Genomic DNA, 72,089 nt, shown 5'->3' with positions numbered 1-72,089 from the left:
ACTGGCCACATACCAACTGTATCTATTCAAACTTAAAGTGAGATTAAGTGAAACCCCATTTTGTGCTTCTACTTATTATGCACAAAATATGGAAATACTTTTCTTCTTTACAGAGTAAACCCAAGAACAAACACCAATCAGCCCAGACTACTTTCTGTTTTGCTGTTGCATGTATTTTGTGTTCCATGGTGAGGCTATATGATTTTTCATTGAATAATAATCCAAGTTACCAACTACAATGTCCTCCACTCATTTTCCTGCTTTCAAAATATAGTTGTGTCGAAAAAAACAAACACCTGGAGCCAGACCTGGGGATACTGTCCACAGGCGAGACCCTAGAGGCTGGGCCTAGACCGAAGGGCCAGGGTGGAATCTCCTCACAGGCCCATCATCCCCGTGGGACTAGGAGTTGGGCCGATCAATAATGGATGAGGGTGAAGCAGCTCTAGGCTCACCGGACCTCGTGGCCTCCATTGGCACTTGGTATGTGAACTGTATCCTCACTGGAGGGGAAGGAGTAGGAACTTGTGCATGGCTCTGTGTTTCAAATGATTTCTTGAGTGTTCTCCAATGTACGGGAGGGTTGCACCTATTGAACTTCAAGCTGTAGGCAGGACAATTCTGATGTCTGATGTGTTTGCACAGCAGCTAGCATCCAGCCCTCCTCAAGAAGGTGGGTGGAGCACTAGAAAAGGCCCCGCCTGCTCCATAAGTGGATAGATGGAGAATACTGTGCAATACATGGCTTGTTAATAAACACCACATTAAGGGTAGAGATTGTGGCCATTTAGTTCATCTGGAGATAACGTGCAGATTTATTCCCACATCAACCAGTCTAAAGATTCGGTCGACATTCATGCAACCAAGATGTTGTTTGGTTTCTTTTGTTTCCTTTCTTTGACCCACAACACCTCAACCAAGGCTCACCATCATCTCTATTTTCCCACCCCCGCCTATGGCCACAAGTTCTGTCTAGTGAACGACAGAATGGATAGCACATACAGGCAAGGTCCTTGCAAGGGAGCTGCGCCTATTCTCCTAGGATAGGGAGTTCAGTGATCTGGGAGGTCCTCAAAGTCCAACCTCTGCTCCCTTGCACCGAAAGGAGTGTTCTGAGAGGGTCTGTAAATCTGTTAATCATGCCCCCTGAGTACCTCCCTTTCAGAGTGTACAATGCATGGCAAACTGGAGGAGACACCTGGCCAGACCCAAGATGTGCTGGAGGGATTGTAGCTCCCAGTAGGCCTAGGAAAGCCATGGGACCCAGGAGGGAACATCTGAAAGTGGACATCTGGACAACTCCCATTACCCTGTTGCCACAAAGACCATAATAGGCCAACCGGAAAAGAAGACGGATGGATGGATGGATACTGTAGCTGAAAATGTTTACCTTAGGAAATGGTAGACAGCATGCCTCCTCAGGCAAATTAGAGGCAAAATGAGTCTACATGCCTGAGTTCAAGAAGCAATCATATTATGAGCTGATCGCGTTTTAGTTCTTCAGCCCCTGTGTAATTATGAGCATATGTGTGCAGTCATACGCGTATTCACATTTTAAAAAAATTAAAAAAAGATGCATGCTCCTGCATTGATGTGTATGTGGACGCATGTGTGTTTGCGTGTGCGTGCACACCATAAAAAGGCTAGAGTGGCCTTTCTAATCTGCTTTCTCTTAATTAAAAGGCTGTGACTAAATGGACCAGCACCGAAGCTGTCTGCCGGGCAAATTAAAAGAGAGAGAGAAAGAGCGAGAGACCAATGGAGGACAAAAGGAAGATGGGTTTGAGGTAGACTGTTGTGTGTGAAGGTAATGAAAAGAATGAGCAACTTGCCAGGATGAAGAGCAAGATTGGTGAGGTATAGATAAATATGAGGGAAGAGAAAGGAAGTTCTGGAAAGAGATGGATAAAGACAGTGAGAGGGGACGTCAGAGGGGAGGAGTTAAATGTATTACTTGCAGTCATGCAGGGGAAGGCCTTGACATGCAGTCATGTCATAGAGATATATCTCAGAGTCTATATGGCTTTTCCCCCAAACTGCAGGTCTGTGTGGACAGATATTATATGGATAGAGAAGGGGATATTGAAAGACAGAACTGACTGAACAATAGAGAAGAGCTGCAGTCAATAAAAGCGGTGCATGTCGAAGGATGGGGAGCGGCAAGTGAACACAACTGTTTGATCATCTCTCCTGAGTCAGCAGTACTATCTGAAAATATACTTTGGATACCCCTCCCCCCCCCACACACACACACACACACACACACACACACACAATATTATTCATTGATTTAGATCTGTCTCCCTCCTTCTCTCTCTCCCTCTCCCCCACTCTCTCTCCCTCCCTCTCTCTCTCTCTTGAACACACATACACTAACAAAGCCATGACTACTCCATCATTCATTTTAAGCATGCCAAACCTCTGCATTTCACTTTCGGATAATGAGTCCTAACCACGACAAATATTAAATTATCTCATGCCTGGAAGTGGGAAGAACTGCCAACTGCTTTTTTTGTAGTAGTACTGTAAGACTGTGAAAGTGGGTCATTTCAATCCCACTGCCTCTGGGCATGGTAAAGGTGAAATAGCTATGGCACTGTGAGTACAGATTTGGGATTAAATAGGGTATGCTTATTTCATATCTTGGCACCACAAGGAGGAGGTAGAGTAGGGAGGAGTGTCTGGTGGGTGAGTGGTTGGGTGGAGATAAAGGCTGGTGAGCATGTGAGGGGGCTCTCCAGTGGAATATTATTTGAGCATTATATATGCTCCCCGCTGCCCCAGAGGGGAAATTATTATTTGGCTGAGCCCACTCCGACACCTTTAAGTACATATAAGGGCTCACGGTTTAAAGAGTCGTTTTGATGAATAGAGACTGCTGACAGTTGTTTTTATACTTTCATTCTGTTTGGGCAGTACCTTGCAGTGTTCCAATTAGTAGTAAAGTTACACAATCTTGTTTTTTCATGTTTTCTCCAGGCTCAGTTAGCTTGCAGGGACTTTGTATTTTCGGCCAACAAAATGGTAATGTGGTTGTTAGATCGAAAGTTTTGAACTGACTCACTAGAATTTGAAATGCATCTTATCAGAATTATCTAGACATTCTGCTTTCTGTCTGGATGGTTTCAAAGTAAACATTATGCTGTATCTAAATTTGATTAATTGTAATGCATTTTTTCATGTTTAATATTCAAGAATGACTTAAAAAAGCATATTGTGCCTTCATATTCATGCACATGGGTGTCTCCACTTGAGAAATACATTTTGACGGGCTTATTGAAGAAGCAGCTAATGGATGCTTGCTCCAATCCTCGTGAACTTATTTAGCTCCTTATAATCAAATTCTTGACTTTGTTTTTATTGCAAAAAAAAATACTTTACAGCTAGGTGTGAAATACCAACTTGCCAATGAGCTGTAAGTAGCTTACTGCAAGGATTAAAAAAGGTAAAACATACACTTTTTTTGTAGGCTACAGCTGTCAGAAATCAACCATGTTGCATTTAAAATTAATTCCTCTTTTCCCAGTGTAGGTGTACAGTCGCATTGAGCATGATGATTTTTGAATATTTTATTGATGTGGGTAACATGAACCGCATTCCATGTAAAAGGATATTTACATAACTATGACTAGTTAACTATGTTAACTATGAACTATGGTTTTACCGAGGGAATATCATATTTTTGCATTGTTATCATTCTTATTATCATTTTGGAGTACCAACTGGCCCCTTACACATCATTCAGGGAGGGGGGTTAAGTTGGTCATAATCTGCAACCTCACCATTAGATGCCATTAAATTCTACACAGTAGTCCTTTAAGTAATTTAATGTTATAAAGATGTTCTGTTTTAGCCCTGTATATTACTTTGAGATTTTGAAATGAAGAGCACTTCATAAATAACACTTAGTATTAATATTATTCTACACAAGGCAAACATACAATACTCACTCAACCAGTGGCAATCTGTTGTATCTCTTCTAACGATGTCCTCCACCGCCCCAGGAGATGTGAAGGAGATGGCCGGAAACTGTGAACAACAAAAACACATGAAACTGCAGGTGATGAAAAACACACCAGGAAGTTCCAAGTTACCAGTGCGACAACCAAAGGTTGGAAACTCACATTCGTTCCTCTTGCCACTATCACAAAAATTGTTGTCATGGTTAAAGAATTCTTGCATTTTTCTGAGTTTTTTTCTGAGTGTGTGTGTATGTTTGAGTAGAGATTTGTGTACGTATGAATGTGCAAGTTATGTTTGAGCCTGTAATGTCAGCATGTGGCTCCAGGCACTATATGCACATGTTGTGTGTGTGTGTGTGTGTGTGTGTGTGTGTGTGTGTGTGTGTGTGTGTGTGTGTGTGTGTTTGTGTGTATGTGTGTGTATATGTATGTATGTGTGTGTGTGTGTTTTTGTGTGTGTGCGTGTGTGTGTGTCTGTGTGTGTGTTTGTGTGTGTGTGTGTGTGTGTGTGTGTGTGTGTGTGTGTGTGTGTGTGTGTGTGTGTGTTGTATCAGGCTATCCAGTCACGTAGCACAGTGAATATCTCTGCAGACCAATGTGGTCAAAGCAAGGGGATTAATGAGGCTTTTGAGGCTCCTTGACATTTATGGTGCTTTTCTGACATGGAATGAGAGATGTTGCCTTGTATGCCAACACACAAGATTGTTGGCGCACACACATGCACTCCTATGGCAGCATTCAAAAAAACATTACAAACATAATAAAATATGCCATAAAAATACCTGGATACAGAAGACATAAAATTAATTTAATTAATTGCAGTTAACTGAGCCACTTGCTTAAAATACAGACACACACACACACACACACACACACTGAAGTGCTGTGTGCACCTTATTATTTATGATATAAACATAGTGCGAGCATGTCAACATCTTAACTCCTAGTAAAGAACTTTTGACGCTTACGTCATTACATTGCTTCCATTTTGTATGGCAAACAAGATAGCATTGAGGTTTTTTTGCAGCATTAGCATTTTCTGTACATTTGGTGGTGCCTTAACACCAAATGAGCCCAACATCATAGTACTGTCCAAGCCAACATGTAACCTTCAAATGTACTTTCCTTTTTTAAAGACTTTGGTGGCAGATGAAGCCTATCTATAGTTGAAGAGGATGGCAGTTCCATTAATCGTTCCAGGCCCTATGAGGGAACATTTTGAGTTATTCGGTTGTGATGACTGGGCACAAATGGAAAAATGTTGTCTGAAAAGCTCCACTTTGTCACGTTCAACATCAGTTAAAAGAAACAAAAGTGGCTTGTGTCTTTTTCCTACTACGTTGAAATCCACTGCAATAATCCTGACAAATATTTTGTCTCAAGATCTAAATATCCTCAGCTATGTGCCATTGCTCACATAGATGCTATTTTCAGACAAAGTTTTCTTAAAACTAATTTATCAAAATGCATGGATTCATAAACTTGCATTTCATTGGATAGCGCACTGAAAGCATGTTCTAGAAAGGTTTGAAATTAGAGGGTTTTTGAGGGATTTGGAAGTGTTTGCTTCACACCTCCTGTAATCATTTGCAAATACACTGTCTGTTTTACATATTTGTGTAGTGACTGTTGACGATTTAATTTCATGTTTTATGATTGCTGTTTGCTTGATAATAAGGAGCCAAGGTGATTAACTCTTATCAGCAATGTCGGGGAGCATGTCTTTCACATTCTGTCGTTGCGTGTGCATGCTTCTGTGCATTTTGACTTCAAGAAATAAATTGCTTCAAGGACTGCTTGAATCAAGCTATCAAGGATATTTACTTTCTTCAATGGAAATTCTCAGCTTGACGGTAGTCTGTCTGCTGATGAGGTTAAAAACATATTTGCCTAATTGGGTACTGCTTTAGTGATGTTACACAAGATATGTTTGATGTGTAACATTTCTGCATTAAAATAGCTGGAAAAATAACCTGTTATACATTTATTGATTTGTGCACTAACATTATGTCACGTTTCCAAAAAAGTTAAAGAGGAATACTCAACTTTATTCAAGGTAACGGTCTGTTAAATTTGGTGTGGTCACATGTCTATGGTGTCATATCACCTTCACCCCTAGATTCCGTTGGAAAGTAACTCCATGGGTAATCCCATAGAGACCGAATTTATCAATATGATATTTCAATATCGTTCTATCTTACTACGATGTGCTACTATGACAAGAGGCTCATGCCACCCACCGATCAAATGCAGTGTTTCCCACACATAGACTTTACTTGGCTTATCATAACTTATTGACGTCAATAAGAACACCATCCGGAATTGATAGTGTTTCCAATATATTGACAATTGTTTTTAGCATTGAAAATGAATGTTCTTATTAAATTGAAATGCGCACAACACGTTGATTCGCTCTCGCTATCTCTTGAACCAACACACTGATAACGGACCTGAATCGCCCCTCTTTTCCGTGCACTTAGTATCATGCGGGAAGGAATGTTCTTTTCTCCGCAGAGAAGATGGCTAGCCAAATTCCTGTATAAAATCAATCTGGATTTCACAAATTAGTATTAGGGATGAAAGAAATACCAAAAGACTAAAATCAAATACAAGGTTTGAATATCAACGAGTACAGGTGTACACCAAAAAGTAAAAAAAAGTGCCTACAGGTGTAGGCACTTTTTACAGGTTGATTTTACAATCGAGATAGAATATTGTTAAGGGACAACGTCTTTTGTTATTGTTTTGATAGAGTACACCTAGCGGCAGATATTACTCATTATACCTCTAATATAATTAACAATTATTCGCCGAAGGCGACGTGAATAGTAGGGAATAGCCCCCGAGACCTAAGGTTCAGGGGGCTATTCTCCACTATGAATGGAGCCCGAGGTAAATAATTGATTTAGTATAGACTACATGTGAACACGATTACACTTGGGAATATGTGGAGGAAAAGGGCATCCCCCTTTTGAGCACCCTGAAGATAGCCCACCACTGGTACTTCTCTGTGACTTCACCATCCAGACAGGGAAGTGTTAACGTCCCAACTGTCCTCTATCTTCACTAGATCATCCCACTCAAAAAGCTGGTAAACAACTCCACCTAACATTCGCGAACTGCTCTACCACCGACCTTTGTGTATTTGTATATGTCTCAGACCACTTCTTATCTTACTATAGCAAAATGTCACACCTTCCTCTTCTACACACACAGTCCCCTTCTGCCGCAACCTTCGCTCACTGTCTGCCTCCCCATCTGTCCTATCAGCCTGTCGGCAGGCTGGTCCGACCCCTCCAGGTCCGTGGTTGTCTGACTGCGTGCTGACAGAACCACCCTCGGGGCAGCTGAAACAGCATGGTTCAAATCCAGGTGCCCTGAAGACCATCTTGCCTAACATGCTCTTCTCTCTTCTCTTCTGCCTTATCTGCAGTTAAAAGCTCTTTCTTTCAATCTATAATTCCATTTACCTTATCCAACCCCTACCAAATGTTTTATCTTCTCTACCTCCCTCTATCCCCCAAACCCCCACCTCCTGAGCAATTTTGTTAACTACTTTGTGAAAAAACATCAATTACATTGGCTCTTCATTTCCCCGACCCCCTGCTGTCACCACCTGTCCTTAAGCCACCTCTTCATCTCCTACTTATTCTCTCCACTGCCTTCATAAGATACTATCCCTTGTCACTACTATCACTGGCCACATCCAACCACCTGCACTCTTGAGCATATCCGTTCCCACAATCTTCAGTCCATTGCTCTCTGCCTCCTTCCTTTCCTCACCCATCTCAACCGCACATCTTGGACAACTGGTTGTTTTCCAAACACTCTTAAAGTAGAGAGTGAACCCTCTTTTTCAAACACACTACCCATCTGACGTACAGAAATACAGACCTGTCTCTTTTCTACCATTTATTTCCAAACACATGCATGCGTGGAGTCTTTTCCCAACTCCCTGCAACAACCTTCAAACCCTCAGCACTTCTCACCACTTCTAGCACCACATCACTGCTAGAACCTCTCCACCCTCCGAGAACTAGGAATCTCAGGCTCTTCAAAATTATTTAGAACCTTCCTCAAGGATCGCACTTACAGGGTAACCTGAAGATAATCAGCGTCTGAACCTTGTGGTCCCACTACTAGGGTCCCTCAATGTTCTGTTCCGGGTCCCATCCCAAGCCACTGTGTTCTGCTTTAGCTCAATTAATTTCCTACCACAGCTATGAAGAAGACTCTGCGTGTCTCACCCACATCTCTCAGTCAACACACCACATGAAGTTTAATCTGGACAAGACTGAGCTGCTCTTCCTTCCAAGGAAGGTATCTCCCATCCATGACCTCTCCATCAATACTGAATAACTCTGTGGTGCCTGCGACTAAGATGGCAAGGAACCTGGGTTTGAGACTGGTTTCTTCACTGACAACCCATTCCGGCAAATTCCTCTTTACACAATCAGGAGGACACGTCCGTTCCTTGGGTCTAGCTCTAGAGTATTGCAACTCCCTTCTGGCTGGTCTGTCTGCATGTGTCGTTTGTCCTCTGCAGCTCATCCAGAATGCAGTAGCCCATCTGGTCTTCAAACTACTCATCAAGTTCTCCCACACTACACCATATATATATATATATATATATATATATATATATATATATATATATATATATATATATTTACCACGGTATGGGAGAATACTCAATTCTGATTGGCTGCAGGGCGTTCATTAACTCCTGATATACGGACACCTGCTAAGTAGTTCCAGTCAAATTGTCTGTTCAGCCTTCAAAACGAGAGCTGGTAAAGTGTGAAAAATGCATTAAACTGTAATCAGACAACGTTGTTATATGCTATAGACCCTAGAGTATCTGTGGTATAAAGGCTGGGACGAATTTCGAATTATAAATATGAACAATGTATAGCAACGTTAGCTCTCTGGCTTATAGCTGAGGTCCGTCCTAATTACTGGAGGAGTGAACAAGGTTTCCATTGCATGAGAACCTTACGGGAGGGTAATGGTTGTTCCAGGTATTAGTAAAATAGGCGTTACCAGGGAAAAAAAGTTATGGCTTGTGAAAAACTCTATATTTGGATTGTAAAACGCATGAAAATATAAATGAATGGTCTTAATTTATTTTCTTTGGCAAGTGACTGTGGTATAAGCGGGATAATGCCCTTTGAGGTGTCCATTATGTAAGGGATAATGTATAGATGTTGGTCATTATCGGGAAAAAAAGCCCCGACAGGGCGAACAGGACACCAACGCGCAGCGGTGGTGTCTTGCTTCGCCCTGAAGGGGCTTATTTTCAATAATGACCGGCGACGTTCTATACATTATCCCACTTATTACACGGCTACTTGCCAAAACGAAAAAATAACTTCACATGGTGTGTCTTTTTACAATTTATTTGTTACCAGCAAGGGCGTAGGAACCGGGGAGGACGGAGGGGACGTGTCCCCTCCAATATTGGAGACAGGCGCATTTGTCCCACCTAAAAATTATACCGGGGGGAGAAAAATACTTTATTTTATTTTGAAAGCGCAACACAGCGTCTTGTCACCGCTTCTTATTCTACAAAAACTGGATGATTGAGCGTGCAATTAAAGAATTGATTTGATATTTATCAGTTCATTACTGCCATTCAAAATGTGTTTTCCTTTGCATTTACAAATGTATCTTTTTAGTAGAATAAAATATATGTGTGAATTTTTTCAGCGTAGTTAATTTATGACATATTTCTGTTCAAACCATTAACGGATCTGTCAGGTTTCCGATATGTGTCCCCCCCAATGTTAAACTCATTCCTACGCCCTTGGTTACCAGCATTCGTAGTGTTGATCGGCAGAGAAATAGTCCGCCAAAGACGTTGACGTCGCTTAGCAACCGAAGACGCTGGGGTTGACAAGTTACCGGACTAGTTGCAGAGTGATACCAAAGACGTCATTAGAGGCAAAAAGTCCTGTTTTTTCCTTGACAGCGGTCAATTATACTTAGCAACGGTGAATTATCAAATATAATTCACCGCCGGAAGTTGTGAATAGCCCATGCAAGTGAACGGAGCGTTCCACGGCATTGAGAAGACCCGTGTAATAAGTAAGGGATAATCACTCATGGAAGGTTACCGCCCTCGACTTCGAAGCTTGGTAAGCCGTCCACCAGCCTGGCATATAAAACTGTTTATTGCCCTGCCTTGAGGTGATTATCCCGTTTATTCTACTTCTTGCTTGCCAACATAATAAAACAATTCAAATACTTTGATAATTATGCTTTTTCTTATTCGTATTGCATGCTTATTAAATGTAAACTCTGTTTGAGTTAATCTCCCTCAAAAGGTAGTCCCCTTTAATTACGATCGATCAAACATGTTTTGGACACCTCGAAGGTCATTATCCCGCTTATACCATGGTCACTTGCCTTTTATCTTTTCATGCGTTTTACAATCTAAATATAAAGTTTTTCACATGCCATAATTGAGTTTCCCTGGTGACGTAAGGCTCTTATGCAACGGAAACGTTGTTCACTCCTCCAGTAAATAGGACGGACCTTAGCTACGACTTGGCAACGGGAGGTATTCTAGTCCGCTGAGCTATAAGCCAGAGAGCTAACGTTATGCATCCAACGATTCGAAATTCATTCCAGCCTTTATACCACAGATACTCTAGGGTCTATAGCATATAACCGCGTTGTCTGATTACAGTTTAATTCATTTTTCACAATTTACCAGCTCTCGTTTTGAAGAATAATCAACGCGCCATTCGTTTCAATGGGAATTACGACGGTCTATACTTTCAACATAAAGTGTACATATTTATAATTTGAAATTCGTCCAAGCCTTTATACCACAGATACTATATGGCCTATAGCATATAACCGCGTTTTCCGATTACAGTTCAATGCATTTTTCACAATTTACCAGCTCTCGTTTTGAAGGCTGAAATACAAGCGGCGTATTTATATACTATTTGATGACGCTGTGCCCAGTCAGCAGCAAGTAGAACCGACAAGTCAGCGGGCAACCTGCCGGATTAATGCCCTCCTCCCAGCCAATCATAATCAAGCATTCTTAAATTAAATAGAATAACAGGAATTAATGGCCTCCGCGTCGACCATTAATTCCTGATAATGGACACCTCGTCGGGCATTATCCCTTACATATATATATATATATATATATATCATATGAAACAGCATATACATTTTCATGATAGTGGATAATACATAGAAAATCGGTGTTTCACATCATCTTAACCATGGAAAATCATCACTAAATACTTCAGACATATACACACACATGCACGCAACCAAACATACAATAGCATGTAGTGTGCGTGCAGTGTATGTAATGTGGTTGCAGAAGTTTTCTCCAATTACTGAAAACCAAGAGTGGAACAAAGTGTAATAGAGCGTGTCAGACCATGTACAAACACACACTCGTGTTGAATACCTACACACACTAGTACTTACTCATTCATATAGGCATGGACCATGCAACCATGAAAGCCTGAGCAAGCACAGCATGCCTGGGTGCACATACTAGCAGACACATGCACCTTCGGGTAGGCAGGCTCTCTCTGCCTCCAACTCTAGCTCCCTCTAACTCTCTGATAGCGCCGTGGAGCTCATTAAGAGATTCCCAGAGGGTTGCCTAGGAGGGCCTGCTGATAACCATGAAGGATCTGACACTCTGAACATGCTGAACATATCTGAAGAATAAAGAGAAAGAGAAATGCTACAAATGTATTTTGTACCTCGTATTACGAGTCAAAGGGGAAAATGACTGTTAATGGCATACTCACAACTATTGCTTACGTTTTTAAAAGTAAACAGTAAATGTCCCTAGATATTTTATTCATATTATTCCAAGAGCAAAGCACGCACAAGGAGATTATTGCTTGTACATTAAAGCAGGTACATACATTTTAATAATGAGCTTATAGCTCTTTGTGAATTGTTAACAGAAGTGGCGCACAGCTATCAAAGGTTGAAACATCAGCATGAATTGAGCAACTAATTAGGTTTTAAAACGATTAGCCTCCTTTGCTCTCTACGGGAGGGGAGAAGGAGTTTTGAGTAAGTTCTGACAAAGAACTAAATAAGCCACTGTTACCAACAGGGAAACATTCAATAATATTGACTCTGTAAGCTCCAAAAATGGTTTAGTGTATCCGTTAGTGCATTCCAAAAGCTTGCACAAACATAAAGAAACTCCCACAAAAAGAAATTGTTATAATGCAGGTCATTTGTAATGTTGGATGTCCCTTCCCTTATGTTTTTGCAGAGAACCAGAGAAGGAGACAGAGCAGGTATGAATGGAGAAGCAGAGAAGAGAGAGAGATCAAGCAGCACCTGTGTGGCTCCACTATTTCCATTATTCTCAGCCAGGTACGAGATCATCCTGATCAGAAGGAAAGGGTTTTTACCTGTTTCTCTCTCTCTCTCTCTCTCTCTCTCTCATTATCTGTCTCTATCCCCCTCTTATCATCATTCTCTCGCTCTCTCTCGTTTTATTCTGTTTACCTAGAGTGCATTGTCTCTCTCCCTCTGATGTCAAGGTTTTTAGCTCCATCACATGGGGACAGATTTGACAAATGGATGGGCCCCATTTTCCAAAATCTCCCATTAATGCACTCTCGCCTGGATATTCATCCATCCTTTTCTCCTTCTGACCCTCCTGAATCTTATTCACTTTGGAAATACACATGGGGATGCACACAAGTGTGCACAAACACACGTGCGCACACACATGCATGTGCACAACACACACACACACACACACACACACACACACACACACACACACACACACACACACACATTCTGTCATGGCTAATCCACATCTGACATGATGTCTGATGAAGATGGGAGGAAGAGGAGGGGAGAGGGAGGGGAGAAAGGAAGATAAAACCCTCCTTTTTCCTTCTGACGTTTATTCTATGCAGACTCTGGGTTCAGAGGATAACGGGATTGCAACGGCCAACTGAAAGGTCAATAAAAAGGTCCAGAATATTTTATTCTGTTATTGAATTTTGCATTTTGTGCATTATCATGAACAAGGTCAAATAACCACACAAGCAAGCATACATGCACAGAGCATAAAACATCTATAAAAACTTCCGGAGGTATAATGGATATCTTAAATACATTGTTAGATTCAGGAGTTCCTATTTACATGAGAAATGTTCATTATAATATAGATATTAAATACAGAATGTAAATTGAAAAACAGTAAGATTGGAATGCAAATGATAGCCATTCCTAACAGAGATTGAATTCAATCAAGCAAAATAAAATCGACATGCTAAAGAGTTACAAGTTATCCCCGGAGCACAATTTATGCAAATATACTCCCAATTCATGTAGGCAGTGACATGCACTGTCTATTTTCCCTTCATATTTCCGCTTCAGGGGGCTGGAGGCCTGGGCCTACTGAGTAATGTGTAAGAAACTCAGTCTCTTTGTCTGAGTTCTCAATGCTTCCTCAATAAGACAAAGATTTGGTATTCAAGTCCCAATACACAAGTTATTACATGTTAGTAATTTATAAAGTTCATGGTTAGTAAAATAGTGATAAAAGTACATAAACAGAGGAAGATTGACATAGGAAAAACACTCAACAAGTGTTTGATAATAGAATTAGAATCCTGAAGTAGAATCCTTAGAAAGAACATATAAGTGTGTGTGTGTGTGTGTGTGTGTGTGTGTGTGTGTGTGTGTATGTGTGCGTTTGTGCGTGCATGTGCGCGTGTTTTAGGATGCTTTCCCCATGTCTAATGCATCAGTGCATTCCCAAGAGGACATGCCATAGAGTTCCTATATTCAGAAGGCTGTACTTGTAGCTTCATGCCCTGCATGTGCACGCCTTTGAAGTTGAGCACGGGCAACTAATAGCTTTTAATTTTAATCAACAGTCTATTAATAACGTATCTTCCCCTAAGTAAAGTTTAATAAGCAGCATTGCTCACGCTGCTTATGTTGGAGAATGCCTTTCACACCAAGCCCAAAGAGACAAGCTCATCCCTTCTGCAGAAGTCTGAATAATTATCCTCCAACTAGATGTGACGACATGCATGGACAAGAACCAAGCCCAGGGAGAGGGGGGGGGGGGGACCTGGGAATAACACAGGGCAGGGGTGAAGATAGGGCTGTTGGAGCTGACAGAGTGAGAGTGGAACGGACTATCAAGAATAGGACTTAACCCAAAGGGGGAAATGTGGACGGCGAATATTTGACAGCTTGGTGATTTACTGCCGGACTGTTGCACATTAACTGGTCTCTGATCGTGCCTGGGGAACATTAACTACTTTCTTCATTTAGTTGCTCTGGTCAGCCTGGTATTCTGAATCTAGGTAACAAGGCCGTACATTAGAATGGAGACACAGTCCACCATAATACAAATAATATGGTCAGGAGCTAAATAATGGATGTAATACATATTTTTATATGACCACTTGAAGCGGACTACAATTGAGTTATAGACAACCTATTCATAAATTATTATAAAAAAAAGTAGTATGAAATTAGGATGAAATTCTACTTGAGTCATTTGCTATTACGAGGCTAGTGGAATCCATACAAACGTCATCATGTTGCAGGGCTGTCATGGTGCTTAATGCCATATTTGAGCTTTAGTTAGACTTTGGTCGTGTCTCTTTTATTGTGTCTCGCTGCTGTCTTCTTCCTGAATGTGCCTGTGTATGATTTCCTAGACAAATGTCCCCTCTGGCGCATTTCCTCGTACCATTTTTAAGGAAGTGGGTGATGTGTTTCCACCCCTCCTCTCACACATTTACACACACACACATGCGCGCGCACACACACACACGCACACAAATACACACACGCCTACTTCGGCATCCGCGTGCGCGCTGCAGCGGTCTGTGTCGATGGCTCAAAGTTTTGAGACCGCGAACCGAACTCCATGGAAGTGCCAGATAGAATGTGCGAAGCATGCGGATTATTTCAGACTGAATGACGAGACAGACGGAATGACGAGACAGAATGCGTCTGCTTCTAGAAGTTAAGAAGGTCGGCGCCCAATAAGCTCATGTCTGGCCGTGAACGTAGCTATATTACCAACCACCTGCGTTTTGTTTCCTACTTGAATTCCCCAGTGCTCAAGTTCAGCGGCAGCCAAACATCTCGGGGAGTCGGCTTGAGGGTGCTTTGTTAAGACAGACGAATTTCTTCCGTCAAGTTGAGCCAGAGGATGTGAGAACTACACGGAGTACTTTATACTAAAGTTCATCGCTCGGGCAAAACTTTGCAGCCTGTGACTTACTAACAACCACAAGTTCAAAGGAAACTGATTTTTAAGACGCACCACTTCAAACGCTCGACGGTTAGGATGGAGACCCAGGTGCGCGTGGCGCTCTTGTTGTTCGTCGTTACGTTTGGGGGATCCGCCGGGCTCGCACGAGCCCAGGAGGGAACCACCAGAGCGATGAGGGGGAACGTCAGACGAGACGGTGAGTAGGCCCCCCGTTACTTTTCTTTCCATCTTCAAGATATTCATAAAAAAAAAAGTTTGCAATAGCCTATCGTGATCACTGATGCTCATCCACTCGAATTCGAGATTCGCAAAAAAAAAAAAAACTAAAATAATATAGGCTAAGCAACTTCAGAAATACCTAGTAGGCTAACGTTTGGGATATTGTGGAATGTGGAAATGAGAAGGACATTAAGTATGGAATCAAACACAATGGTAATGGTCTATATATTAAACCGCATGCAGAACATAATGTCTCATCGAAATAAGCCATTTCACATTTATTACACCACCAGCCATCTTGGACCCCCATGCATCCAAAACCCCATTAACACATTCCTTACCCACTAGCTATTGCAAGTTGCCAAACTGCTTGACTTACTATCACATTGTGAGACTTAGTAGCCCACAGGCCTGTCTGCAATTTTGAAGGGACTTGAAGCCCTGATAGCCTGTCCATGCAGCAGAGAGAGAGCAGTCTATCAACCCTACATTCCTGATACATTTAAGCTAGAGTCTTCGGATCCTCTCAGCCTCTAGCCTATCTAACTTCCTGCAGGTGTGCCATGCTGACTTTAGTTAGCCCTGGGGCTACGGCCACGCTACTGCTTTGGATCTCTCTCTCACACACCCACCAACACAAACGCGCGCGCACACACACACGCGCGCGCGCGAGTGTGCGCACACACGTAGGAGATTGGTTGTCCGGGGTAGAATCTAATACAGCGGTATTTTCATGTTTCCCTGCCAAAAGCAACCCCACAGCTTTGTGTGTGTATGTGTGGTTGTGTGTTTTTTAATAGAGTAAAGTCAAGGTCAACACTTTGTAGCGTAGGACTGACTGGTACAAGTAAACGGGCCCGCATCCAGAGAAACACACAAGCCATATATATAAATCTTAGCACTGTTTGACATTTGGAAAGAAAACGTACATTTGGTCTTAGTCACCATATTTGTTTCTTGCCATACACATGAGAGCAGTGGAATTAATTGTTATGTCTAGCCATCTACCTCTCTTAAAGTACTGAAAAGTATAATTTGGAGAATTCCCCCCTAAATTATTTTAATTAATCTTTTAATTTCTTAATTGTTTGTTTTGTTTAGTGTAATCCAAAAGAGAAAATGTATGTGTTTGTGTGTGTGTTTGATGTTTGTTAGAATCTATTAAGGGCTAGTTAACAGTTAGTTAATGTTATTAATGAAATATATCCCCTAGATCGGTTTCTGAGACATGCTTAATGTACTTTGAAAATATAATCCGGAGAATTCAACCCCAAATCATTTTGGTTTTGTTTTGTTTAGCGATTTATGTGTCTATGTGTTTAATTATTGGTAATCAGATATTTAACTTAAATGACTTATTTTACCTAGATTGGTATCTGAGACCACCTGTCAAATCACACTAATACATTAAGGTGCCATTAAGATATACTGACAGCTAAGGTCTACACTGTTAGGGTTATCGATATAAAGCTGGAACGCTGGTAAGCTGGAGGATTCACAATTGGTATCAGCCGGGGACATATAAAAGTCACAGGCATTAAGATTAGTACACTTTGATCACATGATCATAGAGTACAACTAGCGGATTGCATGTTATCATCAATTAACCAAGCGTGAGTAGGCAGTCTAGCAGGATTTAATTGACATGTTTACAAAATCAAGGCTGTCAAAATCTCTGTCAATTGGATGTCTCCTTCTCATCAAGCCATTTGTACCCGACATCAAGGACCGGTGCAGTAATCAAAACTCCTCAAACTGCATGCTTTTTAACCATCACTACATCAGAGCCACACTTGAAATCTGTCATGGAATGCTTTATCTTCAGCCTCCATCAGAGTCGTTTGGGGTCAAGGACTCAGACAGAGGTCTCTAGTGAAGCAGTTTTATTAGATCATTCTATCAGACTAGAATGGATTGATCTCAGCCGATTTAATCAAATATAAATCAGGCTCTTCTACAGCGATGGCGTGTCGGAAACTAGAAGATACAACAGTTGCAGTTGGTACATGCATAGCTCCTCATGTGCAGCATGTTCAAGGACTGGCCACATAGCCACTCTTTTTGTGATTACACAAGCATGCGCACAGGCAGACACATGCATTGACAGCTTCTCAGAGACATGCAAACAGAAGACATAGCCCAGTTAGATAAGTAAACTGTTTAACCTGGCACACAACCCCGCACACACAACCACACAGTTTAGTGTGTGTCTGAGTGAGAAGGTTGGCCGTCAGACACCAACACACCCACACACAGGTCAATTGAGGTTGTTGCACAACTGTATTTGTGCGAAATCTTTTGAATACTCTGGTGATTTTAATGCATTCTTATCTCTTTACTTTGTTGACTTTAGATTAAGTTTAGGTATGCATTATACACACATACACATCCACACACACACACACACACACACACAGCCTGTTTCATGCTTGTGCATAATGGCACTGAGTCCAACATAAACGACCTGGAAGACACAGTGTTTAGTTTGTTAAACAGTTCACACAGACAGCCATTTTGTAGCGTGACCTTAAATGTGGATGCCATTGTTTTGTTTCTATAAATAATTGTGGCAGTAATTGATAATAATCTTCAGCATAAATGTATGCGACTTATTTTAGAAGGAAAGCTAAAAGCAGAAAGGCATGTAGCAAGCTCAGGTAAAACAAGGTAGGAAAAAATACCAAAAACATGTATAGAGCATTGATGACTTTCAGTTTGACTTTTGACTTTAAGTTATTGCCAGGACGAGTTAAACTGAGACAATTTCCACATGCTATAATTCTAAATCATGAAATACATTTCCCCCATTGGGATTAATAAAAGTATAAAAAGAGAACAACATTAAAAACATATCAGTCAATGTAATATTGCCAAGTATTAGGCAAGTATTTACCCTAATAAATCCCACTCCTCCTTTTAGACCTCCTTCCAAAGCCATTCCCCCATAAGACATGACTAGCTCTCAAGCACAACATAAAGAGAAAATGATTAGAATAAATTGGTATCTTTCTTCTAGGACTGCAGAGATCGCTGCACTGACCAACTAATTTGCTCTTAAGAAACCCTGCCATCCTTTTACCAAGGTTATATTGGGCTGCAGATGCAGCATCTTACAGAAAGGAGGCATACATACATACATACATCTGGATCATACAGAACTGCGATGAAGGTCCCAGTGTTTACCTATTTCCAGACTTTTCATTCATAGCCTTTCTCTGTCTGTTACATATTTTAATCAAAACCTATTTTGCCTTGCCCTCTGAGCAAATATTATGTAGCGGAGTGCTGCAGGCATACCAAGGCAGGCAACACACAGACGTCCAATGGGATGGCGGTTCTGACATGGACTTTGTGTCACAGAAAGGAAGATGTCAAAGTGTTGACTGTGTCAGGGACTTCAGGCTGGCCCTGCTTCTTACAATGCACATACATGCATACATGCATGCACTTATAGTACACGTTTACATTTACAAAATCATACATCTTTAACATGGAGAAACATACTCAATAACGTTCCATGCATGTGTCAATGGAAAAAATGATTGAATTGTGCTGCAGGTTAGAGAGTTGTAAAGAGAGGGAGCATTTCCCTCCCTGTTGCATTTCACATATGATTGACAGGCAAATGGTTTCCCCAAGCCAGTCAAACAAAAGATTACAAGATACATTATTATTATATCAATATCCCGGAAGTGGTATATCATCTAAATTGGTTCATACAGAGGCAGGTGCATGCTACTTGAAACAGAAATTCTCACAGAGCATTTCACTCACTAAGAGCTAATGGATGGCTATGCCATTTACACTCAAACAACAGCTTTTAAATCTCACCTTCATTCTGGGCTAATCCAGAATATCGTTCTGTTGGATTCTAACAGGGTTGCCATTTTCCAAGGATAGCCTTTAAATGGGTTACATATGTTTCCTTGTCATGAAATAACACATAGAGGAAAGGGAGGGAAGGACGATGATTAATGTGTCTCACACACAGAGAGAACTCCCTGCAATTACCACCTCAACCGCCCACTATTAACCATGCATTCACACCGAAGCAGCCTGGGATACTGGCCTTCCTTCGGTGGGAAAAGGTCAACATTCTGTGTTCACCGAACCATGCGGATGAGCCGCCCCTTGTCTTCACCCTACCTGCCGGGTATTAATATGGAGGAGACGTAGATCTTTGAGCAGATTGGGCTCAAACCTTAGGTTGCACAGGCGCAGTAAAGATGAGTAATGTAATAAAAGCAGGCATTGCCACATACAAAACAATATTTTCCAGACTGCTGCTAAGACCAGTACACCCACCGTTGCAGACACAAACACTCACACACACATTATAACAGGATCTCCCCTCCCAGGGAATCCCCAAATACACATGTTCCACATTCACTTTCTTCCCCTTGTCCACCCCCTTTCCACATGCACACACGCACACACCACACAATCCCACACGTAGATATTTGGCAGCCAGTCCTTTCCTCCCTTCAGAGAAACAATAGGGTGGGGACCACTCAGACAGCCTCACACTAAGGAAGCATATGCATGTGTTTGTGTAGCCATGTGTATGGGCATGTGCGTGCCTGCATGTGTGTGTGTTTGCAACTTTGCATGCATTGTGTTTGTGTGTGTGTGTGGGCATGTGTTTTATCGTGCATGTATGTGTGTGTGTGTGCATGTGTGTGTCTGTTTCATGCCTGTATGTGTTGGCATGAATGATTCAGTGCATGTGTGTTTGTGTGTGCACACGTGCGTGTCTGTGTGCGTGTTTGTGTGCATGTGTGTGCCTGTGTTCCTACCTGTTTGTGGGCATGAATGTATGTGTGTGTGCATGCGTGCATGTGTGTTTGTGTGTGTAGCCACGTGTGTGTGTGTGTCTGTGCACGTGCGTGCATGCGTGTGGCTGTGTGCAGGCATGGCCTCTGTAATGTCGAGTCATGGAGCAGCGGATGGAGAGCACTTATGAAATGATGGCCCATTTGAGGCTAATGGAGAGGAGGTGATGGGAGGACCGTGGGGCGAGGCGGAGAAGATGTCAAGAGAGTTTAAGCTGCTCTCAGGACTTAAGGGGGAAGAGGCAGGGCCTCCGAGGAGAGAGGTGTTTAAGTCGGGAGATATGAGAGGTTAAAAGAGCAGTCCCCCTCGGCCCGTTTTCCGCCCTGTCAGCCCAGACTAAAGAGAAGAGAGAGGACGGACAGACGGACTGGGAAGACAGGACAGGATGGAAAGATATGAGCAGACTGAGGGCCAGGCGGACCGAGAATAGAGCTAGGAATTGTTGGTTGAACGTGGGAGGAATGTGTTGACGGGCAGGAGAGCGAGGGCACAGGAAAGAGGGGTGAGTGAGATGGCAAAAAAAGGGAAAAGTAGCGCAAAGAGAGAGGAGGCAGCAGAGAGAGGGAGAACATGATAAAGACAAGTCCTTTAAAGAGCTGAGACAGCTGGACATGGTGGGAGCAGATAACGCAGGGAAAAAACAGGAGGAATGGGGGATGAAAGAGACTGGTTGAACAGAATAAGGGATGGGCGGAGGAATAAAAACTGCAGGGCGATGGGGATCTTGGAGTTGAGGTTAAGATGGGACAGCGAATGCAATGAGCCATAAGCTCAGATGAAGAGGCTGGTTCAAAGATGAGAAAAACAGACAGACAAACAGTTGAGCAGTTGGAACAAAAAGAGAGAGACATGAGGTGAGAGAAGGTGAAAGGTCATGAAGATAAGGAGACTGTAGCGTGAGGGAATGGGAAACAGTATTAGGTCTCCATTTAAGTGATTGACAGTTTCAGGGTTAGAGAATGTTTTTTAGCCACATGAATACAACCAGCAGTGTTCACGTGGATCATAGCTGCTTGTGCTAATGAGCAAAATCCCATTGAATAAAGATACATTTTTCTTTCCATAGCTTGCAAGTCCCTCGCCCGAATGTTAAAGTATGCAGATATACTGCTGACTAACCGCTTCTGCCAGAACGAGAGAGAGTGTGTGTGAGAGAGCGACCTAGAGAGTCAGTCAGAGACAGTCAACAGAGCGGATATGTTTAACTACAAAGGCTGGAACCAAAATACTAGAAACAGTTGAAGTGGTGAAAAGCCGACGCCAGAAGATACAGAAACAAGAGAGAAAATGAGGCCGGCCGTTGAAAAAAAAAAAAAGCATGACACAAGAAGTATAGCAAGAAGCATGCTAATGTGAGTATCAGGGGGGGTTGTTGAATTGGCATTAATAGACAGAAAAAGAAGACCAAAGAAGGCGGTTGTATGATCTGGAGATACAAGTTTGGACAGGGTATACTGGAAGCAAAGGGAAACGGAGAGAAATCCAGCAAAAGAGAAACACTTTGATGAATGGGAGCCAAGGGGTAAGAGCATAGGGAGCAGAGGACTGTCAAGGAGGGTAGGCCGGAGAGCGTGAAGAGTTGGTGAGCCCGTTGGTGATGCTTCCCTCTGTCCTGGCGCTCCCTCTTTGACTCGACGCTTGACACAAATAAGGCTGACGTGTCTTGACACTCACTGCAGCAGGGAAACTGCTGATCTGTGTGGGCAAGAATCAGAGTAAGGGAGAGATGACACAGAAAGGGGGGGACTCTTAAGTGATTTGGTGACTGTGGTACAAAGGTTAATAGTTGTCCTTCTTGTGTGTTTGTGTGTCTATGTGTTAGCCTTTGTGTGTGTATGTGTGTGAGATTAGCCTCTGTGTGTGTAGGTGTGTGTGTTCCTAGCCTGTGTGTGTGCATTGTTAGCCTCTGTGTGGTTCTGGGTCTGTGAGTGTATGTCAAAGTACTGGCACGGTACTTTGACGAGTACTTTGAGGAGTACTTTGAGGAGGCACTGCTTTCGGTACACTTAAAGGGCCAACTGGTACATGGTAATATGTCTCCTTGATCGTAAACATAATATTTCAAGTAATTTAGAGAAAACTAAAGTAAAATTCAATTTTTGCGTCAGGTATGTGAACGTTCCTCTCTAGCACAGCAGGCCTTTTTTTCATGACTTCAAAGCGCCTTCTCCGACGTGGTCTACTCTACGACCAATCTTTTGGTTGATGAGGGGGGAGGGAGGGAAATAAAATTAAAACATGCGCGTTAACTCTAGATTCGGCCTCAGTGCACTCTACTCTAGCTGCTAGTCTGAAAATCAAATCACCTAAGTGCTGTTTGGAGAAGGCAGTGGGCTTCAGATCCACTCTGGTTTCGAGTCCAGCTCTGTTGAAGCAGAGCTTCATTCATGTAAAGCGATGACGAGCCACAGAGCGCCAAGGCGGGTAGCATCGCAAGGTAGATAGACAACACAGAACGGACGATTTGAGGTTTTGTGTTTAATCTAAAGTTTTGACCTATTTTTTAAATCTTAATGTCTATTGAACAATACGATTATTAAAGCAGAAACTACGGATCCATGAATATTATATTATAAATTTGGCGAATTTCATTTACAACGTAGATCATTATAACAGCCATTCACAACAACGGTACTAAAATAGTATCACAGAGTAGGCGTCGGTTGAAGCCATGGGGATAACATGCCTAGGTGCGTTCACACCAAACGCGAAGATCCGACAAGATCCGATACAAAGTGAACGTAGAGACGCGAATCGGGCGAATTATTCGCTAGAGAAAACCGGCGACAAGTTTTGATTTGTCGTGCCACACTTTCGCCCTGCACAGGCGAGCGCGTTCACTAGGATTTGTAGCGCGACAAATTCGCTCGGGATTAAATATTTCAACTTTGCCGCGACATTCGCGTGATGACAGCCAATCAGCGTTCAACAGCGTGGCCACTGAGTGACATGTGTAACGTAACAGCCAATCAGCGTTCAACCGGCCAACCGTTCCCTCCAGTGCAGTCCGGTGTGAACCGAAGCAAATTCGGCTGACAAAACTTGCACAGCAACAGTTTATGATTTGTCGCGCGACAAAACTTGGGCGACAACGCGAACGGGCAACAAATGTGTCTTTTCGTGTGAACGCACCTTATCGCGCCCTCCCCAAAACTCCCAGCCCGCAACACTTTTTCTTTTATTCCTTAGTGTTCAAATTCGAGCTGAAAAAGGGGGTTCACCTGAACATGACAGAGCACAGTAGCCTACAGAGTTTGGCATCATGTTGTGGTTCAGGAATGACGCTGGGTGTGTCTGAAACTTTCTCTGTTGAAAGTTACTGAGAAACATTTGTGGAAGTTTGTTGGTGACCCAGATTAATAACTCAAAAACTACAGAAGTAATTAAGAGCCCGGCAATCCAAGATGATTTTTTTTTTTTTTTTAAATAAGGCGATGAACCAGTAAGGTAATAAGCATAGTGAAGACTAAAATGTAAATGCTCAGTCTTTCTCTGCATATTTGAATCTCTGCCGTCTTTTCTTGCCACTGCTTTTTTGTGCTATCTTCATGGGCATCTCTACTCCTTTCTTCTTTCATCCCAGAGCCTTTGAGTTGTAACTGGGGAATAGAGTCAAAGGAAGATGGGTGTGGTCAGAGAGATTCAGAGATCATAGTCGGAGATGGAGAGAGGCAGCGAGGGGAGCTGAAGATGGGAGCCGAACACAGAAAGTCATTGTTTGAGAGAGAGAGAGAGAGAGAGAGAGAGAGAGAGAGAGATGCACAGGCAGCATATAGGGAAAGAGAGCAGAAGTAATAAAGCAAAGCCATAAAAGTAAGAAAAGCTTAAATAAAAAAAGTTCCTCGGCAGAGGTAACAGAAGAAAAAGAGTGAGAGAAGAAAAAGATAATGGTTGGGTGGCTCTTTGGCGGCTGCAGGGAGATAAGTGATCTGTGTGGTGAGATGAGGTCAGAACCACCCTGCTAGTAGTCACACACTGAGCGCGTTAGAGGCGTAGAGAATCGGCATTTTTGCATAAGGAACCGTTGGTTTAGGCGCGTAGATGCATTACACGCGCTAAAGCAGCGCATTAGGTGCGTTAGACGCGTTTTACGCACCTAAAGAACGTGCCCAACGCACCTACGCGCCCAACGCACCTACGCGCAGAGTTCGAAAAATTGAACTTTTTACGCTCCTACACATTTTACATTTACACTTAGGGCATTTAGCAGACGCTTTTATCCAAAGCGACTTACAATAAGTGCATTTGTTACAATAAGTACATTTGTCATAAGAAGTGAAACAATATATCGCTGTCGGTACAGTAAAGACGTTCATAGAACCAAGTGCAAGTATTACAATCGCTAGGCTAACCCATTCCCTGTGTAAAGCAGCGATAGCAGCTACTGTAGATGCTACACAATTAAGTACCTTGAATAAGTGCAATGTACAAGTGCCAGGACGTACAACATTCAATGGTGGCTGTGCATTGGTTTCTATGCAGAGTCGAGATGAACTCTGAACAGGTGAGTTTTGAGTCTTTTGCGGAAGCTGGTGAGCGACTCTGCGGTCCTGACATCGGTAGGGAGCTCGTTCCACCACTGAGGTCCCAAAACAGAGAAAAGTTGTGACTTTGCTGATCCACCTTTGCTTACTCTTAGCGATGGCGGTACCAGACGTCCAGCTGAGGTAGTTGAGCGGAGGGATCGAGCTGGGGTGTGTGGCTTTACTAATGCTTGGAGGTAGGCAGGGGCAGTTCCATCGACTGCCTTGTATGCCAGTACCATCATCTTGAATCTGATGCGAGCTATTACAGGGAGCCAGTGGAGGTCTCGGAAGAGGGGGGTTACATGTGAGAACTTTGGTAGGTTGAACACGAGGCGCGCTGCCGCATTCTGGATGCGCTGCAAGGGTACACGTGACGCTTAGCCGCGATAGCCAATCAGCGTTTAGCTTGACCCAACGTCACTGGCAGAGAGACGGAGGACAGGCGCTCCGCAGCTGATATGGAGCGCCTGTAGTTGGTGTCCTGACGGGAGATCCTGGCACCAACCCGGGCTAGCAGGTCATTGAACATGGCCCCAGTCAACCGAAAATACCGCTGGAACCGGCCGTCATCCAGGCAGAGTTCCTGGAGGAGGTGGTGAAACTCACCCAGCTGTGAGCGCCTACGGAGGATGTCATGCACCCAAACACGACGGCGTTTGGGTTACCTACTCTCCTCGAACTCCCACAACAAATACAGAGCAGCGATGGTGATGATCTCAGCCATGTTTGTGGAGCAAAAGAAAAGTAGCGGGGGGAAATAAGTTTTGGGCGGGCTCATCTAGCTGCGTAGGCACGTAGAACCACTTTTGTGACACATAATGACCAAGCGGCAGGTTAGGCGCGTTATGCGCGTAATCCTACGGGCGTAACGCCTTCAGTGTGGCCGTACCTTAGCTATGACGACCAAACACACAAACAGCCTTAGGGAGACCCAACGCCATACACTGTGAGATGTGGATATTTACACACACACACACACACACACACACACACACACTCACACACACACACACACACACACACACACAAACAGACTCAAGCCAGCAATACTCTTCTACATGCACAAACGTATGCAAGCAAATACACAGACACACACACCCACACTCTGAGCTCCAGATTGCTGTCATAACATCAGAGTATGCTCAACATCTCACATCACGAAGAGGAAACACACACACACACTAACACACACACACACACACACACACACACACAAACAAACATCTACACATCAGCTTGGAGCTGTCCAACAACTCCCCAAAGGATCAAGGCTAATATTCAATCAACTCAGGCTGCCACAGCTGGGGTTTGACTGGCAGACACGCACATGCAGACAGACAGACAGAGACACACACACACACACACACACACACACGCACACACACACACGCACGCACGCACGCACACACACACACAAACACACACACACAAAGAAGGAAGAAAAAGAATCAGTGAGCAGAGATTCAGCTTCAGCTGTTGGCTCTCTTCTCAGATTTATGTTAATGTATTTTTATCCGGGCACTTATCAACAATGTGACTGTCAATACACTATCAATCTAAGTGTTTTAATTTGTAGACGATCTAATGTCTCCAGCAAATATCTCATGCGTCTCCAAATAGGCCAAAATTAGATTTTGTTTTGGTTTCTGGATTCTTCTCATACAAATGGATGCGTGTGTCAATATTGAACATTCAATTCTCTGGTTGTTTTATAGGCTGGGTATGAAACGTCATAGAATACCAATAGATGTACCACTGGATGTCAATACAAATGAATGTAGAGTTAGATGTCAATGCAAATAGATTGGACCTTTAATTGGGAATGATTGTAGGGAGCAAAATAGGTAGAGGCTTCAATACAATCCCCCTGATAGAAAAAATAAGTAGTGGATCGCACAGACTAAATGGCGGGCTATCAATACAAAATGCAATGGCACGTGACCTACGATCGTGCACACTGGTGTTGGCTGACTAGGTGTGGTGGGAGGGTGACCCCTGCCCACCCGATTCACTGCATGCGTACTGCTATTGGTGCTCTAGCTCGTCACACGCTTTTGTGTTTTACATCTACTTTAGGCCTGTGTGCTTTTTGCTACTTCAGCATGGTCAGCTGTGGTCAGAAAATGATTGAATTATGTTAAATAATATGATTGATTAAATAATATGATCGGATATTAGATTATACGTGAATCCATCACTGAAAGCTTATCAGACCCTGACTGCTAACCACTTTCAGACATTGGAGAATGAAAGAAAAAGGGAAACAGATTCCATCTAATTCATAGAAAGTGAACATACCCTGCATACAGAAAGGCAATCATCCAGTTAACTTCAGATACTGCCGTTAGTTGTGTGTGCCTGTTTTGAATATCTGATGATTCATATGCCATGTCCCATGAATATATTGTTCAAGGATTATGGAGTTAAAAGTCAGAACTGAATGAAAACTGAATAAACTGAAGAAATAGTGATCCTATTCTTCGCTTTTGTAGCATTTGTTAGTGATTTTAGTATCAGAAGTGCATGTTTTTTATACCTTTTTGTTCCTAGTTTTATACAGTCCTGTGTATTAAATATATTTTAAACTCTCAATGAGTACAATTAATTGTGTCACTACAGTATTGGCTGGGATGATTGCGGAAGGGAAACATACACACTCCTCTTAAATCAAATCGAGTATACTCGATTTGATTTAGGTGCTGCATGCAGTGCTCAACTATTGTTCTTCTTAGGTTTCATTCTTTCTTTATTTATATTCTCTACAAACTTTGGGACCATATGCCTTCCACAATTTTTCACCTAAAGAATCCATTCCAATTTTTAAATGTTCAGATTAGCTTGGAATTGCGTGCTTCCATTCAGATTTTTTTTTGTGTTGTGTATTAATGTCATCTAATTGAATTTCAGTGATCTTTAGGTGGTTTGTGTGTGTGTGAGATAAATGAGAGGTACCTTGTATACCACATAACGTCATAGTTAATAATTAGGTTGCGTTTAGGTGTGTATTTCTGTATTTGCCATTGCAGAAGTATATGATTAATTAGTTTTCTGGCAATATACGTTTTGGGAAGGTTTTTGGTAGGGATCGACCGATATGGATTTTTTAGGGCCGATGCCGATATTTTTTCATCAGCCTTAGCCGATAACGATACACCAATAACGATTTTCTTGAGCCAATATTTGGAGCCGACAATACCCTGGAAATCCAGAGTTCTCGCGAGAGCACAATTTGAGTTTGCTCAGCGAGTCACTCTGGGAACGAGCAATATACTTGTGTATATTCTGGGCCTCCCCTGGCCCAGAACATTAATAAATCACATCGATGTATCAATATAGGCGGGCCAAAAGCGTTGCTGTTTTACTGACCTGATACGGCAAGAGTCTTATATATTGGTTAGCTCCACTGGTCTGGATACGTAACCCCTTGTATTCTTCTGATATTTTCAAATGCATGCTTGGTGCGGCCCCTCAAGTTGGGCCATTTTCATCACTCATTGCCAGACACTACAGTTTTCTAGCTGTGGGTCTGGATTTCCAGGCTAAGCCTCCCTTAATTAACATCATAAAAATGACACAATGATGATAACTTATGTTACAATATCTTAATTTAAAAAAAATGAACATTTATTGAACTGTCTGTAAATAATGCAGAAGAAAAAAAAAAAAAAAAAATTGGCCGATACTGAAAATCTCACCCTTCTCTCCGTGGCCTACCCGCATGTGAAAACAAAATGCTTTTCTCACGTCACGCCTGATGAAGTTTTCATGCTCGTTAACAACTATTTATCAGCCAGACTACTGTCGAGATGAATGATCAATCAGTGATAATTATAGGTCTATGATTGTAGTTTACCACTGTGAATGCAGTAAGACCACGTTGAGTGGAGAAAGGTAAATAGGCTGTTACCTCCCCCATGTCCTTACACTTGTTCAGTGTCCATGGGGACTATTACAACGAAACACGGATGTGATTGGTTAAAAGGATTTACTGCTGTAGCCGTGGGAAAAATGCGACATTGGTGCGAATTAATTAATGTTGCATTTTCGCAAAACGACAATGCCGTTGTATGCTCAGGTACAGGCCCATTCATCTCAATTATTTGTGATTATTTTATTGTTGTGTGAAAAAATCATATTGTACATTTGTGATCAATGTAAAAAGACCTTACATTGTGAATCATGAGTCAGTGATGTCCATCACCAAGGAAAACACAGATAATTATATTTATGCCGTCAAGAGACGGCACACAATGAAGGTTGGGGTTGATTGTGTATTTGTTCAATTCATTTTCCCATGTGAGAATTCCCACTATTCCGATTTGAAAGGCCATCCTTCAAGTTCACAAATCAGAAGTACAACCAAAAATACATTTTCTCAGTTGCAAAAATTCAGGTTACACTTACAATACTTTAGAGTGGAATAATATCCATAAAGCATTACAGTAACTCTTATTTGCACTGTGTGCCAGTATGTGTGTATGCCCGCGTGTATGTGTTAGCCAGTGTGTGTGAACGTGTGCGTTTGTGGGTTTGCCTGTGTGTGTGTGTGTGTGTGTGTGTGTGTGTGTGTGTGTGTGTGTGTGTGTGTGTGTGTGTGTGTGTGTGTGTGTGTGTGTGTGTGTGTGTGTGTGTGTGTGTGTGTGTGTGTGTGTGTGTGCGTGCGTGCGTGCGTGCGTGCGTGTGTGCTAATGTGCCTGCATGTGTGTCTTTGGTGCAGGGCTAATTGATTGTCCTTGTCAGGCTTGCTGTGCGGGCTGCAGTTGCTGTCAGCAGGAGCCAAGTGCTACTCTAACAAGCCTTAAACACAGTGCTTGGAAAAACACACACACACACACACACACGCATAGTTCAGTGCTATAACAGAAAATAAAAGACAGAAAGGCATTAATAGTAGCAGTAGAATCTTACTATCACAGCATTTCCCTCTTCATGTTGTATATGATTTATCCTAAATAAGCCATACGCCATACCCAAACGTTTGTGTTTGTGTGTATTGTACTTTGATTTTGTTTAAAGATGTGTTTGATAATACTTTGTTGCTGCCAAAAAGTCATGGCAATATGAAAGTTGGCAATATTTAACGATGCACGAACACTTTTGGCTTCCACTCACTTTGATTACATTATGAGTAAAAAATGTGAAAGATTGATCAAGGTTTTTTCAATTTGAAATGTTTCCTTTGATAGCAAGCCTAACTACGTGTAGTCACACCTCCATTTAATGTATTAATACATAACATTGTGTATTATCTATGTGTTGTATCACTTCACATCGCCATTGCAATATTGCACAAATTCACTGCACATCATAATCATAATGCATTTTTTAGTAGCAGCCAGTCCTGAAATAAAACATCATAATATGTCTCTATGGTTATGCAGGCCATAGAGAGAGGCAGAAAATCGATTTGAGTAGATTGTTGTCATAAATACAGTTTCCTACATCCAAAGGAAACTGAACTATTACAGTTGCAAGTGATTTCAGTGAAACTTTAGGATTCCAAAGTTATCCGAATTAACCCATTGTCATTTTGCATTAAACCGGTTTTAAAGAGGACTCAAATTCTGAATTCCCCAGTAAGTGTGTCGCAGTCCGCTTTTGTAACAAGTTCCATCTTTATATGGCCCTACTTCATGGGCTATGAAGCATTAATGGGAATCGATTATGTAGTCTGTTCTCATCTTTGTCTTGGAGCTTGATGTCATCTCTGTGCAACGCTGGCTTCTAATGAGTCCCATAGCCTCAAACCAGCTACATATTCATGGAAGACTGTGTGTGTGTGTGTGTGTGTGTGTGTGTGTGTCTGTGTGTGTGACGTGTTGGTAGTTATTTGTGTGTGTGTGTTTGTGTTTTTTGTGTCTCGTGTAATTTACTTGCAGTTCTGAATATAAATACGGTGGTTTGTATGCATGGTGCCTTTAATTCATTGTTTGTGCGTGCATCTGCGTGTGTCTTGCCCACAAGAGCCAGTCAAGCAGCGAGTGTATAATACACACTGACCTGTCCGCTGTGCTGACTCAGCCAAGGTTAGGTGCCTCTGCATTATTCAGTAAAGCCAGCCAGGGTGCTAAATGCAAGGAGGTCACACAGAGAAGGTTAGCATGCTAAGTAGACAACCAGGAGGCGTAAAGAATGAGAATAATGGACAGTAACAAAAAAAAAAGGTTGTCACAAAGACTGCAGGTCAAAACACTAAAGTGATTAGCTCTTTCAAGTTAACGATACAATGACACTCCAGAAATGGAGGTCATTGAACTGCAATTGAACTGCAATGGAACTGCAATGATGTATGTTATAACGATAATTATTATGTTATATGCCAAATATCGCTAAATGGCTCGGAGCCTGATGGTGCTTAATTCAGACAGGTAAAACTGTTGTTGGCAGTTGGAGAAAGAGATTCAACTCTTTGAATTATTATTCTAACTAATAGACTATGCATTGCCCACCACAGAGTGGTGGTGGGCAATGCATAGTCAGCTTATAGAGAGAGACTGGAGAGACACACCTGGCCAATACAATTCCTTTGTATTGATTTAAATCCTCACAAATATTACATTTTCACAGAAAATACAGTGTTTCAAACTAGTAAACCATAATGTAAGTATTTTGCTGCCGACCAAAATGAAAAGAAAATAGAAGATAAGGTGTTTCTTAGCAGTTGGCCGCGATACACCATTCCAATAGTGTCCTTCAGAAACATTCACAATCTATGCATTAATCAAGCGGCGCCTGCCAAACCCCAAATATCAACTGTCAATCATCAAGCTCTGTTGATTGGTGTGCAACGGCCCATCGTGCATCCAAATACCCAAAAGTCTACATCCAAACTGAGCAAATACTAGTCAACTGGTAAAGGTTGAATAACGAAAAAATGCCAGCCTTTAGCAAAGCCGTTTCATTCCACTATGCCTTATCTGAATGTCCTTAGTCTAACCGTTCAGCAGAGTGCGGTTCATCATTCACTTCTTTGCAGCCATTAGGGTAGTTTATCTCCATCAATAGGCGTGGAATCATCCATACCCGAGAGATACTCATGGAAGCTAAGTGGATGCTAAGGCTAATCAAAGACCTGAGAGGGCCATGGAGACCTGCTCTAGGAGATGTTTTGGACCAGCTGAAAAGGCTTGCCTACACCAAACAGAAATTGGACATTGTGAGAAGTCGGAGCAATTTGCAGATGTCTGCAAAGTTTTCCCTTTGAAATATATGATAAACAGCAGATAATGATCCAATCGAACATTTGGATGTATTTCACGGACCGGCGAAAGGGAAACTGCATCTTTGTATGCAGACTCCACCGCTCTCTCGCCCTCTCTCCAACACAAATTTAAATCTTGTTTATTTATGATTCTTAATCAGACATGCTCTTTGGTGGATGCTGTGTTTGATGTATTGAGCTCACAGATGTTTGAATATATATTGTTGACTGTTCTTTTCACACTCTTACAGCCTTGGCTTCTCTTCACTCTTTCTCTCCAATATCTCTCCCATTCTTCCTCTTTTTTGTAATTTCTCCTGCTCCCTCCTTCTCTCATCTGGGTCTCCTGTGCGTGGGTGACCAGCTGGGTCTCTTTATGAGAGACTTTGAGGACAGAGCATAAACCCTCTGAACAGGTTGACACAGGCTGTCTCTCTCTGTCAGGTAGACTCAAGATAATACGACGAGGAATATCAAAATTGTGTGTTTTTGTATGTTATGTACAATTTACGCATTGCACCCAATGTATCGCCCAAAATGCTTTAATTAGAATTATTGTCACCTCATTACACAGCAGTTTGGTAAGGACATTGCATCGCAGCCTCACAAACACACATTCATGCACACACACACACACACACACACACACACGTACGCACATGCTCTGTTATGGAGCCCATGCATGCAATAATAAATCCCTAATTTAAATAGCGCTCAATGACTTCTTTTGCTGTCCTCTCTCCCGCACACACATACGTATTAATAGACAGCAAACACAATGTCCTAAGCCCCGAGGAGCCAGGATTAGAGAAATGAGCCGGCCACACACACTCACACACACACGTAGACAACCACTCAAACACACCCACACTCAAACACACCCACACTCAAACACACACACACACACACACATACACACACACACACAAACACACACACAAACGTAGAAAAACACACACAAACAAACCAGTTGACAAACAGACACGCCTACAGGCCTGGTACTCACCTGACCACCAGGCAGGAGGTCCCAGGGGCCCAGTCATGACTTTGGTTCATCAGCACGCTAATTAGCTTGTGGAGGTGCGTGAGCACGTGTTCCTGCGTTTGTTTTCCTCCCGTGTTCACGTGGGTGCCCCGGTTTACTCCCACACCACACAAACATGCAAGGTTATCATGCCTGGTTGCCCATAAGCAAGGCAAGGGCATTACGCCTGGAGTTAGTTCCTGGGCACCCCCCTACTCCTAGCTCCTAGCATAGGATGGGTTAAATGCAGAGGATGAATTTCCCCATTGGGGATTAATAGAAGGCAACGTTCCAGTGTGAAACTCAATTGTGTGTGTGTGTGTGTGTGTGTGTGTGTGTGTGTGTGTGTGTGTGTGTGTGTGTGTGTGTGTGTGTGTGTGTGTGTGTGTGTGTGTGTGAGAGAGAGCCTTGGCTGATAGAACAATGCATAGTTGATGGCAGGCTGATATAAGGCTCAGACTGGGCTTTTCAGAGATATTGTGATTCAATTGCTTCCATTGGGTCTTTTACAAATTAGTTACAGTGCAGTTATTCTGTTTTCTTATCATCCTATTTATCTCTAGCAGAGTTAACGATTATTCCATCTAAGTGGCTGTGATTACTAAGCGTGTCATCCCTGCAATTGTAAAGATATTTTCTCAAAACAAAAAATAAAAGTAGTGTCATGTTACGTATGCAACGGGGTTGGCTTAAAATAGTGGTATTGGATTTTATTTCTGTTTAGTATTGAATTCCTTCCACCAGAGCAGAAGCAGATTTTTAAATTGCCTTATTCTTGAATTTCAGCAAAGCAACACATTTGAACTGCAACACTTTTAGACTTTATACTACGCTCATCTCAATTCATATTCACATCACCCCCGCAAAGTTTGCTCAATCGTGTCGAGCTACATGGCCGTAATGCATGAACTCTGCGTTTTTCTATAATTACATATAGGCTAGCTGTCTTCTATAATTCATACACATGTGCACCCAAGCAGCCATAGCGACTGTATGGGAATATATGTAGCGCTCACATGAGTGCCTCTGTGGACAGACTAATGCACTGGACCCTGTTCTTTTAATTCCTACCACTCCTTTTTCAATGTGATCACCAACCGCAATGACAGAATAGGTTGATTTCTCAATGCCACCAAAAACGACCCTGTGCCAGTGTTCGCTGGTACAGGGCCCCCTATTGACTGGACCAAGAAACAGCATGTCATCACGTATACATGGGGCTGGGGGCGATAGTCTCTTTTACTTAGGAAGGTTCCTTACTGAGTGACATGACTCGGAAGTATCTAAGTGGCATCCATGAGATGAGCTGTTCCAGCTCTCTAAATGCTAAGGAAAGGTTCTTCAATGCTTCCTTCTGTGTCTCCTTTAGAACAGGGTACACTGGAGCATCCTATCTGAAAGGAAAGGAGATAATGCTTTCCCAAAATGTATTGCTACAGGAGCATTTATAGTGACTATTTATGAAAACCGACTATCAACATGACAGACAAGAATTTTCTTACAATCATACAAATTTGGGAGAGCAACTCTTATCGTGATGAATGTTATATTTGTCAACAGGTATAGCCACGTATAGCCTGCATGATACAAGGTAATAATGCCGATGGCAAAGTATCAATTTTTTCAGTCTATTTGACCCAAGCACCAATTTTGTTTTGGCATTGTCTGTGTCTGTGTCTGTGTCTGTGTCTGTGTCTTCATCTGCGTCTGCGTCTGCGTCTGCGTCTGCGTCTGCGTCTGCGTCTGCGTCTGCGTCTGCGTCTGCGTCTGCGTCTGCGTCTGCGTCTCTGTCTCTGTCTCTGTCTCTGTCTCTGTCTCTGTCTCTGTCTCTCCCCCCCCTCCCTCTCCCCCCTCTCTCTCTTTCTCTCTCTCTCTCTCTCTCTCTCTCAATTGTATGAGGTAAAAGTGAAAAGCGTGAGCGAGACATTTAAACAGAAAACGATTAATAAAATGTATCTTAGGCCTACATCAATCATTTGGATGCCAACCTGCAAAGTAACGCAAGTATATTTAGTTTAACTACCCCCCACTCTCTGACAAGGTGAGCACTCGCCCATCTTGTCGACAAGTGAAAGATAATGAAGCAGCTGGATATCCTCATTTAGGATCTAACCAATACAAATGTATGGATTAATTAAACTCTTCCTCACGAAACCAGGTTGTTAAGAATGCTCCCGTTGATTGGCAGAGGATAGGCTAACAAATCGAAAACTAATTCTACACATTTCCAAGGAGACTTAGCAAACATTACAGCTCCCAGGATCACAGATAAAAACAGGGCCTTTGTTTTTATTCTTGGTTTTAAAGTGTGCGTTCATCGGGAGTAAAGGGCACACAGTTTCTGGCCATGCGTACGCACAGCAAGCAGAAGAGTGAATATGGGAATTACCAAGTAGATATTTCAAACAAGACCAAAACTGGCTTTTGACAAACCTATCAACATTGTGGAGACATTCGCATAATCAACCCCTCTTTCTTAATCAGCTTCGGTCTTTCTTTGCTCTCGCTATTTCTCTCTCTCTATCTTCTCGAAAACATCGTCCCCCCAGGGAGTAAGGTCATTTTTAATGTCACCTTCCTTTTAATTGATGAGGTCATATGCCTAAAGTATGCCTATCTGATAATTGAATGAAGCAGCCTATGATTTATAATTGCCCATTAAACTGATAATTTGGCGATGCTGTGTATGTCTAAATTAAGCCATGTCCTGACATTTATAAACGGACTGCAGCTGTAGGTGGTGTGCGCGTTGCAGATCCAATGTTTTTTGAGGATGTGGTCGGGGTATAACGGTTTTCATTTCCTGCCTAAAAATAGGATATGATATCCAACATGATTCCAATTGGTCCCCCAGTACTCACTGAATTTCCATTGTCCAATCGCATAGCAGAACGTGCGCTGAACCCCTTGCTCATTTGCATGAAGTTAACCGACAGTCCACTTCAGCCGTGATATCGTGTCCAATACAAAGTGTATGGGAGTGGTTGCCAATCGCCAGACTGTGCGTCTGGTGGGGCCGCGCCGTGTTTACGGCTGCAGTCCTTGACATGCCTTCCGGTCCTATCAAACCATGACACCAACAGTACGTTCATTTATTTTCCCGTACACCGCAGCACAACGATAACGTCCTTTATCGACTTCGTCAGGCTCACTCCTTCCCCCCGACGGATCGGCCAGTATCGCATTAATAAGCGAACACTCTTCTGAAGCAATTGTCCAAATCCTTTTGACCTATGCTAGGCTCCTATGAGGGGCAGAGCGACACTGTTCACCGCAAAGTGAGTTCACTCCCATGCACAATTCTTTGGAGGGGAGCACGGCGGACAGTGTACCTAGAGGGGCCTCGAACTTCTTCTCTATCACTTCTGAAAAAACTTGCATTTTACCGTTCCACTCTTCCATTCCATCAACATTTAATCGTGCATTTCCATTTTGTCCTTAACATTCACACATTTCTCCTCAGCTAAAGGTGAGGAGAAACCCTAACCCTAACCCCTAGATATAGTTATAGATATAGATAAAGATATAGTAAAAGATATAGGTATAGATATCCAATATACATTGGCATATATGTATGGTAATGAACCTAAGCCGGTGCCTCCGACAAGCGTAAGAAAGCTTGATCATCCCAGTTTTCCGGCCTAACAACATTATAAATTTCTTGCTTACCAATAGGATTAAGTGCTTTTTATACAAGCCCTTGATAAATTAGTGCCATTGTTACAGTTTACTGTTAAAACAAATAGCCAAACTAACATCCAGCAAACGGATGTCACATTTGGTATTACAGAAGAATTTAATGTTTCGTATATCGGCCCATAAACAAACACCTATAGCGCAAGGAAAGGCAGCAGCTAGCAATTAAATTAGATGGTGCAGGATGGAGAGAATAGGGGAGGGAGTAGATAGAGTCAGAGGGGAAGAAGAAGCAGGGGGGGGGCGAGAGCCAATGCTGACCAAAGCTGACACCCCACGGCATGTAGCATTCTCCTTCAGGCTGTACGTTACTGTGTGTCTGTAAGTGTGTGTGTGTGTGTGTGTGTGTGTGTGTGTGTGTGTGTGTGTGTGTGTGTGTGTGTGTGTGTGTGTGTGTGTGTGTGTGTGTGTGTGTGTGTGTGTGTGTGTGTGTGTGTGTGTGTGTGTGTGTGTGTGTGTGTGTGTGTGTGTGTGTGTTTACGACGTGAGTTTCTTTTCTTTTCCAGACTCCTTGCAGGCAGGAGCATGACTGAGAATCAGCAGAGGATATTTAAAGTTGATATGGCATGAGATGGCAGAATCGCAGTCCCAGCACAGACTTCCACAAGCGAGACAAATATGCACATAATGTATACTCAATAGTGGAGATACTTGGAGGGAGAGACACCCAGCACATGGGCATTGTGATGACAAGTCACTGCAAGGGTGCTGTGGTTGTTATCTCTTGTTGGGGGCTGGAAGAAAATACGTATAGCAGTCTAACCATGCTTCACATACATAGAAACAACCTATGTACATGTACTGAAAGCCCCCATCACACACACACACAGAATCCCACATACACAAACAGTGTTCAGCAGCAGTAACCGACTAATGGGTAGTGTTCTACATTCGGTCTCCAAACACAGATGTGTAAACAGCTCGGCCGGCCAGTGGAAACCATGGAGGCACGGCTCTGCATCTGTTGCAGACAGAGATGTGTGAGATGTATATACACACACTGACAGAGCTTACTATCTCCTACATCTTCACAATGGGAAAGAGACAAATTATTTCGAAATTAGCCCTTGGAAGACTCCTCGCTTGATTGATGCCCACGGATTTAAATAGTTCACTTCCTCAGTGAATCATACTAACGTATGAGCGGATTTATTAAACCAGCACACTGTTGTGACGCTAATTGGGAATTACCCCATTTCCTGCGTGAATAATTTCAGGAAAAAGGCTGAAAAAAATATGTGTCACCATGAAGGAGACAAGCAAACAAAGGGGTGATTGTTTTTACTCCGGTGAGCACTAAGTGAAAGATTCTTTCTAAGTGAAAGAATCTCCTGCGCCGCACTGGTTGGCCGAAACGAAAGCCAGTTGGGAACGACGTTGTCAGAAGTGGAAAACACAGTGGTTGAAAGGGAAATCAGATTCCTCTTGTTGCCAGTAAACTCCTATGGGATCGTGACTGTACTAGCTCGCTGGATGATTAAGGGACGGTTCGCTTTTGCAACATTCTTTGTCAATGTGCAGAACGGAGAGATGGATTTTGGACTTACCTCTGTTCACCTTCTCAAAACGATGTGTGCAGAGTTCTGTACAGCGGGGGTTACGTTAACAAGTCATAATGAAGGAATATGATTTAAAGAAACACCAGCACACACACATAGATGCTAGTGTCTTTACTTCCTCCATCCTACTGGGTTATTTTGTGTGTGTGTGTGTGTATGTGTATGTGTATGTGTATGTGTGTGTGTGTGTGTGTGTGTGTGTGTGTGTGTGTGTGTGTGTGTGCGTGTGTGTGTGTGTGTGTGTGCGTGTGTGTGTGTGTGTGTGTGTGTGTGTGTGTGCGTGTGTGTGTTAGTGCACTGCTGCTGTGGTGTGAGGGCGCGATTGGAGCTAGATCAGAAATAGAACAGAGCCGTTAAGAACACAACACCCCCTGTACTAAAGGTGGAAGAGAGAGAAGACAGGTTTAATTAAATTGTAAATCTGGTGATCACTTAATTTAGATGTGACATGCAAGTGCACACACACACACTTAGATTGTGCGACTACATTTTGTTCAACACAGAGCTGCTTGTGTCAGCCTAAGCACTGGCATTAAGGTGTGTGTGTTTGTTTGTGTATAGCTGTCTCTGCATGAGTGAGCCTGCGGTTGAGGTTGACAACATCATACCATCAAGGCAGCTAAAGTTTCTATGTGTAAGGTTAACATTTTGACAGTCTGCGGGAGTCTTTTCTTTGTGCTTTCCATAGTCAGAGTTTAATGGTGCCTTGACTCCTAAAGGTTCCAGGCGGTCATGTTTCAAAAGTCGTTCTATTAAAGGTCAAATGTTTTGTTTGTACTCACAACTTTCACTGCCATCCATATTTGTTTTACCTCAAAAAGATTCAACAGATCATTCGCTCCAAACAGAAATCGGTCTAAAAAAGTTAACCCCCCCCCCCCCCCCCCCACACACACTCCTACATTCAAATTCTGCATGCGTGATCTTTCTTCAGACTGTATTTAACTCCTTATGAAAAACACATGGCTCAATACAGAATGGCTTGTGTCCATCTGGAGCAGAGCCTCCACGTCACTGCATGATTTATAGCAAGGTTGGACGTACGGCCGGGGACCCAACCCTGGGAATCTGAGGTGGCAGAGGTCACTGTGGGGTCATCTGCATCATCACCCCCTCTCTCTTTATCAGACTCTTTCTGGCTCTTCTCTGTCTCCCTCTCACAAATACACACGCACACACACAAACGTAAAAGCCATATAATGATTACATTTTTCTCTTGGTTGATTTTAAACTCCTTCTGACATCCGTCATTTTAATGACCAACAGTTTTCATCACCAACAAAAATATATTGTCTCAAAGTTTTAAATCACCAAACTTCATTTCACTTGCTGTTCTTCACTGCAGAAGAATGGACCTGATGGATTCACCGTAATTGATTGAAGGATGCATTTGAATTTATGATTATCTAATTGATTTACACTCTTGGTGCGCAACAGTGACTTAGCTATTATAATAATAAAAATAACAACAACGCTATTAGCACTGTGTCGGGATAAGTTAACACCGGGTTTACAGAAAGCACTTTGTTTCTATACTTAATGTAAAAACATTATAGGCTTTTGTGTTTTTAAGTAAGTTTAGTTGATTTACAGTTTAAATTAGTTTTTCTGTTCATAGAAATACTTAATATAGTTATACATGTGGAATTGAACCAATCTATGAATGTGTTTTCAGATGCAGCGTAGCACACATTCAGTGTCATTATGTTTATAACTCTTGTTTTCTGCCTATTATGACCACATGCACACGTAAACAAACACACTGCCATTGTGTAGAGCGGTCCATCTCCCCTTAGTGATCTTAGTTGGGGAGCGTTTCTGGGCCATAAGAACTTTTACAACCCAGTAGATCCACATTGTCAGGCTTAAGAATTTAAGACAGACACATCGAGATACACACACACACACACACAGACACACATGCAGACACACAGACACACACACACCAGTTGGCAAATGTTACTGCCTGAAATGTAGTCCTTTATCATAATTTCTGAATGCTAATGCTGAATGCTGGTGGTGCTCCTCTGTTGCTGCCGTTTGCTGAGGAATTGATTCAATAGATTCATCGTCTCACACCGGGACCGGCCTCGGGGCTCAGGCATTGTCAGCAAAAACACATTTGTTATAGATGGGGGTGGACTGTGGACATAGATTAAAATACCTGCCCAGCATAAAGAGACAGTGTACATGTATATGTATATATATATATGTATATTTATTTATGTATATATATACTTGAATCATACATATATAAATATATATAGAGATATACATATATCTCTACATATATATTCAATAATTGTTGCTAGATTTGTTAACTTGATAATTTTTTCTTTGGCCCATGTGACACTACTCTGCTGGCTGTGGGGGTCTACTGAGACCCATCTACATCAACAAGGTAACAGAAGCCATGTGAATACGCAGGACTCTTGTTTTCTGCGCATGAGATTTCCTCCATAAAGGTATGCTGCAGGCTACAGGGCGGTACACAATGTCCTTGTTGTTTGTCTCGTAAGCACTTGCTGCGAGGCTGTTTCACTGTCACCAATGACCTGGGGGGGGGAGTTGTTTAGTATTGGTGGGATGAGGCTTGCAACGCCGGACCATCAGAGATATCGCCGCCAGCTAGCCTGGCTATTGCCGGACCAAGCTCAATCTTAGATTGAGCTTGGTTTGGGGAGGCTGCTGTCATTTTCTTCAGCACAAGAGCCGTGATCGATGGCCTAGTTCAAATTACTCTGAATGCAATTGACTGCCTGCCGTTGCTTGCCTGTCGTCATTGTGTTAAACCAGCCAATAGCGCGCCTGGGGGAAAAGCCAGCCTGGTGATTGGCTCCCGCAAAAGCGTATTGGAAGCAGAAAGAATTGTACTCTTCTGCAGACCCTTTTGCAAGGCAAATTCAAATCGCCGGCATAATGGGCTGAGGGTAACCAATCTATCCGCCAACCAAACTTATGGGTATTTCTAAATGCAAGTTATTTGTGTGTATGGCCGCTTAAAGAGCTCATCCCTTACAATTTACATGAGAATATGCCTTCCCTGAAGGTCCCCCCCGTTCTCCTCTGTAGTAAAACAAACTGGAGATGAAGGGAATCACTTTGTGACCCACAGAGAGCTTTAGAAAAAGGAAAACGGAGGACCCGAGCATTGTTACCCTATATGATTCCTTCAATGCAAACATCAACCATATTTTTAGGAGTGTTATTCGGCTGAGCCATCCTATGATGCGTGTGTCGCTGGTATGAAAGTTTTAACAAGCAAATACGACATCTGAAGGCCGACGCCCCAACATGAAGGGCCGCACTGCTCACTTTTGATTGGTTCTGCAAGGCAGGCTTTTTTTTACTCTAATTGATTCAACCCAGTTTTTGCAACGTTACCTGGGAGGTTTTCCTCAGTCTCTAGTTGCGCAAAGCATTTAGAGAGCCGAAAGTTTTGGCTCTCTAAATAAGAGCGGAGCCGGAAAGTGTCTTAAATTAACACTTAGTATGAAGTCATTTTTTCAACAACTGAATATTAGTGTCTAAATAGTCACTGGAGAGCTTTATCCAATGGGCTGCTAGGAGGGGGGCCATCATTAATAATCAATCAAGCCTCAAATGTGATTATCTGTAGACAATAACCATGAAGCGTCTTTATGAGCTCATCTCTCTCTTCATGAGGCTGTGCAGGTGTGTGCCACTGTTAGGGGACACCGCTTGCCGTCCATTTGTGTCGGATCATTTTCCATTGTTCTACCTTTTGATTTGTTTGGGGTTAAAAAAAACAAGCTATCTCTTACTTTCTTCTTTTTTTTATGACCTCCCGCCTACTGCCAATACTGCCTCTTCCCCCAGTACTCAATATAGCACGCTCAGGGGCCAGACACCCAGCATTAGTAGTGTTTACAGCCGCTAACGTTACTCCTGGTAATATACGGCTGGTGTCACAGCCTAGCTGCACATCACTACTCCAAAGGGCCTGGAGGAGATGGAGGAGGGGGAGGAGGGGAGGTCTGAGGGAGTGAGAGAGAGAGAGATAGGGGAGATGAAGTGATGAAGTGGGAGGAGGGGGGGAAGCTTAATCATTTTTTGTTTTCAGGGTATCATGGTGCTATAACTTTAATATGCATGTAGCTCTCTCGCCCCAAAAACACACACCCTTCAGAAAATACAGCCCTGTCAGCCATACCGCAAGATGAAAAGGGGCTGTGTGTGGGTGTGTGTGTGTGTGTGTGTGTGTGTGTGTGTGTGTGTGTGTAGGTATGTGTGTGTGAATAACTTTGTTTTTAGTTGCAATTTGCAGTGTTTCCAAAAGTATATAACGGTTAGAATCTAATAAGGACAATTATGTGTGTTTTTCCTCATAAAAATGTGATTTTGAGTTAGTATCGTAAAAATGGGTTATATGTACAAGGATGATGACAATATCACACACAAACCCATAGCTATCTTCCTGTGTCCTCTGCTCCCATTCTGTTCTTCAGTCCATTCAACGACTCTATTCTATCCTTTCTATAACTCCCAATTATTTCCGGTAATTACTCAAAAAGCAATTACTGAAGCACTATTATCTCCTATAATACCACATCTTACACTAAGCAAATAGTAATGGCCTTGACCGTTGCTTTTCCTATTTACAGAATCCAACAGCACTTAACTGACATCAGTATTGTTTGTGTTGACCTCACTCTTGGATGTCTGATATAATCTTAATATTGACCTTCTGCTGGGCATAAATGGCTCATCTATAAACACCAAAGCGTAAAAAAACAAAGGATCCAGTAGTTGTAATATCCTTTCTGAGCAATTCAGGTATTTGTTGGCCAGCAGCATAATGACGCTTGTAAAGTATATCTCTACCATCTTACAGCCTTTTTAATGAATAACTTAATTAGTTTTATTCATGGTTCTAAAGTCTGTTATCATGGCCATTAAAGGCTCTTCGTTCGCTTTAGATCATATTCGTCACAGGTGGCGAGTCAAAGTTTCAGCATGTTGACACTTGTGAGGGTGGGATGTGGTTTGGACTTTTGTCCACCATCTTCCATTTGACATTTTATAGTTGTAACATGGTTGTATTATTTGTTATGGGATTGCCAGTAGAGTCTCAAAAGCCTTATAAAATATCAAGACACTTAAGACCAGAAATATTGTCAATAGTGTTTATGTGTGTGCAGCATTGTGGAGAATTATAAACAAGAAGCAATCAACATCCATTCCTTGAATCAATTATGTAATTTTCATGACTAGCATACATTATTGTGGCTAGAGAAGTGAGATTGGAGGACAGTTTGCAGGTGAGTAGAGAAAGTACTATCCAACACTTATTAAAATGAACCTCAGGAGATTAGGTTTTAATAATTACCCATGACAATATTTGCCTTTCTCCATCACAGAAACATCATCCTTGACATTAAGATTTTGAACTCAACAGTGAAATATTATGAACAAAAAATGAACTAACAGAAATCTGTCCATGCATCAGTTACTAGGGATCTCAGGTTTTATCTCCAACAAAACCTTAGCCGTCAGATGATGTTTCCAAAGATATGATTGCGATTTAACCAATATTTTTAATCCTGTACACACAAAAGCCCTGAAGTTGCATTAGGAAACTCCTGCAACTCTCTCCAGTATTTCCAACACCCTCCCACATTCAGTTTAAAAACATTAGCATTTTCGGTCCACATTACAGTATATGAACTCCGTATCCGACCTTACGGACATCCATCCCCACAGACATATACCGCAAGGAGGAGGTGGTGGAGGTCATCGCCGAAGGGGGCTCTGTCTCCAGCCCCCGCTACCCCAACTCATACCCCCGCAACCTGCTGTTGTCATGGAAACTGGTGGCGCCGCCCGGCTGCCGCTTGCACCTGGAGTTTGACACTCGCTTCGGCCTGGAGGAGTCCGAGAACGGAGTGTGTAGGTGAGAAAGACCGGAGGGTGGTGGATTAGCATGTATCTACCTTGGCCGATGGCGGTTGAGATGGGTCAGCTCTACAACGGTGGACAGAGACGTTACGCCTGTGTGACACAATGGCCGATATCAACTAAAGGTGGCGCTACATGCACTTTATAGTTTTATATGCAAAAATGAAATAGCGCTTGAATATCCAGTATCAGCCTTGGAGTGCTGTTGTAAACGGTTGCTCAGTCTCCTTTGTATCCGCACCAGATTGGGAGGTGGCGGCTTTAGGGAACCAGAGAAAGAGAGGAATTAGAACAGGAGTTAAACTAATGGAGATAATGAAGGGAGGGGTTAATAAAGTGCAGGCTCCGAAAACGCATCGCTATGAAGAGATGTGGAAGGAGACAAGAGGCTTAGCCATGTGATGTATAGCCTGGTTAAACGACAGATGGAGAAAGTTTTCTTTTTGTTCGGCGCGTGATGCTCTGAGTTTGTCCTTGAGGTTTAGGAATGAGGCGGGGGTGAGAGATTTTGAAATCTCTGTTTGCGATTCAGCTGTCTTTGTAAGCACTTTGCCGTGAAGACAGAGAGGAGGAGGGGGTTCAGGAGAGGGAGGGAGGCTGAGGACAGAGCGAGAAAAAGAGGTGTGAGACAAGAAGGTAAGGTGAGTAAAGGAATGTGTTTTGTATATTTGCGGGTATATACATGTGCGTGCGCCCGCGCGTGTGTGTGTGTGTGTGTTTGTGTGTATGTGTGTGTGTGTGTGTAGGCCTCATCAGGTTCATTGAGCAGGTCTGCCATAGCAGGCTGCTGTTAAAAGCAGCATTTTAAAACAGGAGACCATCTTTCAATGTCTCGTTCATCTCTATCCCACGGCCATCCCCCGCTGCTTCTTCCCCTTTCCTCCCCGGCCCTCCTCTGGTCCACCACCGCCTTCTCCCTGGCGGCCCCCCTCTCTCCCCAGGTATGACTTTGTGGAAGTGGAGGACCAATCGGAGACCAGCACCATAAGTTGGGGTCGGTGGTGTGGCCAGAGGGCTCCGCCCAGTCTGAACTCCAAAACCAACACACTGAGGGTCACCTTGAAGTCTGACGACTACTTTGTGGCCAAGCCGGGCTTCCGAGCATACTACAGCTTGCTGGTGAGAGAACCGCCGTGCACTGACCACACGCTGAGTCCCGTGACCACATGCAGACAGAGCATACCTCATGCATGCTTACGCAGGTGTATTGACGCAGTATACACACATGCTAAAGCACAGGATATGTTGTCGTCTCTGTGTGTGGTCCAACAGTGAATGTTTACGAGAGAGAAAAAAAAGGGCCTCACCCGGCCTCACAGATGCAGAGTAGTTTGTGTGTTTGTGTTTGTGTGTGTGTGTGTGTGCGTGCGTGCGTGCGTGCGTGCATGTGTGCGTGCGAGAGTGGTGATGGTGGTTGCAGGGTGACCAGCCGTCGTTCATTTCACCGAACATAATCAGAAAAATGCGATTGGTGTAAAATGTGTTGAATTATAAATCACATAATCATCACTGAAAAAATCCCACAAGAAAAAGCAAGAATGGAGGAAACTCAGGAGAAAAACAGTGAGTCATAGATTGGAAGAGGACACTCTCTCGGTTGGGATCAGTTTCAAACGACTCCCAGAGATGGAAAGTGTGCATTTTGCCTCCAGAGTATCCGTGGGGCTCCGGGGTAGAGGTTGATGAATGGTGATGGATCGGAGCTGGTGATGAGGGGGGCCGCGTAGCAGATGAAGAGGTTGGCCTACCTTGTTCTTCTCTCACGCTCCCACCTGACAAAAGGGGTCGAGATGGGTGGACAGGCTACAGAAGGAAGGGAGGGAGGGAGAGAAAGTGTTCTTTAAAAGGCTGTCAAGTAGGGGGATAAGGAGATTATCTTTGTCATGCTGTCAGTTGGAGGGAGGAGGAAGACAGACCTGTTGGATGTTGAAGGTGATATTTTGCAGCTTTATAATCATGGAGGGAGGGTAGGGTAGAAAATGGATGTGCAGAAGAGGGTGTGTGTGTGTGTGTGTGTGTGTGTGTGTGTGTGTGTGTGTGTGTGTGTGTGTGTGTGTGTGTGTGTGTGTGTGTGTGTGTAAAGAAAAAGTGAGATAAAACCGTGAATTGTTTCGGTAACTTCCACTGGGAGGATGGCTGCTGGTTAGTGCAGATCAAGGACACAGGAAGCCCAGAGAGAAAGAGATGGAATAATCGGTGCTTCCTATTATCAACACTCTGCTACTGAGGAAATGGAGAGAGAATAAAGAGAGAGCCAGAGAGCCAGAGACCGCCACACAGACAGATTGACATAGATATGGTTGGGATAAAAACCTAAGGTACTGTAAACAGTGCAACATTGGGAGACGTTGAGATATTCAGTCGGTCTGGCCATCTCGACTAAAGTCGCATGGCGTTCACACTGCCCGGGGCCGGTTCTCTATTCCCACCAGGGCCCCCATGCTCAGAATATATGCACAAAAAACGGTATACATTTATTCATGGCTCTGTAAAAAAAATCGACTCGCTTTCAGCCAGAGATTAAGAAAGCTCATTGCACTGACGAATACTGTGTGTGTCATTATTCGAATTTGCGCTCCCTATCTCTCTTCATATTTGTCCCTTTCTATCTTTTCCTCTTCGCCTTCCCCATCAGGCATTCCTTCTCATGTGCCTCTAATCAGTTCAGGACAGGCATGTGTGTACAGAGGGAGAGAGATAGAATCAGAGAGAGAGAGAGAGAGACAGAGAGAGAGCGTGTCGTACTGCCTATACAGGCAGACACTTTCCCCTCTGCTGGACTGAAGCGGTGTAAGTGGTCCATTTACCCTGTTTAATTTGTTCTCTCCAGAGCCGTCAAGCCAATAGATGAGACGAGATGTAGGGGAAGAGCAAGACACAGAGAGAGACAGATAGAGAGAGACACACAGAGAGAGAGACAGAGAGAGACACACACAGAAAAACAGAGAGAGAGAGACACACACACACAGAGACAGAGACACAGACAGAGAGAAAGACAGAGAGAGACAGAGACAGATAGAGACAGACAGACATGTAGAGAGAGCGACAGACACAGAGACAGAGAGAGACAGACATATTAGGTTGGAGAGACGGATAGAGAGAAGAGATAAATAAAGTTGATAACATTTAGCAAGAGAAGAGAAAAGGTCTTACCAAACATGGTATGAGGCTCTAAGAAGCTAATGTCTAAAACAACTTAGCATTCTCACAGAGCAAGAGAGAGTGAGACGGAGGGATAGAAAGAGACAAGACAGAGAAAGAGAGAGAGAGAGAGAGAGAGAGAGAGAGAGAAAGGGCTATTAGTGAGATTGCTTTGATAATGTGTTGAATGCAAAGTAGATCAAGAAGCCAAGACAGAAAAACAAAAACGAAAATGGTATGGGTTAGGGTTTAAATGGAAAATACTAATCCAATTTAATCAAATGTTATTTGGTGTTTAAGACGCCACACTATCTTAACAAGGGACCTTTCTTTGGATCACATAATAATGAAGGCAACTGATTAACACACACACACACACACACACACACCGAATATCACCTGCATCATTATAGCCTAAGCACCGGATGTGAGGAAGTGGCATAACTCTGGATCTCATAAGCACTGAACTTCCAATGACTCACTTGATTATACTAATACAAAGCAGGGCTATGATATTCATGGAGACGCCTTTTCTCCTCAGAGCTGTAATCTGCTACTACTCATATAGCACTCTGCTGGAGTAATCCCTAGTATAGAGTATCCATTGGATATTTCATATTTGTTTTACTGATATTGATTTGAGTCATCTATGGCAAGGATCCTGTGGGGTTCCCTAGATATTCCCCTTTCCTCCTGTATGACGAAACCTTATCTGGGTCTGACTCAGGTCCTGGAACAATATATTCCCAGGATTCCCATAATACCATAACGTTTCGAATAAAAGACAATGACAATGTTCTCTGGAAGAGAGAGCATCTAAAGAGGTATTTCCCGTCCCGTGAAATACCGTCCCACCCGGGGAACTACTCACCTGTGACTGTATCTGTATGTTGTGATTTCATATTTTATGTGTGTGTGCGTGTGCACAGAGTATGTGCAGAATTTTTTTATTTGGTTCACAATAAAAATCATGATCCAATCCATTGATTCAAAATAGCATTAGCAATAGCAGGAATAGTATTTCAACTCATGAATATCAACTTCAAAATGCAAATTTAGAACATAAAAGAAAAGTAATATTATGCAGTTTGGAAGAAGCACTGTGGGGATTCATATCAGTTTGTTCTGTGGCTCTATGGTGCAACAGTTGTGGGGCCATCGTTATAGGTGGACTAGGGCTTCAATGGCCGTACAACCAGGGCCTACCTAGACACAGTAAGAGGGCCGTGGGAACTGGATCTTCAGTGTCCTCTGTAGGATCCCAGATGTTTTGGAGACGTGCGATGCAACCATACAAGGAAGGCAGGGCAGGCATCTGTAAACAAGCACACATGAATAAGCTCTCTCCCGCCCTCTTCCTCTCTCAGAAACCCTCTTTTATTCTCTCACTTACAGGAACCTTTCTGACCTCATTCCAAACCGGCCTGGGGCCTTACCCACTTCAAAGGCACTGTTACAACTGTATGCGTGTGTGTGTGTGTATGGAGCTGTCAATGTACTAAATTGAAGACCCTCAAATTGAGATGCGCATCCACACACGCACGCACACACAGAGTGTTGCTAGTGTCTTGAAGTTGGTATGGCCCGATCTACTGCTCACTGCTGAATAATGGTATTGATGGTATCCATTCCAAATCCTACACAGACACACACTTGCGTACAAAGGAAGAATTTCATTGTATGTCTGAGAACATGTTTCTTATTGTGCACAACACTTTGAATTGAATTGAATTGAATTGAAACATCAGACACACACACACACACACACACACACACACACACACACACACAAAGGCATGCTGCAACCAGCTTTCCCGTCCGCACCTGAAATTGAAAATTCTTGGGGGGATTTTGCCGTTGTTCAGAGCCCAGTAGGCAGGCACACACCTGTAGGATCAAGACACAGACACACACAAGTACATACAGAGACAAGAGGTTTGTTCTTAAGAACATGGTGAGTTATCCGCTTCATCACTACAATTTCAGTAGAGTAAGCCTGCGCTGTCACCCACTGAGAACACGCTTTGTGGAAGATACAATGTTGTTTTATGACCCATGGCAGCTGGTGGCTAGATCAGGAAATAAGTGTATAAGAAGAATATACATCCATAGACAAATATTGTTAATAACAACTTTGTTTGGGTTATTTCATTTTGATGTCATTGTTGTCAGTATATTTGTATTATTAGACTTGTTTGTTTCTACATTGTTGTTATTTATTTTAACTTGTTTTTCCCTGACCAGCATGACACACCCCCCCCTGAATCCATAACCAACTGGGAGGCCGTGACCCTGCCAGGGTCGGTGAGTGACACACACAGATGTAGTTCATAGTAATCATTGCAGGTTGAGTAACCATTCTTCAGGCAGTTTTGATTTGGTATTCGCAAGAGTGTTTCACTAATAAGGCCAACTGTCCACACACACACTAATCCTGGTTATTTGACATTCTCTCTGGTTGAACACATGGGAGATCCATCTATAAAGAATTGGAGGAATGTCCCTTCATAACCCATTCCCCTGAAAGCCATTGGTTTTCTTTTACAAACGACAAGCCCAACACAAAAAATAGGGGATGCGACCTAATGATTTGCTTTCAGCACCGAGCACCTCTCTCCAATGCTACATTTCCTTCAATACACATATGGGCACGCACACACCGACAAACCAGTAATAATGATAACATATGGTGTTTTTATACGGAAGCACACACATTTGCATACCCCGTTTTTTGTGTGTGCGTGTGTGTCGATGATATGTTTCCATGACATAAGTAATCATTATAATGTGTGTGTGCCTAGCTGTGTGCGGTGGTGTTCTGCATGGATGGATGGTAATGGTGAATGTGTGTGACAGGGAGGGGATTCTGTTTAGCGTCAGCCGAGGATGTATTTCAGTGCTTCCTTTGCCTCGAGTTCAAACACCAACCGTTACCTAAGAGTGAAAAATTTGTTTGCACACGCATTCAGCACGATGGCTCGTGCAGTCCAAACACAAGAAGAAGCATTAACTGAGGCGAGGATTTACTCCGCTATAGTGCTATATACGATTCGATATTTTTTAAGAGCCATGAGCACATTTGAACTTGACGAGTTGATATTTTGACAGCGCATTTGTAGTCTCCGATGAAAAAGATGCATGACCACATGAATTTCAAACTTCAAATGGCTCAGTTTATGGCCAAATAATATGGCCTATTTCACACATGGAATCGCGATTTCTTCTACATCTTCAGAAATACTGAGTCTTCATGTAAATTTCGGCAAAGAAAAGTTAACACACATATGATATTCCGTCCTGTGGCCGCAACTGTGGGTCTATTAATGATATGCGGCAATACATTAACAAACATCGTTTCTTACCAGTATTGTATACATTATCGTTATCGACTTGTGTTCCTAATATGCATGTGTCCCCCCGTTAATATACATTGCCATGGACTGTATTATGCGTTACGTGTTTAGTTTGCGTGTGTTTAAACAGATGGATGCAAACACGCGCGCCCGCATTCATTCATTCTTTTACACATACACACACGCGCGCCCGCAGTCATTCATAATTTTTAACGCTCACTCGCAGTAAAACTATGTTTCCTCACGTTCAAATACTCATCAATCCTCAAAGTTATGAGCTTGTACACGATGTCTGTGTCAAGAAAATATGTGTTTGCTGTACGGTGTTGGCAGATGCATTGATTTAAAAGTACAACTTATTACCGCTGTATCAGCTGTCCTTTCCCAAATAATTTAACCAACGTTATCATTTACCCTACAACGAGATTTTGTTTTGGAAGGCTGTCATATTTGCTCGAGTTCATTATTATTATTATTATTATTTGAACACATGGCATAGCCTACTACTGTGTTAATTCATGCAGCCTCTATGGATTTTTCTTTTCTCCACAATCCACATCATCATATTTAAATTAGGCAAATCCTTTGCATGTTTGTGCTATGTATAGCCTACTGGTTTGTAAGCTTATGTTGCAGTTCTGACCTGCCATGGTACGTCAAAATAGCAACACCAACTGCGCTATCCGCTAGTGCACTTAGACCAGGTATTTTGCAGTCAGTTGCGCAACTGCTTTATCGATCTGTAAGGGCGTATTCACACCAGGAAGGTCCTTAGTTCGATCTCTACGGTCCGGACCAAAACGCAATGTTTATTTTTTGGTTTGGTGCGGTTCCTTTCCACGTTGCAATTTTTCTCAACAGTCCGAGAATTTGTCAACAACGCACGTGTGCGCATAGACCGTTCAACATTGGACAAGATGGTCGGGGGCGAGGTAACGCGGGGTAACGCATAAAAAAAAAGTAAACAAAGAAAACTATTATGGAGATTCAGCGTGCTGCCCTCATTGTGCTTATGCTGATTGGTTACATACAGTTACAAACATTTGCAGTACTTTTGGAGCACCAGAAGCGTTTGGCACAACGTAGATTTTATGATGTTATGCTATCCGCGTACCGCTCGAACGCCTTCTCCCCCATCCTTGTACTGAATGTATTAAATGCATCGGTATGTTCCCCAACATACTTTATATACTTTATACAAATATCCAAAACACATTTCGTCTTCTCTTCGCTACATGTTGAGCCACGGCTATTTTTTAACGGGTCTGATAACGGGATGCCTGTCTGATAACGTGACGTTGATCTTTGAATTTACCGCACTAATCAAAAAATATAAATAAACAAGCAGCAATGGGAGCCTGTTGTGTCCAAAAAGCCATATTGTTTTTAGAACTGGGTCGGACCGAATGTGGTCGCTTTCACATCTCAAGCGAACCGCACCAGTGTTCGTTTGGAAGCGAACCGGGACCACCTCTCCGGCTGGGTCTCGGACCGGCTTTTTGGTCCGCACCAGAGTTCGATGATTTGTATTCACACCAGCCCAAAAGGTCCACACCAGCGATTTTTGTTGGTTTGGTTCGAACCAAACAAGGCAGGTGTGAAAACGCCCTAAGATAGCACCATGTATCATTTGCGCCGGAACACGCCCCTGCTTTTCGCCGAAACGCCTTTCAAGGGGGCAAGTTTAGTGGTGCGAGTTTGTTGCGGGGGGAAATCAGCTTTGCGCCGGGTGCTGACTAGCAACGATACATGCGTCGGTGTAGAAAATCAATTGCGCTGGATGCAAGATAGGGCCCAATGATCGTAAGTGCTTTATTTTACTGAGGTTACCTCCTGCGATGACGCTTAGAAGGGCCAAATGCATACTCTTAGGGACGGCCTAATGTAGTCGTAAGATGATTCAGTGAAAGCATTCACAGCCCTCCTCTAAAATCACACCGCTGCCGCCACTACCTTGATAAGCACAACGTTTCTGCTATTGTGCTGACGGCTTACCATTCTGCCCTGGCATTTTTGCATTACCTCCTGCAGCAGCTGGTGGTGAGAGTATATACATCCCTCACTGGATAAACTGCAGTACAATCTGATGAATACGTTCACCTGCCCTAAGATATACAGTCTTTGGAATATTTTTTGTTGACTACACACGAGAGGTCATAACATATTTTGCGAGATGAGATTGATTTCTTAGACTGTTTAAATTGCAAAGCAATGAATGAGGAAATATGCCTGATTTTAAGGAGTTATGCTTTTCTTACTCCAAATTCCCTCCCCGACATGATCGGGGACAACATATTATTTCCGAGGTTGAAGTAGGAGAAAGATGACGTGGGTGGGTAATGTGTCAAAGTTCTCAGTTTTTAGAGACGTTGCATCTTTGACACGCTTTAAATGAATGCAATACCTTGAAGATCCAGATTCTGATGCAGGCAGGCTGGTAGGCAGGGAGGCAGGTGGGTAATTAAGTAAGCAGTCAGGCCTGTAGATGGTTAGATGGTAAGCAGGCAACAGGTGATTTGCAGGCCAACAAAGGAGTTTAAATTTCCCCAAAAGTGTTAAGGTTCAATGAGTTGAACATTAACCCTATAAACTGCAGCCTTTTCCAAGTATTAAAGCGGAAAGGTGCGGTTAAATGAATTCAACGTAAGTATTGAAGGGTAAATAGTACAGCAGTAAATTCTTCAAACATCTTCCAATGTGTTCCTTTGTCAAACAAACTAGCTGACCAAGGCCTATTCTTTGAACCCACTTTATGGTTTCTTTTTGCCTTTCAAAATACTTTGTCACCTCACTTCGTCCAGATTCACTTCGTCCCATCGTATATGGACTATATTTTTTCCAAAATACAGTCTGATTATCCAATAGCATTGTTTCATATTAAATCAATCCATCAATAAATCAAACATTGCTCCTAGAAGGTTAAAAGACAATTTCTGAAATGTTTGCATAGTGCACATTGTAACTCCTTATTGGAGCCAGTGGAAACAAAGGCCACTTTGATGTGATGTTGACCGCATGATGACTGAAGCTCCTCCCCCTGGGTCCTGTGCAGGAGCTGGCCGCTGACCAGACGGCCGGCACCCTGCAGCCCTTCTCCATAGAGGACCTGGACCGCACCATCGCCGTGTTCGAGACGGTGGAGCAGCTCCTGCAGAACCTGAACCCGGACACCTGGAGACAGGACCTGGACAGCATCTACACCCAGACACACCTGCACTACAGGTCCAGGGCCTACCACCTGGCCAGCAGGCACAATAAAGGTACCGTGGACACAGGACACCGACGCAGCGGCTGCTGACTATGGTACAGCTTCAGCGAGGCGGAAATCAAAGTCAAGGATTCCTCTTTTACAAGGGAGCCACTGGGAGATAAACTACAAGCTTGTTTGATAAAAAAATAACTAGAATCACACAAATGGCTGTGTGTGTGTGTATTGTGTGTGGTTTTGTGTGAGTGTGTGTGTGTGTGTGGGCGGGCGGGCGGGCGGGCGTGTGTGGGTGTCTATGTGTGTCTGTACATGTGATGTGTGTGTGTGTGTGCGTGTGTGTTTGTGTATAAGTGTGTGTGTGTGTGTGTGTGGGGGGGGGGGGGGTCTGTGTCTGTGCGTGTGTGTGTGTGTTGGAAGGGCCAACTTAATGTGACTTTGAGGCTGCACCATTTTGTACTAGTCTGTTCTTAAGTCTGACAAAGCATGTCCCTATTGACCCAGGTACAACAGTTGATAGTGATTCTGCTTCAAAACCAAAACTGTCTATAGCCTTGTCTTTAAGGAGTACATTTCCTCTCCTTCTTGTCGTCTCTTCTCAAACTCAGCTGAACACTCTCTGTTCCTAAGTAAATATTTGAGCTTGGCAATTAATCTGTCTCTGTTTGTGTGTGCTTGTGTGTCTATGTGTGCGGAAGGTATTTTTTTCTGTGTGTGTGTGCATTCAGGTGTTTTTGCATGCATGTGTGTGTGTGTCAGTGCGTGTTTGTGTGTGTGTGTTTATGTGCTTCTGTGTGTGTTTGTGTGTGTGTGTGTGCGTGTGCGTGTGGGTGTGTGTTCATGTGCTACTACGTGTGTGTGTGTGTGTGTGTGTGTGTGTGTGTGCCTCCATATGTGGTGTGCGCTCTAGGTGTGAGGCAGCCTGCTGTAGCGTTGCTGTGTGTGATGCGGTAGCGCTAGGTGCTAGCTGCTGCAGCTCTGTGATACACTCTTCCAGTGTAGCGCTCCCTAATTGGAAATTCAACCTGTGCAGCAGAGCAGCAATATGCCACAGTCAGCAAGCTTGCTTTGTTTTCATTAACATACACACCCATGCACGCACACACACACACACGCACGCACGCACGCACGCACGCACACACACGCGCGCACACACACAGCTAGCTGGCCCTTTTGTTTACATCAAATACAGTCAATTGGGAATGCAAGCTACACTGTTTTGAAACACACACACAATACATCACCATGATACAGTATAAACACATCATACGCACACTGTGACACACACCAGCCCACTAACAAGATGGATAGCGGGAGAGAGAGATTGACTATCCTTCCACTGTCTCTCTCACAACAAAAAGAAGAAGAGAGAGAGAGATGATAGAGGGGGAGAAAGGTGTGGATGGATGACTGAAAAGAAAGCAAGAGGTAGAGACAGATTGACTATCCATCCACTGTCTCTTTCTCTCACAGTTCCACACCACTGCATCCTGGAGATTACACTTATTCACAGACACACTGCAAAAAACACACACACATCACCTTCAGCAATACCCATGGATGCACACGCATGCACACGCACACACACATTTGTGCACGCTGACGTGTACAGTGTTATGGGAGATTGGGACGAGCCCCCTAGTCAGAGTACATGGAGGAGGAACAAAATGTTGGCGTAAAGCACCGGTCCAATGACGTTTTTGTATGAAACCCAGATGTTTGAGTCACAGGGAGGGAGAGTTGTTCACACTGAGGAAATACACAGTGGTTAGGATGTGTTCAGCCTCCAGGCGATGGCCAGGCCGGTCTGCGGCTCTGAGCCCTTAGGAGTAATAACCTGGAACCACTGGAGGTATTTAAATTGTGTGTCTTGGAAATAGGCTAAACTATGTCAAAGCAGAAGGTAAGCGCCACTCTAGCTTTTACAGAGTAAATTGGAAGGGCTGCAGGAGATGGGTAACCTCTCTATTGGGAGAGAGTTATAATTCATGTTTCAGACATGTGGGTGTGATGTATGGGACTCCATGTGGTGAAATGGACAAACACACTCACACCCACACACAGACTGGTGATCCAGTCTGTGTGTGTCTGTCAGAGAGACACAAAAACCTTGTTTTTATCATTCACCCAGCACGGGCTACAGCATAACACATGCTTGAAAACATACTGCCCTGTATCCCACTGTGAAACCAGAAGAGCACACCTCCAAGTCAGCAAACACAGTCAATAAATATGCCCCAGCAGAAAGTCAATTGAACCACTTAAATGAAACCATAATCAAGTAGAGTCAATATGAATAAAGCCAGCACTCTGACCTACAGCCCCACCTCTCTCACACAAACACACCACACACACAGACACCCTAACCTCTCTCTCTCTCTCTCTCTCTCTCTCTCTCTCTCTCTCTCTCTCTCTCTCTCTCTCTCTCTCTCTCTCTCTCTCTCTCTCTCTCTCTCTCTCTCTCTCTCTCTCTCTCTAAAATATATGCATAGACAATATTACTTTCAGAAAAAACAATTGCTTATTGATTATCAATGCCGTTTGGTTTCACCTGGACACTCTTTATGTTCAGCACAATCAGCCCTCGGCTATTTTTCTATTTAGCACCATAAACTACACTGGATCTCATACGATCCTGAATCTTTTGCTGCTGGATGATGAAAACGTATAGCCAGTTTCAGAGAGTGCAACAAATGTGGCTTGTGTTTAGTGGTGTTTTTATATTCAGGTTAGTTCCACTAAAAGTGACACTGACTTATTGACGGATTACCAAAGGCTCTTGGTTACACAGAGAATCAACACTTTTAACCGTGACAATCTATGTTTAAGACAGTGTGGAATGGTGCCTTGGACTGATCCTGAGCTGATAATGACTAGCATGGGGGTAATGATAGAAGAGATGATTTGCTATCTAAAATCAATAAGCTGACGCCAATTCTGTGTGCCTCTCTCTCTCCACAGCTATTGAATTATCAATTACGGTGCTCGGGATGATTGCACGATCTGTTCTACCATAATTTAGTAAGAAGCCAATCTAACTATTGCCTTGAACATGATTTTTCACTCAGGCAATATTGCAGTCTTCTATTTATAATCATACAGAGGCTGCTCTCTTCAGGCAATTCCAGTTGCATGATAATGGCGTGTCTCTATCTGAAATAGATATTGTGTTCCAGCTCCATTACATCTCTGTTGTGTGTACTACTTAGCACATTTACATTCAATATTATTTAGTACATTTGTATCACATTTGAATACAAGGATATGCGAATACAAAGTGAATACAAAGACATCAATGAGGAGCAGATATATGCCAGCCTATAGATCTAGATATTGGGGAATGAACCCAGAACCTTTCAGCTGACACCCAAGCCATGACAACACCATGCCCCCCTATCTCCCTCTGGGATTTGTATTAATATGCGATGCACCACATCAATTGACAGACATTGACACTGTCTGGATGTGCACATGTCTTATTCATCATCCGTGTGACCCTGAAATCAATTGCAAAACTGGTGCGATTGCACAGCAAATAAAAGCAGGCTACTCGTGTGGGTCATTATGTGCAGCATGATGGCAAGAGGGAACACTCGTGACAATACAATCAATCTCACATCTATTGATTGTCTCTCTCTCTCTCGCTCTCTCTCTCTCTCCGGGCTCCCTATCTGTACATCTCCCAGCGGTGCCTCCATCTCTCTCTGCCTCCGTCAATACATGCTGCAGCTGCTTTGAAGACTACACACGTACACAGTACACACCGACTCACACACACTGACACGCTGACACGTACACACTGACACACAAACACTGACGCACAGACACACACGCACGCACAAAAACAATGAAACACAGACCACAAACACACCCGCACTTGTACACACACACATATACGAGGACACACAGCCTCCCCAACTCTTATCCAGCACCATCAGATGACATTCATGTCATTTGGCGGACAGCATTCTATTATCAATTATCCAGCCATAAAAAGTTTGAAAAGTACGAAAACATTCATGCTTAGCATAGGCAGCCCAAGTAGGAATCAAACCCCTTACCGCAGCACTGGTGAAGCCATGCTCCTCCCCCATGTACACTACCCTTGATACAATGTGAAGCTTTGACATCTGCACCACTAAGAGTCAGACGCCAGGCCCCATAGCCTGATTACTCTTCTACTCTTCGACTCCTACCCTTGTGGCTTTGTGTCACTGTCTTTCCCAGTCACTGCACCCCTCCTTGGACTGTCCCTCATGCCACCTCCATCGTTTCTCAGGTCTCCCCCCAATCGTCACTCCCGGTCCTCCACAGATCCACACAGACGCCCACCGACACCAGCAGTGCTAAGGTCCGGTCTTCTGTGATTGCACTCGTCCTCCCTCACTTCCCGCTCTTCCATGTCTCCCCCCCCCTCCAGTGGACCTGGACCGTCTCTACGACGACGTCCGACGCTACAGCTGCACGCCGCGCAACCTGACGGTGAACCTGCGCGAGGAGCTGCGCGCCACCAATGCCGTCTTCTTCCCCCGCTGCCTGCTGGTTAAGCGCTGCGGCGGGAACTGTGCCTGCGGGACGGCCGACTGGAACAACGGCTGCACCTGCCAGGCGGCCAAGACCGCCGTCAAACTGCACGAGGTGAGGGGACGCGCACGCGGACACACACAAAGATACATACTTAAACACACACAGACACACCAGCAGATACACACACACACAGACACAGATGTGCACGCACACACAGATACACACTCTCACAGACACTTACACAGACATAGATACACTCACACACACACACACACACACACAGATACAAACGCACACAGATACATACACACAGACACAGATATACACTCTCACAGATAGACACTCACACACACAGGTACGTACTCACACACACACAGATACACACTCACACGGACACATCTGTGCATTCTTTGTGTGCACATGATAACAACAACACACACAAACACGGACTAACACACACACACACACAGATGCACAAGACCAAGGATTTAGCTGAATGAACTAGATAATAGTAAGAGACAGAAACTATAGAATGACTGAGATAAAAGCTAAACATGGAAGAGGATGGACGAGGTGAACCAAGAGGTGTACCTGGAAGAGGAAAGGGGGGGGAGTTGATCTTAACAAGAGGAGGACCTAGGGAAAGAACGGGAGAGAGGAAGGAATGGGGAGAGGAGGGAATGGGAGAGGAAGGAACGGGGGAGAGAGGAAGGGAGAGAGGAAGGAACGGGAAAGAGGAAGGGAGAGAGGGAGGAACGGTTGAGAAGAAGGGAGAGAGGAAAGAACGGGAGAGAGGGAGGAACGGGAGAGAGGGAGGGAAGGGAGTGAGGAAGAGAGGAAGGAAGGAATGGGAGAGAGGAAGGGAGAGAGGAGGGGAGGGAGGAAGGAATGGGAGAGAGGAAGGGAGAGAGGAAGGAATGGGAGAGAGGAAGGTAGGGAGGAAGGAACAGGAGAGAGGAAGGGAGGAAGGAAGAAATGGGAGAGAGGGAGGGAGAGATGAAGGAATGGGAGAGAGGAAGGGAGGCAGGAAGGAATGGGAGAGAAGAAGGAACGGGAGAGATGAAGGAACAGGAGAGAGGAAGGGAGGAAGGAAGGAATGGGAGAGAGGAAGGGAGGCAGCAAGGAATGGGAGAAAGGAAGGGAGAGGTGGGAGGAAGGAATGGGAGAGAGGAAGGAATGGGAGAGAGGAAGGTAGGGAGGAAGGAACAGGAGAGAGGAAGGGAGGAAGGAAGGAATGGGAGAGAGGAAGGGAGGAAGGAAGGAATGGGAGAGAGGAAGGGAGAGAGGAAGGAATGGCAGAGAGGAAGGGAGAGGAGGGAGGAAGGAATGGGAGAGAGAAAGGGAGAGAGGAAGGAACAGGAGAAAGGAAGGAAGGGAGGAAGGAAGAAATGGGAGAGAGGGAGGAACGGTTGGGAAGAAGGGAGAGATGAAGGGGGGTTCGACCGAACGAGGGGAAAGTTTGAGGGAAAGTGAGATTGGTGAGACGAGCAGTGCATCGGCGATGGAGCAACAATGCACCACGGACCTCTCTCCCTAATTATCTCTCCCTCTCTCTCCCCCTCCAGCCCTCCCTCTCTCTCTGTCTCCCATGACCCTCTTCCCCGCCTCTTCGTCTTCTCTTCCCGCCTCTGTCTCTTGTTGTGCATTCAAATCCCCTCCGCTCTGTTCGCAGGGTATTACTTTGAAAGCTCCTCCACATCAGTCTCCTCCTCATACTCTGTTTTCCACCCCTTCCTCTGCACTGCACTAGCGCCCATTGTTGTTCATCTCCCCCTCCCCCCTCAGCATTTGTCTTTGTTCTATCATGGCTTCATTATGGAGACAGTGCAAAGGGGGCCCATCTGGGGCCCTATCTGGGCTCCTTGCTCTTCCTCTGTGTCTTTCCTAGTACTTTGAACATTACAGTTCGGAAAATCAAAGAGAACCAGGATTGAGGTCAACGTGATGAAGGAATGTGGTGACCGTTGGGGAGAGAGAGAGAGAGAGAGAGAGAGAGAGAGAGAGAGAGAGAGAGAGAGAGAGAGAGAGAGAGAGAGAGAGAGAGAGAGAGAGAGAGGTGTTTGTGTGAGAGAGGAGGGGTTGAGAGAATCCGCAGCTATTTCCCCGGCAGTACGGCACACAGGCGCAGCGGCGAGGGTTAAGCATCCACTTCCCCGACTGACCAAACCCCTTTACAAACACATCATTATTCACACCAATGTTTTGCTTCTCCAATGCACCAACATAAATCACCAGGAGGTGGGCTGCCATTTACCGGATGATTACATTGCATCAGTTGTGTTCGAATTAGTCTGTTTTGTTGTTGCTTGGTTTTCAGGTTTTTTTTGTTACCCACTACCTTGAAAGTACTCTGACAGAGGACACTGCGGCGGTGGGATTGGTCACTCCAGATGATTAAACATCCATTTTGATTTATGCTATTACATTTTCTTCTTGCACTGCCTTGGCGTTGGACGGAATCATTAGAATGAGTCAATATTGTCCCCTCTATTAGGTTTCCTTGGGTATTCTTGTTCAATTCCGATTTTTTAAGATAGTTATGGATTCTGCCGCCTTGCTGCAGAGTCAAGGTATAATGGGCCGGAACGCCTGGCTATCGCACACATCAGATAATCTTAACGGTATCTGGCATGATAATCTTTAATATATACACATTGATATCGCGGTGGTACACTCCCAGACCGTGGCCGGTGTTGCTCAGCTTATGGTGGTGTATTTCTAAGGTCCTGATAAACATGGCAGGATGCAGGACTAAGTGAAAGGAATTGCAGCCCAAGCACTTTAAGCTGTTGGTTCAGGGGTATATTGAGTAATGGGTCACAAGCAAGGAATAGGGTCCTTGGTCGTAACCATGGACACCAAGTCCAATGCATCATCCTCTCTCTCTCTTCTTACCTTACCCCTTTCTCTGATAGGCCTACGTCCCTTGTGCATACTTCTTAGCCTTGCACCTGAAAACCGTTCATGGGTGCTCCCAATGCAGATAGCATTGGTATCTATCTTCACTTCCCTCTCAGCCCATTCTGTCAATCCATCCATCTGTCTATCAGTCATCTATCCATCAATCTATCCCTCCATCCATCTGTCTGTCCGTCCATCTGTCCATCCGTATATCTACCTATATATCTATCTATTCCTCCATCTCTCTATTTAACCCTCGCCTAGTATCTCTCTGGGTAGAGGCCTACTTAACATGCATATATTACTTTTTCCACATCTCCTTAGAAAAAATCGAACTCCCATGTTTGCCTGTGAGCTATTGTGTCTGCGCAGTGCACCATGGCTCTCCTGGGCGGTTCTGAAGCCTTTGATATTCGCAACAGGCTTGGTCCATATACACCATACAGTACATGCCTGCATCCCCCAACCCCAGCCACGAGGAGGGGACTCAGCTTCCATACAGGTCTTGCACAGCAGCGCTGGCGCCGGAGAAGGGGAGAAGCGAGGACCTATTGAAGCCGATGATGGACTGCCTGATGGGGAGGGAGAGCAGGGAGAGGTGTGGGGCAGACCACAGCACCAGGGAACAGCCCATTGGAGGGAGGTTCTGGGAAACAGATAAACAGCGCTAGGGATGGTGATGATTAAGATTGGGTGATGGTGGAAGAGTCAGTGGTGGTGGGGGTGAAGTTGGTGGGGCAGGGTAATGAGGATGATCTTGGACGAGTCAGTGGTGGTGGATGTATTAAATATTCTGGTGAATGTGGTGGTGGGTAGGTTGAGGACGGTAGTAGGGGATGGACGGGGTTTTGATGCTGAAGCGATGGCCCTGATGCAGATTTAGGGTTACTGCTGCACCAGGGGATGGGGTTAGTGATGACTGTAGAGGAGATTGAGCTGTAACTGGGGCGGCATGTTGCTCAGGAGGGAGAGTGGGTCGGCTGGGAACCGGAAGGTTGCTAGTTCGTGCATCGAGGTGTCCCTGACGAGCTGGCCGTCGCCTTGCATGGTTGACACCGCTGTCGTGTGTGAATGTGTGCATGAATGGATGGATGTTAGGCAATACTATAAAGCACTTTGAGTGGCCACTGGTTAGAGACAGCTGAATATATAAATACAGTCCATTTACCATTTACCATTTAACTGCTTGACATTGAAGTCAGAAAGGCTCTGGACGTGGCCTTGGTAGGGGACCACAAGAGAGAATCTCACACAGGATTGACTGTTGGATTAACCCGACTCAGCAGTCAGGAGAAGGTTGTTGCTGGCCAGGTGTGGACATTTCAGTGTGTTCGAGAGATCAGACGGTCCCCCCACTAGTGTCTGAGCTTTTGAGCGTACTGTTATTAGCGTCCCTAATCAGCTTCCCTTCACCTGAGACAGCAACATGTGGAGCTCACTGCACTTAATGTAGTGGAAATCACGTTTGTGAAAAGGCACCTTAAGGGCGACGTCTAGGTTTGCGTCTGACCGGAACAGTCTATCTTTGGAACCAGGATGGGCCACTGGTCACAGCATTGGTACTACCCTTCATAATTACTGGTCAGGAGGTGACAAGGTGGACTTGGATCAGATTAAGTATCAAGTGATAACCTGTTGACCTGTGAAATTAGATGTTCTTCTTATGGGCCTATTGTTCCTATGCTGGTCGCCACACACACACACACACACACACACACACACACACACACACACACACACACACACACACACACACACACACACACACACACACACACACACACACACACACACACACACACACACACACACACACACACACACACACACACACACACACACACACACACACAGTCACAGTCTTTGGACATGTGCAGTCCAATCGCAGTTCACATAAGATGGCTTTCCATTGGATTCATTTGTTTCAATTTCTTTCTGGTGTGCATGACTGTGATTGCTGGGCGTTTGAAGCGAGACAGAGGGTTATCCAGTCTCTGATTTCCCCGAAGCCCCGTCGTCAGCACCCTGTTGGCTAGGTCCCTCAATCACCCAGCCTGGAGCTGTCCTGGGGAGAGGGGTTCTGGGGGTACCTGCAGCTGGTTTAAGGAAGACGGTTACCCTCTCATGTAGAAGATTCAATAAGGCCTCCCGAGATAATGGCCCTGATATTGCAGCTTGCGGGGTGACACATGCATGCACACACACGTGCGCACACACACACACACACACACACAGCTGAGATATTATACCTACTAAGTCCCATCAGTGCACAAGTCATATATTATGGACAAGATTGAAGATCAGATCATAAGCAATATTCAGGAATGTAACTTATTATCATTATTGCAATAGCGGTTCAGTATATTCTCAAAGCATGCGATGTGTAACCGTTTTTTGTGTTGCGGTGAGGACAGCGAGTGAGAGTGGTACAGAGACTCTGTTAGACACGCCGCTCATGTTCCCCATTAGAGATTTGACTCTTCTGGCTGCCTTTCGTTCAGCACCGGCTCTATTGAGCCACAATTCAAACACTTTTCTTTTTAGGTTGAGTACACCCTCTTTATCCGTTGACATGAGGGATTCACCGCCAGCTAATGACCTACATGTCGAGTGGTATGCGTACACACATCACAGTACTGGAGTTACTTAGATTTTCATATTCGCTAACGTTATTCGGGTTTTGTACGCTTTTTGGGGGCTAGTTGTCCATTTGTAATTCACAAAAAAGATAACCCGTCTTTCCACTGGGCCGGGATGATTATAAAAAATCGCAAATGGATCAATGGCGACGGTTGGTTAATTACCGCCTCAGCTGAATTCCTAACGCGTTTTGAAACAAAAAATCATTACGCCCAATCAAATGGCTTCATGGGCCATGGGGGATGAACCCGCCCAGCGAGTTACAGTGAGTCAAGTGGTGAGAGGCTTGTGTCTATCATCAGCACTGAGCAGAGTGTGGCCCTGGCTGTACCATCTACCATCTATGAGACCGGCACCGGCACTCTTCTGCTACGCTCTGATCCCCATGCTGGGGGATCTCACTTGCGCCACGTTTAAAGTTAATACATGTTCAACTCTGACCCCCACTGGCGCTGACCTCCCAAAGTGTGTACCAATCCCAGACCAGGTTTATGGTTTACCCAGGGCGTGGGTTTTCAATGGCTCCTTGGGCCGAGATTTAACCATGTTTTCTTAGTTTTGCCCTGGTTGGCTGAGGGCGTGATCCCATCACATGCTGCAGTGTGTGTGTTTGTCAAGAGTTTCTGTCAAGGCTCTGAAAGGAGAGCTGTTTCCCTGGAAGTCAGGCATTCATTCAACAGCTCTATCCTCCACATGAGACATCATTCTTGTGAATTATTATATCTAAACTGTGAAAGCTAATCTCTCAAAAAGGAATAGTAACAATATCAATAATTCACTGCATCTAGACCAAAGATGGACCAGGTTATCCCTGCTTAGCTTCCAAAGAGATCTGTGAGGTGGATGGCCACAGTGCTGGACTCTGTGTGTGGGACTGTATGACCTGACTTATCTCTCTGGCCCCGCCCTCCTGTCTGCCTGTCTCCTCGTCTGGCTGTCTGTGCTCCAGGTGTTAAAGTACGCTCCGGAGACGAGGTCGTTGGTGAGCCAGCGGAGGCCCCGGGTTCGTTGGGTCATCGACGAGATCTTCCTCACGCACCACGAAAAGTGTCAGTGCGTGTGTCCCTCCAGACCCCCACGCTGAGACCCTCTGACCCACGCCGGCCGATCATCACACAAACACACACACACACACACACACACACACACACACACACACACACACACACACACACACACACACACACACACACTCCACACACACCTTGGACTTCTAACTGGCTAGGTTTTGTTTTGTCCATTTTTTTCTGTCGCTACAGCTACAGCATGTGCATGTTACAACTTGGCTCCCACGTACAGGGGAGTGAATACATCTATGCAACCTGACTGACATACTAGAGTATACACCATTCAAAAGACAGGCAACCCAACTAAATGTACATGTAACGGCGTTGTCATCTGTTCGCTCCCCGCACCTTAGGTTCAAACGTTGTGAAAGACCAAGCCAAAAAAACAATGACAGCTCAATACACTGTAGGGCTGTTCGTCCCAAATACAGCCGACAATCACAAATTCCCTTTGTAGTACCACTTCAACTGTACATTTTGTTCCAAGTGTAAAACTCGAACAACTTGAACCCTTTAACTTGGCTGTTGACATGAGTTAAGTGAAACTTTTCCATTAGCATGTGTGTTTCCCTAAGCCATGTGTTGGAGGACCCTGTGTTCCTCGTGGTGTTGTGCGTGTGTGCACGGCTGCGGGAGGGTTGGAGGCAGCGAAAACCCAAATAACACTTTATCTGAGTCGGGAATTAGGCTAAACCAAACCCCACGCCCCCTCGCTCACGCAGCCACACAGGAACACGCCCGCACCCGCACACACACACACAGAGCAGCCCCCGAGGCCTTCCTGCTCCCTAAAGACAACACGCATATATTTATATTGAACTCTTTCCTGCGCCGCTTTCTCTGAAGTCCTCTTTGTGTTTTCCTCTGTTTTTACTGATAAAGGGGTGTTGAAACGCAGGGCCCCCAGCACACAACTCCCTGCTCCCCCGCCCTATCCCCTTTCCCCCTCTCTCTCTCCCTCTCTTACTCTCCCCCTCCCTCTCCCTCCCTCTCTCTCCCTCCCCCCCCCCCCCCCCCCCCCCCCCCCCCCTTCCTCGGTCCCCTCTTTTCCTGTTTCCTTTGCCGTCTCCTTCCACTTGACACCCTTCCTTCCTGCGTTTCCTTCAGCGACTGCGACGGCGTAGCTTTGTAGAGAGCGGTGCCCAATCAGCACCACCTGTTCAGACCCCCCGCCCTCCGACACACCTGATGGTAGCATGCACCAGTTGGGGCTCTAGGGTCCCAACCCCAGCCCGTCCTCCCAGCCCGGGACACACCGGCAGAGTGTCCCGGGCCAGGCCGAACACAAGCAGAATGTGAAGCCAGGTCATCTGAGGGCCAGACTACCAAATTTCATGCTTTGTTTCCTCCCGAACAACACTTTAAAAAACAGCCAGAGGTGGTGGTGTTGTTGTTGTTGTCCCGACACCCAACGTTCTTCTTAAATATGCCGGTCCACAGAGAACGTGCCGCACATTCTGAGGCACCGATGTGATTAATAGTTTAGAGTCTGTGTGTGGGTCTGTGTGTGTGAATGTGCCAGCACCTTTACGTCCTGTGTAGTTTGATCAGCACATTCCATGGTGACATGCGCCAAAGGGACATTCCTCTGTGTTTATTATTGTCCTGTGTGTTTCCATGCCTCTGAACCCCATTGTGTGACTGTCAAGTCATTTGTTTTTTGACGTTCACTATAACAATCATTTTCAATAACACCAGAGAATTCTTTGCAAACATTTTCATTCCTTGAAAGCATGAAAGAAATGTCCAACCTGCTTTCACTGTATTCCGTTAGTTAACCACATCTAAACTGCCCTCTTTACCATCATTATTTATTGTTTCTTTCTTTGTTATTTTCATATTGGCTGTATGTTGTTTTATAAATAAAGCATTTCCAGCAGCACCGTTTCCATTGGGTTTTTGTGTTGTTTACTTTGACAAACGACCATTGTCAGGTGTTATCTTCTGTTGTCCTGCATCCCACAGCAGATGTGGACTGTTTGCAGTAGAGCAGGGTACTGATATTGAACTTATGAGCAGGAGTTGGGGAGGGGACGACTGACAGAGAGAAGGTTAGAGTGGAAAGATGAAGAGGAGAGGAGTGGGAGATACGAGAGTAGGCAGAAGGAGAAGAGAGGAGTGGGAGTTAAGGTGGAGTAGGCAGAGGATGGGGATATGCTAATGACCAGTGCCCTGAAGGTCTTTCGATCTTCTTGTGTCCCTCTCTAACTTGTCCAAACACACGCCACATACAAAGCACACAAGTCACCATAGAAACTAGAGATCCGCTTTTGACGAGTGTTCTCATTGCAAAAGTCAACACGACTCACCACCAAGTCGTGCTGTCAAAGTCCACTAAAAATAGTTCCTTGTGCCCACCCGATCAGTTCACTGCACCGCATCGCCCGGGAGAAACACGTAGGCATCCAAGAAAGCTCAGAACATTAGGTCTTCTTCGTGTTCAGTTTATCTTTTTCTATGTGAATTTTTTGGTTTTACTTTTCAGTCAAGCCAAAAAATGTAAATGTTCTGCAGAGAAATAGGAACCCAACCGATGTTTGTTTTTAATCACTTCTTTGTTTGGATCTGCGATTATGACTAAGCTGGTTACATATACATAAAACAAAAAAGAATAAATACGTCACTCCCTCACTTTTGTTTTCTAAATATCAGATCTAAGATGTATGTTAAAAATGATGTTGCTGCCCACTTTGTGAAAGCTTCCCTATAAGCATTATGTACATCAATTGTCTCTCTGAGGATGCTTAGTAAATGCTGTTTGTTTTCCCATGGTCATGTTCCATTAAACCTATTATGTTACTGTCAGGACAAGAAATTAATTATTTGCCAACAAAGTTCGTCCTGGTCATTAGAAGTATTGATACAAATCACAACAACACACAAGCATCAGTATAACGCCTACGTTGATTGAATCAATGTAATGTTCTAGTATAAATTATAATATATATTATGATATTATTGTCTTCAGCTGCATAGCCATTTCCTGTACCAGTGGTTATCGTGGCAGCACTTCCTGTGTCTATATTAAGACAGCAGTCCTTGCATTACAGTCCAGTGTGTCTTCAAGTGGGCATCCCACCAGCTTGACACACAAGGGTCAGATTTGGAGGTAGGAAGTCAACCAACCAATCATCCTCAAGGCTTAAAAAAAACAAACATTAGTATGCACACATACGTCTATTTCTGTGCCTTAAAGGGCAATGGACAAACTAATTATGAGATAAACGATAACGAAAGAACCAGAAGCACATTAGCCACAAAGTGAATAATGAGAAGGATAATAAAAAGAGTAGTGAAAGTGTCAAACAGAGTAGGGGGGGGGGGGAGAGAGGACTGGGATCCACTTCTCTGGATTGTTTTTTTTCCCGTAGTCTGTTCGCAGCGCCTTGTAGCTCACTTGTCTCGAAGGCAAACACATAAACACGGCAGCAGATACTGGATCAACATGCTTGGTCCCATACACATGGGTTTTCTAGGAGATACATTTTAAAGCTTTTCCCTCATACAACGATGCACTTACAACATATGTCGTTAAATATTGAGTATTTTCTTTCGTTTCTCTGCCCACACTCTCTTTACTTTCCCATATTTCTTGTTCATACCCCCGTTTGGTTTTGTTTTTTTCCACAATGTTTTTGTTTGTTTTGCCTTCTCTCTGACCCCAAGTTTTTTCCTATTCATCACATAGCCACTGCGGTGTCGCCATGGGAACCAGGAAGTTAAACCAGGAAGGATTCGAAAGGTGAGAAAGTGTGTGATGAGCTGAAGGTCAGACGATCTCCTTTATACCTGATTCAATGTCCTTACCCTTCGATCCCAGATGGTTATATTCTATGTTCTCTCAGCACTCTAGCTTGAAGCTTTATTGGAATAATGTGTGTGTTTTCATCATGAGTAATGAAGTGCTTGTCCTTTCTGTGAAACTATCCTTTCAATTATGTGTTATATTAAATTTGGTTCAGCTTCAGCATTGTATACAATTCAGATTGTCAATAAGAGCCAGATGCATCTGAATTGATATCTCGTATTTTAGATTTTTCACTTAATACACACTGGACAACTAGTAGTCAGGCAGATAGGTGTATCCATATAAAAGAATTGCGGGTTTATATGTACAAGCATGAAATTTGGCACAGTCATAAAATAATAGTCCAATGAATAATTCCAGATATGGAGCCACCGCGAAAATGTCCTATGGTAGCCGTGGCGGCCATTTTACAAAATGGCAGTTTTGACCACAAATATGTTTTACTTCATTATGTTCTAATGAAATTACTCTAGATACACATAAAGGCCATCATTTCAATCACCCAATGATCACAACTTCAGGGCTTAAGTTTAATTTTTCAAAATGGGGGGGAATTCCCCCCTTAAGAACTCCATATAGGGGGGATTTTTAAAGTTTGGGGGGATACTACTTGCAAGCTTGAGAGTCTTACATTTGGCCCCCAACACTAATTTAAGGGATTCTCTTCATTAAATTCCTTATAAAAATGTCCTTAAGTGCTATTATTTTAACTGTCGTGTACTGTACTCGGTCGTCTGCTTTATCTTTGCTCAGTTGAAAATGAAGAAAAGAAGAAATCAAACACTTTGTTTTCAATGAATTCATTAACTTTTAATCCTTTTACATGTACTATGGAAACAGTAGTTGCTGACTTATTTTCCTAACTATATACAGTCCTGTACGTTTCTCCCTCTTCTCTCTTAGTCACATCTTCATGGTACATCAGTATCCTGATGTACCATGAATGTGTACTGTGTGAGCAATACCCGCAATCCCGCGCTGAAATTGTCGAGGTACCTTTAAGCCAGCAGTCCATTTTTGCATTAGCCTACTGAAAGTTCATGGAAATAATTGCCAAGAACAGCACATGGGTCGTGTACAACTTTTCAGAGGGAGAGAGCGAGAAGGAGCTTGCATCATGGTTTTTCATCATGGACCACACCAACTATGCACGATGGGTGCCTGTCCACATTCGAGACATGATGAGTCTTAGCAAGTCACACCCAGAGATTGCTACTGAATTCACCAATGGAAAATTCACAGTTCACAAGACAAAACAAGTTTTCTCATCCATGGCCATTGACCAGGCTCATGAGCAAAATAATGCTGCTGTGAAGAGTGACGGTGGTGCTGTTGGACTCACTCAAACTCCAAATGCCCTTAGAAGATGGATGGTGGCTGGGCCGGAACTGGTCAGAATGACTACCGAGTTTGAAGCATCCATGGAGGGAAGGAAAATATGGATGGATCAAGACACACGCCACCATGAGCAAACAAAGAGTTCACAGGTTATCTTTACTCAACAATTCAATCATCTGGTTGAAGTAATAGAGGAAATGGGAAACCCCTTCCTGGAAGAGAGTACGGACTTAGTGCGACTGGACACAAGAGATATTGTTGACCCAACTGTTGTTTCCACTGTTCAACAGGCTGAGGAGATAGTAAAGAAACAGTACAAGACCTTCGTAGCCGATCGTCTACTGGAGTGAACTGTACCTCTTACTGAGCCAATAAAGAAGAATAAACTGCTTTGTTTAGTCCATCGTCTCCAAGAGAGAAATCCAAGACAAGTTTGCAAGTTACTTCGCAAAAGAGTGACTGCTTTTTATTGTCAAGACTCTACATTGCGTCTCAAACACGAGATGGTGATCTGCAAGAACTTTTCCCCTGTGGTCCATGCTTCCTTAAGCCAGCACTTCATCAAGGCAACTGATTTGTTGTAACTGCAAAAAGGGTTACATGGGACGATGCAAGTGCAAACAAGCTGGTTTGAAATGTACCGCTTTGTGCCAATGTGGTGGAGAAAATTGTGACGTATAAACAAGATCAAACTGGAACTATCTTGTAACTTACCGTAACAGTGCTTTATTGCTTAAAGGAGACATATTATGGTCTTTTCCCTACAAGTAAACATAGTATTTGAGTTCCAGAAAAAATGTTTTTGAAGCTGTTTGCTGGAAACAGCTTTTTGGAAAAATAATCATGCCTACTGCTATTTCCCTCTGTTTCAGTCCCTTCAGAATGCTGTTTCTGGTGTCTGTAGCTTTAATGCAAATAAGCTGCTGCCCATTGACCAATAAGCTGTCAGACTGAACCACAGCATGGAGAAGAAGGGATTGTTGCAGTTTGCGGACTCCTGGAGCTCTATATCTATATAATATAATATAATATAATAATAATAATATTATATATGGGTATTTATATAATATTATATCTAATATCACGGCCAAAAGCTATGTGCGTCTCGGATGATATTATGAATCATAAAGACTGCGTCTGACGTCTCTGGTACTTCAACAACAAGTAAAGCCTCGTAGTGGGGGATATCTCGGCCATGGTTGAGAAGAATTGGGGGAAAGGAACAGAAAATCCACATACAGAAAATAACAGAATAGAAAAAAGTATTAAAAGGGAAGGACACACACACACGCACGCACACACACACACACATGCACCCACCCATGCGCGCAAACGGACATTAAAAAACACACACACCCATGAAGGGAGGGAGGTGAAGAAAGGTTCATCTTAAAGTAAAAAAAAAACCTTGTCACTTTCCTGCTGCTGTTGTCCTTAGTGCCGGTGAGCGTTACACACAGAGAGGGACCCAAGGAGGCACGAGCCACGCAGGTGTCACCGTGACCTTTTGGATCGACTGTCACTCTACCCCCTTCGTCTTCACCTGTCTCCTGTACACCGGGGGGTCTAAACACCTCACTGGTAGAGAGAGAGTTGGGGAGAGATAGGGAGAGGGGGTGGGGGAGAGAGACAGAAGGGAGACAGGGGGCGAAGGGAGGCAGAAAGAGAGAGAGAGTTGAAGGAGGGCGAGAGAGGGGGTGGGGGAGAGAGGGTGGGGGAGAGAGAGAGAGAAAGAGAGAGAGAAAGATACATCATAACGACGTGAAAAAGATACATCAAAAAGATAACGTGGTTAATTAAAAGTGGATCAGAACTTAAATGAACATTTCAGTTTCTAAACAATTGGAAGGACATGGCTCGCAGTAACCCACATTCCCTTCTATTCCACCTGGTATTTCCCCTCCTAA

General features: G+C 43.8%; 1 protein-coding gene across 1 annotated transcript; it reads left to right on the top strand.

Annotated features, from left to right (window-relative positions):
- Positions 1 to 14,900: 14,900 nt before the first annotated feature.
- On the top strand, positions 14,901 to 66,875 carry pdgfd (platelet derived growth factor d). Its single transcript, XM_079731186.1, has 7 exons — positions 14,901 to 15,421; positions 44,008 to 44,197; positions 45,144 to 45,321; positions 49,588 to 49,647; positions 53,749 to 53,956; positions 58,322 to 58,539; positions 64,919 to 66,875. The coding sequence occupies exons 1-7, from the start codon at positions 15,301 to 15,303 to the stop codon at positions 65,051 to 65,053; spliced, it is 1,110 nt and encodes a 369-aa protein (XP_079587312.1). The 5' UTR covers positions 14,901 to 15,300; the 3' UTR covers positions 65,054 to 66,875.
- The last annotated feature ends 5,214 nt before the right edge of the window (positions 66,876 to 72,089 follow it).

The sequence above is a fragment of the Pollachius pollachius genome (assembly GCF_949987615.1).
Source record: "Pollachius pollachius genome assembly, chromosome: 3".
Classification (NCBI taxonomy): Eukaryota; Metazoa; Chordata; class Actinopteri; order Gadiformes; family Gadidae; genus Pollachius; species Pollachius pollachius.
The sequence above is the reverse complement of the archived record's forward strand: the minus strand, read 5'-3'. Positions and strand labels throughout refer to the sequence as shown.

Coding starts and splice junctions, on each gene's coding strand:
- pdgfd (XM_079731186.1), top strand. CDS start 15,301: ATGGAGACCCAGGTGCGCGTGGCGCTCTTGTTGTTCGTCGTTACGTTT. Junction 15,422..44,007: donor GGGGAACGTCAGACGAGACG/GTGAGTAGGCCC, acceptor CCATCCCCACAG/ACATATACCGCAAGGAGGAG. Junction 49,648..53,748: donor CCGTGACCCTGCCAGGGTCG/GTGAGTGACACA, acceptor GGTCCTGTGCAG/GAGCTGGCCGCTGACCAGAC.